This window comes from Coffea arabica, chromosome 5e, assembly GCF_036785885.1.
Source record: "Coffea arabica cultivar ET-39 chromosome 5e, Coffea Arabica ET-39 HiFi, whole genome shotgun sequence".
Lineage (NCBI taxonomy): Eukaryota > Viridiplantae > Streptophyta > Magnoliopsida > Gentianales > Rubiaceae > Coffea > Coffea arabica.
In genome coordinates, this window is record NC_092318.1 from 50,899,073 (window position 1) to 50,968,839 (window position 69,767).

General features: G+C 36.3%; 8 protein-coding genes across 13 annotated transcripts in view; 4 read left to right on the forward strand and 4 right to left on the reverse strand.

The window, feature by feature from the left end:
* Positions 1–6,961: 6,961 nt before the first annotated feature.
* LOC113688543 (phosphoenolpyruvate carboxylase-like) lies at positions 6,962–13,215 on the forward strand. The gene is made up of 11 exons (XM_027206389.2): positions 6,962–7,101; positions 7,407–7,632; positions 8,184–8,575; positions 8,678–8,762; positions 9,559–9,781; positions 10,099–10,202; positions 10,310–10,397; positions 10,679–10,833; positions 11,091–12,089; positions 12,210–12,596; positions 12,758–13,215. The coding sequence occupies exons 2-11, from the start codon at positions 7,462–7,464 to the stop codon at positions 13,049–13,051; spliced, it is 2,898 nt and encodes a 965-aa protein (XP_027062190.1). The 5' UTR covers positions 6,962–7,101; positions 7,407–7,461; the 3' UTR covers positions 13,052–13,215.
* Positions 13,216–13,855: 640 nt separating this feature from the next.
* Positions 13,856–14,275, reverse strand: LOC113687631 (protein AGENET DOMAIN (AGD)-CONTAINING P1-like). The gene has a single exon (XM_027205197.1). The coding sequence runs from the start codon at positions 14,273–14,275 to the stop codon at positions 13,856–13,858; it is 420 nt and encodes a 139-aa protein (XP_027060998.1).
* Positions 14,276–15,750: 1,475 nt separating this feature from the next.
* LOC113688330 (alpha-1,2-mannosyltransferase ALG9) lies at positions 15,751–20,617 on the forward strand. Its single transcript, XM_027206133.2, has 10 exons — positions 15,751–16,253; positions 16,703–16,790; positions 16,890–17,049; positions 17,214–17,431; positions 17,563–17,858; positions 18,664–18,778; positions 18,860–18,998; positions 19,535–19,731; positions 19,908–19,997; positions 20,130–20,617. The coding sequence occupies exons 1-10, from the start codon at positions 15,871–15,873 to the stop codon at positions 20,259–20,261; spliced, it is 1,818 nt and encodes a 605-aa protein (XP_027061934.1). The 5' UTR covers positions 15,751–15,870; the 3' UTR covers positions 20,262–20,617.
* An 829-nt stretch (positions 20,618–21,446) lies between these two features.
* LOC113743686 (uncharacterized) lies at positions 21,447–26,623 on the reverse strand. Of its 4 annotated transcripts, none has more exons than XM_072049122.1 (8): positions 26,367–26,623; positions 25,875–25,983; positions 25,151–25,789; positions 23,330–23,480; positions 22,900–23,184; positions 22,634–22,805; positions 22,317–22,395; positions 21,447–22,219 (listed from the first exon to the last, which is right to left on the reverse strand). In XM_072049122.1, the coding sequence occupies exons 3-8, from the start codon at positions 25,705–25,707 to the stop codon at positions 21,988–21,990; spliced, it is 1,476 nt and encodes a 491-aa protein (XP_071905223.1). In that variant the 5' UTR covers positions 25,708–25,789; positions 25,875–25,983; positions 26,367–26,623; the 3' UTR covers positions 21,447–21,987. The 4 variants fall into 4 exon arrangements, with proteins under 4 accessions (XP_071905223.1, XP_027127538.1, XP_027127539.1 ...); XM_027271737.2 differs by having other exon boundaries at positions 25,151–25,746; positions 25,875–25,998; XM_027271738.2 differs by having other exon boundaries at positions 21,447–22,216; positions 25,875–25,998.
* A 4,820-nt stretch (positions 26,624–31,443) lies between these two features.
* Positions 31,444–32,291, forward strand: LOC113743688 (anther-specific protein LAT52-like). Its single transcript, XM_027271740.2, has 2 exons — positions 31,444–31,641; positions 31,761–32,291. The coding sequence occupies exons 1-2, from the start codon at positions 31,491–31,493 to the stop codon at positions 32,093–32,095; spliced, it is 486 nt and encodes a 161-aa protein (XP_027127541.1). The 5' UTR covers positions 31,444–31,490; the 3' UTR covers positions 32,096–32,291.
* Positions 32,292–34,678: 2,387 nt separating this feature from the next.
* On the forward strand, positions 34,679–39,685 carry LOC113688044 (ubiquitin-conjugating enzyme E2 35). 2 transcript variants are annotated; one of them, XM_027205643.2, is made up of 8 exons: positions 34,683–34,887; positions 35,083–35,110; positions 35,938–36,024; positions 37,062–37,120; positions 38,775–38,816; positions 38,897–38,970; positions 39,208–39,305; positions 39,429–39,685. In XM_027205643.2, exons 1-8 carry the CDS (start codon positions 34,852–34,854, stop codon positions 39,464–39,466), a joined length of 462 nt encoding a protein of 153 aa, XP_027061444.1. In that variant the 5' UTR covers positions 34,683–34,851; the 3' UTR covers positions 39,467–39,685. The 2 variants fall into 2 exon arrangements, with proteins under 2 accessions (XP_071905224.1, XP_027061444.1); XM_072049123.1 differs by lacking the exon at positions 35,083–35,110 and having other exon boundaries at positions 34,679–34,887.
* Positions 39,686–45,844: 6,159 nt separating this feature from the next.
* LOC113743756 (TPR repeat-containing thioredoxin TTL1) lies at positions 45,845–50,552 on the reverse strand. Of its 2 annotated transcripts, XM_027271836.2 has the most exons (8): positions 49,047–50,552; positions 48,070–48,265; positions 47,791–47,975; positions 47,382–47,715; positions 47,052–47,256; positions 46,838–46,944; positions 46,552–46,683; positions 45,845–46,462 (listed from the first exon to the last, which is right to left on the reverse strand). In XM_027271836.2, exons 1-8 carry the CDS (start codon positions 50,000–50,002, stop codon positions 46,145–46,147), a joined length of 2,433 nt encoding a protein of 810 aa, XP_027127637.1. In that variant the 5' UTR covers positions 50,003–50,552; the 3' UTR covers positions 45,845–46,144. The 2 variants fall into 2 exon arrangements, with proteins under 2 accessions (XP_027127637.1, XP_027127638.1); XM_027271837.2 differs by having other exon boundaries at positions 46,233–46,683.
* A 17,248-nt stretch (positions 50,553–67,800) lies between these two features.
* The window catches only part of LOC140006715 (probable beta-1,3-galactosyltransferase 14), a 5,502-nt gene continuing 3,535 nt past the window's right edge, over positions 67,801–69,767 (reverse strand). The window contains exons 5-7 of the mRNA XM_072049124.1: positions 69,727–69,767; positions 68,856–68,998; positions 67,801–68,231 (exon numbers count right to left, since the gene is read on the reverse strand). The exon at positions 69,727–69,767 is cut by the window's right edge and continues 73 nt beyond it. Of these exons, the coding sequence (XP_071905225.1) occupies positions 68,140–68,231; positions 68,856–68,998; positions 69,727–69,767 (276 nt within the window). The 3' untranslated portion in view covers positions 67,801–68,139. The remainder of the gene's footprint in view (positions 68,232–68,855; positions 68,999–69,726) is intronic.

Sequence of the window (69,767 nt, forward strand, 5' to 3'; positions counted from 1 at the left end):
AATAAGATGAAAATAATGTGTAATTCAAACAAACAAAAATAAAGCGTCTTATGTTCATGCCATAATTGAGAGCACAGTTTAGCTTTCATATGAAAATATGTGCATTAGCTTGATAAGAGCTCGTTCAGACTGGATTTTTTTTTTTTTTTTAAAATTTGGGCAGGTTTTACAAGAAAATAGCATTAAAAAGCAACTTTTTTTGAGATGCGATGAATATAAAGTTCATTTTTTTTATCTTGCGCAAAAAAATGATTGAAAAATTTATTAGAAAAATATTTTCAAAAAGTAAAAATAAAAAAAAAAAAGTCTCACAAAGCTAGCAATTCAAACACCCTCAGCCGACAGCTTGAAAAAGAGAGCTAGTGATGGGATTCCCTCCACCCAACACGCAACACAATCTGCACATTCCTCTCACTCTTTTACGACGGTTTATTACTTTCAACTCTGGTTTAGAACTCTTGGTCAAATAAGCTATAAAGACTTTGAATTTAAGAAGGGAAAAAAATAGACTACTAAAAATGTGCCAAGCAGGGATGCAAAAAAAAAAAAAAAAAAGTTTTCGAATTGATAAGTCTGGTTAAAACTGAAATATCAGTTGTACGACTGATCATGAAGTAAAAGAGCAAAATGCAGTCAATAACTGAGGCAGCTTATCATCTTTCCTCTTCTCCACGGCCCACGCCATGTGGTATATTGACAGAGCTGGAATTCGTACACGCCACCCACCGTGGAAGTTCCGATATGTCACCATCTATCATTTTCTCCACTGCTGCCCCATCAAGAAAAAGTCAATTCCAAACAAAGAATTAAGGAAACGAAACATCAAATGTACCTAGTCACATTTCTTTTCTTTGTCCCAATAATTTGGTTAATCTACTAATTCATTTCTGCTCGTTATGCATACGAGGCAGGGACAGTCATAAGAAGCACTGTCCTTAGACAGTTTACTTTACGGTCAAAATTTGGTTAAAAAAAATTGTACAGTCCAGATTTCATCTTGTATTTTGATTTTAACAACATGTATGGAACCCACAAAATTTTATTCTAAAATTACACGTTATTGAAAGTAAATTACACCGTGTGCAAAATGCACATAATTGCCAGTAACGGTTGCCTGCCCATGGTCCCCTCATTATTGTCTTATTTTACTTCTATAAGTTACATAATATACCACTACTTGCTATGACAATTTATTTATTATTTATTGGTCAAACTGAAGTGCATTAATGGAACAAAAATGTTGATTTATTATTGTTGAGTGCCAAAATAAGGAATTCATCATGTTTTTGCTGGCTTGTTTCCGACTATGAGTTCTTTCCTCCGGTCAATTTTTGCAGGCTAATTATCCAATAGACAGGTTCGAATATGCTCAAACCCCACCATACATACTGCAATCTTAGACTTGAAGCTTGAAAATTATTCGACTTGTAGAATACGATCTTTCTTTATTTTATAGTCATCATCGCTGTCTTCTTTTTCGTCTTCTTTTTTTTTTTAAGTAAAAGATCATGGACGCAATATTTTCAACATATTATTCCTTCCACGTTTCTATCCATCCAACCAAATCCTCTCTCTTGCATACTTTTATAGTCAAGCAACACTTTTAGAATATGGATTTTTCCTACAACACTTTTTAGAGTTGAAAATTTGCAGTTTCAGAATAACCACATGGAACGTTGGAAGTCAACTTCCATGTTAGGGATTCCAAGTCTCTAGCTTGAATTACAGTGTTCATGTTTTTCTTTACTACTATATAGTCAAGCAAGACTTTTAGAATATGATTTTTCCTACAGCATTTTTTTAGGGTTGTAAAATTGCAGTTTTAGAATAACCGTTGGAAGTCAACTTCCATGTTAGGGATTCCAAGTCTTTGGCTTGAATTAGTGTTCATATATCTTGTCATATGTCATAACCCACACGTAGTTAGAACTAATTTCATATCCGGCGGTCAGAACAATTCACTCTACTTATCAACCACCCTAACTCCTAGTTCAACATGTTGTTAAAAAATTGTTAATTAAAAAGATCATAGACTCGTTTAGTCAATAAAATGAAGCAACGAGACCTTTAATTGTTGAAAATATAAATTAAATAAAGAGCTTTAGCCGGCATTTTTCACCCTTTTTTATTTTTTTGACAAGGGGGTAAGAGTTAAAAGTTTGTGTTGAAACTTGAACCTTTCATTAGATAAGCGAATAAGCACGTAAAACTGAATTATTGTATTGGGTTCGGGGATCAAGGAGTCAAGAATGCCCAAAATCAAGGTGGTCCAAATCTAGAAATCTGATGATGGAAGTTCAAGCGTGATAAAACCACTACAATATTTCTCACATTGACTGCAAAGGTGTGGTGTTTTCACCTTACTAGGCCAACAAGGAAAATAATACTCCGGTTGAAACAAAAGGTTGACAGAACATTGAAAAAAAAAAAATTAAATTAAATGTGTTTATTTAATGGATAGGCACCCGTTAAGATATACTTCAGGTATATAAATATGTAGTATAATAATAAATATTAACACGCGTGTGTGTATATATATATATATATATATATATATATATATATATATATATATATATATATATATATATATATGTATGATATATTGAATATGATTTAAACGTATTAATGAGCGTCCAGAAAACTCAAAATAAATCACTAATATGGGTTTACGTGACTAACAAATTGGAGTGTTTGGATACAAAACTTATCCAAAATAATATTTCGCTTGCATCATAAACACATTTTCCAACCCACCTTTTTATATTCCCAACCACCTTTTTATCTCAGATACATCACATCACAAAAAGTGCTACAGTAATTATTTCAAATAATACCCTATCCAAACAAATAAAATTATTATTGCATGACATGATCCAATCGTACATGTTGAATTTATATGTGATATGACATGACTAAAATTGGCACTCGCATGTCTTCCTTTCCTTCTCGAACTTTTGCGCAAAATTTCAACAGAACCTATACTAGGAATAGGATGCGAATTTCAAAATCATAGCTAATCTAACAGGCAACTCGATGGATGGAGTGTGTTAGATTATTTAAGATAATTTTTGAAAAAATACCGTAACACTTTTTGATATAATATATGTAAAATAAAAAAAATATTAAAAATTTATTGATAATGCAAACAAATAAACTTTTATAACAAAAAACACCATCCAAAGAGTCCAAACAACTATTTGAGAAAAACAAATGAACAGATGTGGGCCAAAATTCCTTTCACCTAGCATAGCTTTAAACCATTCCAATGCCAATTTTATTGCCCAACAAACCATAAACTATAGGAAAAGGAACCCACTGAACGTTATATGAAGTGACAAAAAATAAGCAATCGCTTTTGCAATGACCTTCCCCGGGTACGAGAAGGAAGCAAAAGCAATTGATTGGAGCATATTGTTATAACTGGTGCAGGTTTGGGGTTTAGTTCTTGTGGCACCAGATCATGCATACTTGTTTTCAGATAGATTCTGCTGGAGAATGCAATTGAATAATCATCTCATTATTGGCATCTCTTAATTGATTCATCCATCCCACTTGGACTAAAGATTTCAGCAATAAATCCTGTCTGGAGTGGTTACCCAGTAAATTATTTTGTTGCTTTGAGTGAAGCGTGCGGTCATGAATCAAGATGATGTTTGCAATTGTTTTCCATTGAGGAGCTTCAACTGAGGAAACTCGACTTCTTCGAGCTACTAATCTGACGATGACTTGTTTTCATATTATGTTTTTGTTTAAAAATTTGTTTTAGGGTGTTTTCGTAATTTAAGGAGCTCAATTTTTTTGGTAATCTAAAAGTATTTTTATTTGTGTCTTCTTTATAATCTATTGTAATCTCAAATGGTGGGACCATTAGCCTCGACTACGCGAACATAGATATATATTTGCTTTATTTTTTTAAAATATTTATTAATGTAAAATGTCCATATTATCCCTTATTTAGAACGTACAAAATGTTAAATTATATGAAAAAGAAGAGGGCCAGGTCTGCCGTGCGATAGGTGGTCAGCATCATGGTCCCCAGGGATCCATAATAATTAATTAAGTGAATAGCCATGGAGCAATCGTCTCCATTTTTTACCAACAAAATTCAGGGTTTTAGCAACCGTTAGTGTCAATTATACGAGATTAAGACTGCGATTGAGTCCAACTACAAAAAAAAGTTATTTGGGAGCTTACGTGGTTGGAGTTCGAGCTCCACCTTGCATTTGACAGAGTTTCAGCTGAGTTTGAAACTCCAATGGTTAGACAAGCTCAAACATGAACAGGTAGAGCAAATTATCTGGATGGTCACTCAACTTTTGGAATCGTCGAGATTTGGTTATCAAACTATTAAAAGTTTGGTTTTGACCATTGAATTATTTAAAGTTTATATTCTGAGTTATTCTATCGAATTTAATCGTTAACTATACTCTTTTCTATTGTCTTGTGAATCGTGCGAGCGCTCGGATCTATCATATTTAACAATAAAATCTAACGAAATGGCTCGAAATCTAAATTTTAGATAGTTCAATGGCCAAAATTAGACTTTTAATAGTTCAATAATCATAACTCAACGATTCCAAAAGTTTGGTGGCGTTCAGATAATTTGTTTTGAATACATATATGTGAGATTCGAAGACTCACTAACTTAATTTAACCTCATACACATGCATATTTGTTTGTATTTTTTTAATATTTATTAATCTAAAATGTCCCTCCTATTTTCCGTTATTTAGAACGTATAAAATATTAAATATAGCGTAAGCTCAATTGAGTTCGATTATGCTAAGTTTGATTGACCTTAGTTCTAAATTAATAAATTAGTTGAGTTCAAATTGAAATATCTGACACTAAATCACAAATAAGTATACTAACCTACTTTTTTTAAAAAAAATTTCTTCAACTTTTAATCTTTACCATACAAAATTCAAATAGAAAATCTTCAGCAAGAATTATTTCCGAAAATTGATAAGAAATCATTGCCCACAAGGAGGTGACCCCTGAAAAGGAAATTTGATGCAGTTCCAATTAAAAAATGCCGTAACAAAAAGGAATATAAGGTCGACAACTCCACCTCCACGTAATCGAACCAATAACATATGAATTGTTAACTGGGAAAGTTCTCATCGCGCTGATGCCAAAGCAAAAGTTCAGGTTTGCTCGAGGATAAATAATATTATGCCCCTGAACTTAGATAGTCATCATCATCGTTGCAATCACATCTCTTTTGGATTGTAAAAAATTACACTTTATTTACACCTTATTTACACACACTGACTTACTTGCATCATCAACACATTTTTCAATCACCTTTTTATCTCACATGTATCATATCAAAAAAGTGTTACAGTACTTTTTTTACAAAATTATCTCAGATAATTTACAATCCAAACACAAATAATATTTTTATAATCTAATTTATTTTAATTTAGGCGGAAGGGGAATCTAAAGAGATTATGTGTAAGGGATTGATAGATATATAAACCTATTAAATCAAAGAAATGTTTTGATACCTCTTTTTAATTTTTCTCGCTGCGACTAAAATTTCTCTTTTGTGGCCACTTTCAGTTGAGTGGTTCTTTGCAATTACATCTCAGTTTGTATATGTTAGCAAAGTACTAGTACGTGACACGAAAAGGTATTGATTTATTTATATTTATTGATGAGCAGGGAAATGGGGTGATTGATTTTTTTTTTTTTTGTCAACACAGAGGTATCTGGCGTCCTGGACTGATTATCGTACGATCCAACTATTTCTCTGCGGATCGGGAGAGGCTGCCCAACATCACCGACCGTTGCACCCAGGATTCGAACATTTGCGGTGGTACTCACCTAACTATGCTACTACCACCAGCTCTAGCCCTGGGGATAATTGATTTTTTTTTTTGGCAACACAGAGGTATCTGAGTTTTCGGACTGGTAATACCTAATGACCCAACTAATCATCTGCGGGTTGGGAAAGGCTGCCCAGCTTTTTCACTGATCGCTTTACTCGGGATTTGAACCTTCTCTGGGGCTGATTGATTGATTTACGTATTTGGTAGGTCATACTATTCGAAAGCTACAGGTCGTAATTGTAGACCTTGAAATGTGGACTTTGAACCAATCACGAAACCAGTGGGATCTACTATTCATCAAATTTATAGAGAAAATTGGACAACAATTACGGTTTTCACTATTACAGGATCTCATCCGTGATTGAGGAATGCTGTGCCCATGAAATGAAAGATATACTCTGCTACCTACATATAACTAACTTTTTTTTGTTTTTGTCAAAATACATATAACTAACTAGTAGTACCAAATTACTACCACAAAACTTGGAGATATGCTGCTGTAATCAAATCATTGATGTATTCTCTGAGTCAAATTGTTACAACACCTTAGAGTGAAAATTAAAAGCACAAAGCCTTCCCATTGGCCATTTCTAACTGCAAAATTTGAAGCATCTTATTCTCCAATAGCGGAGCTATCAATTACTACCAAAAACTAAAGAATACAAAATCTGACCATCTTTGGAGAAAAAATCAAGAATCTTTGGTGGCCGAGGAAGGCATATTCCATGTTAGGAGTATTGGAACATTGAACAGCAAACTAGACAGTACAAAAGCTACCAGAGAGAAGCAAGCAAATAGACAGACGTGTATTTGACTTTGCGGGTCTGATGGAAATTCTTCTTTTGAGTTCAGGCGGAGAGTGAGCCAATTTGCTTGCTGGCTTTGGTGGAGGCTGCACTTAAACTTAAAGATCCAGCCAACAAGTTGGTAGAAATTTGAAGGGGACATTTTATTTAAAAAACAAAAACAAAAAGTTAGAAATTTTTTAAGGAAATAGAAGATCTATTTCGCTGCATTTTCCTGTTTTTATTCCTTCTCAGTCTATAAATAGCTAACAAATTAAAGGGTACATTATTAAAAAACAAAATTTCAAGGAAATAGAAGAACTATTTCGCTGCATCTTCCTTTTTTAATTCCTTCTCAGTTCTAATCTATAAATAGCTAACATTTGCAAAAGCAGCTTTGTACATCAACTCTCTTGCCCCCCATCTCTGAGCTCTTCCCCAAAGTCCTCTTCCAAATTCTCACGTCTTCTTTTTTTCAGGTACCTCTTACCTTACTCTGACACTACATTTCAGTTTCTGGGCTTAACCAAAAATGAGATGCTGGATTCACACACACATATACACATACTCACGCACACAGAGCCATTGATGTATCAACCATTAGTATATTTTGGCTGCATTTTGTTTGTTTCCTAATTGGACGGTGACGAATAGCCGAAAGTTAGCTGATTGGCATTTGTTTTCATATGGCCCCTACTATCTGCGTTCATGAGTCATGATCAGATTTTTTTGGTCAACTTCATGCTATCCAAATCAATTTACTTTTCTGCTCACTTCACTGCAGGGACTGCCATTTGTACTTATCAAATTGAGAGTGGTTGAGACCTGGGAGTGAGATTATGGCTCCTGATAGGAATTTAGAGAAGTTGGCATCGATTGATGCCCAGTTAAGGCTTTTGGTGCCTGCCAAAGTGTCTGATGATGACAAGCTTGTTGAATATGATGCTTTGCTTTTAGACCGGTTCCTTGACATTCTTCAGGACTTACACGGCGAGGACCTTAAAGAAACGGTATGCATATAGATTTTATTTTTCCAGCTCGTATTTAGGTGATTTTGATCAAGATCCAATTTTGGTTATGATGAAAAAAATCTGATCTTTATATTGACAATCCATATAATAAGTCAGTTGGAATTTTTTTTTCGGTCTTTTTTCAGTTTTTAGATGGGGCATTGTTTGTTTTCGATGATTCCAATGTGAGGGAAGTAATATCAGAATTTTGAAAAACCCAGGTTATGTTTAATGATCAAGATTGTGTTTTTATGGCAATTTTGGTTGTTTAATCTGTTCCTCGGAAGAAAATTGCTATAGACATTAAACGAGAAGTTCCGATTTCAATCTTAGTATACCATTCAGTCATTCACCAGTGAGTCATTATCACTTGAAGTGTCAAGTGTATGGCCCTTCAGTAATTTGGCTTCCGTAATGTTTAGATCCTTTAAGCCTTTGTGCATATTTGTATCTCGTAGTGAATTGCTCTGTTCATTAGCTTAAATAATCTGCAGAGTCTGCAAGGTCTGCTCAATGTAGTTTGTTCTGTTCTTTTAATCTCATTATTATAGGTTCAAGAATGTTATGAACTTTCCGCCGAATATGAAGGCAGGAAGGATCCAAAGAAGCTGGAAGATCTTGGTCATGTTTTAACCAGCTTGGATCCTGGGGATTCCATTGTCATCGCAAAAGCTTTTTCTCACACGCTTAACTTAGCCAATTTGGCTGAGGAGGTTCAGATAGCATATCGAAGGAGGAACAAGTTGAAGAAAGGTGATTTTGCTGATGAAAACTCAGCAATTACTGAATCAGACATAGAGGAAACTCTGAAAAGACTTGTATTGGATTTGAAGAAGTCTCCTCAAGAGGTCTTTGATGCATTGAAAAATCAGACTGTGGATCTTGTCCTTACTGCTCACCCTACTCAATCTGTTCGGAGGTCATTGCTTCAAAAGCATGGAAGGTTTGTCCTATAACTGCTCTCTTGTTATTTTCTATCCACAAGCTTACGAGTATAATTCTCTTAGTTTCTTTTCCTTTTCCTACTCTAATACTCTTATGTCAGGATACGCAATTGTTTGGCTCAGTTATATGCCAAAGACATCACGCCAGATGATAAGCAGGAGCTTGATGAGGCCTTGCAGAGGGAGGTAATGTTAGCTCTTATTTTGTGCCTGATGGAGTTTTGACATCCATGCTCTGCACAAGACATTTTCCAAACTATCTGACAACATTACTGCATCTTCTCAGTCAAGAACAAATTCCTCTGGTTTTGCATCGTTCAGTGTATCTTTCATATCCATTTTTCTGCCAAAATTATGCAACCCATTAGTTACTAGATCTGACGTAGCTAAAAGCATTCAAATTCCTTGGGTGATTAGCAAGAAAAGGTCTCTACTGGATATAGATTGATCTTCAGAATAGTAACTTTGATGTTGTCAAATCGACTTCACAGCTTCTTTCCCTTCTGTTTCTTGTTTCTGAACTGGTTACAGCTACTTATTTTCTTCTATTAATCTGTCACTGATTTCTCTGCTTGTACTATTGCAACTTTATATCATTTCTCATCAACGATTAGGATCAGATGCTCACTCAATCCCCTATTATCCTGTGACATTCAATAATATCATGACGCAAGCATCCTGTATATAAAGCCCTTCACATTTAACTTACTTTTTCTTTGTCTGATTTCAACAAACCTTCAGACGGTCACGTATATGAGAGCTGTTCCAGTTTATTTACTCTGAGACTCAAATATTCTGGTTTCCATGTTTTTTCTTTTTGTCAAAGACTCGAACCTCGTTTTCATACTTGCTCTGAAAATGATCTAAGCTTCTTTTCTTTCCAGTCTTAAGGTAGACTCCATTGTGATCACTGAAAACTGATAATTGATCGGAGAGAATGGTTGACCACTCACATTTGTTTCTGTGCAATGTTTTCAAACAGATTCAAGCTGCTTTCCGGACAGATGAGATCCGAAGGACTCCTCCAACACCACAAGATGAGATGAGAGGCGGAATGAGCTACTTTCATGAAACAATTTGGAAGGGTGTTCCAAAATTTCTACGACGTGTTGACACAGCTCTTAAAAACATTGGGATTAATGAACGTGTTCCTTACAATGCCCCTCTCATTCAATTCTCTTCTTGGATGGGTGGTGATCGTGATGGTATAAAGTTTCTCCCAAAAAACCAGCTTATTCAAATGGCTAATGCATTGTGCTGCACACACAGGAAAAGACACTTAATTGGACTGCTTAATGCTTCTTCATGAGTTCTGTAATGAAATGTTATACAGATGGGCATTTGCTATGTCAGCCTTTAAAATAAAATAAAAAAGATGATATTAACCTTTTAAAAATTTCTAAGGATGCCTTGGCCTAAGAAATAGAATATGGAAGAAGAAGGTGTTGGCCACATTTTTTGTTTATTCATGCATGCCATCCCACCAGGTTTGTTGATTGAGATTTTATTGTTTTTAATGCAGGTAATCCGAGGGTAACTCCTGAGGTGACAAGGGATGTTTGCTTATTAGCTAGAATGATGGCTGCTAACTTGTACTACTCCCAGATAGAGGATCTCATGTTTGAGGTTTTTATTATCCAGTTCACCTTTTTGAATCCTTTTGATTGTTTTTCCATTGTCTTATGAAACATATGTGCTTGTACTAGTTTTTTACATTATAATTTTTTTGTCAGTTGTCAATGTGGCGTTGCAGCGATGAGCTTCATGTTCAAGCTGACATACTTCACCGATCTTTAAAGAGAGATGCAAAGCACTACATAGGTGAGTAGGGAAGTAACTCCTAGAATTTGCTGTAGACCTTTATTCAATAAGGACCATTCGTTCTGCCAAACAACCTTTTGAAACTGAGTTTGAGGTTCAAGTATAATAACCATCCCTTTTATTCTCATAAAACAAAAATGCATCAGAACCATTGTCGCTATTTCTTAACTGCTCAAACCATCATTTGGTCTCTAGTTGTTGGACAATGAATAAGAAGGCTATGTGTCTTAAAATTAAACTTTCTGCTTCAAGATTTATGAACATTGAATTTAACATGGCAGAATTCTGGAAACACGTTCCACCAAATGAACCATATCGTGTTATACTTGCTGATGTGAGGGATAAGTTGTATCAGACACGCGAGCGCTCTCGACATATGTTAGCTCATGGAACTTCTGATATTCCAGAGGAGGGAACCTATACCAATGTTGAGCAGGTAGTACTTCTGAAGTTAACTACTAAGCACCTAAAGTTTTGAATCACACTGTTGCCTATTATCTATATTTTTTCTTCTAGTTTGATCTCTGAGTCTATTTGGCACTATATGTGATTGCTGATCAACAGAAGTTCCCCCCTCACTCGCCCCCCCCCTCCCCGGCGAACCACCACCACAAAAAGCAAAAAAAATCCAAAAAAAAAGAGAAAAACTCATACCTGTCGCCTTACTGATAGAAAGATTGTGCTATCGTGTAGTTTTTGGAGCCTCTGGAACTGTGTTATAGATCTCTTTGTGCTTGTGGGGACCAACCCATTGCTGATGGAAGCCTTCTGGATTTTCTGAGACAAGTTTCTACATTTGGGCTATCACTTGTGAGACTGGACATAAGACAAGAGTCAGACCGCCACACTGATGTTCTAGACGCCATTACAAATCACTTGGGAATTGGTTCGTACAAAGAATGGTCAGAAGAACGCAGGCAGGAGTGGCTTCTGTCTGAATTAAGTGGCAAACGACCTCTTTTTGGACCCGACCTTCCAAAAACTGAAGAAATTGCTGATGTTTTGGATACTTTCCATGTCCTGGCAGAACTACCATCAGATTGCTTTGGTGCATATATCATCTCAATGGCTACAGCACCTTCTGATGTTCTAGCAGTTGAACTTCTACAGCGTGAATGCCATGTGAAGATTCCTTTAAGAGTTGTTCCACTTTTTGAGAAACTGGATGATCTGGAGGCTGCTCCTGCTGCTGTTGCACGACTTTTCTCTATCGATTGGTACAGAAACCGGATTAATGGTAAACAGGAAGTAATGATTGGATACTCAGATTCTGGCAAAGATGCTGGACGACTTTCAGCAGCTTGGCAGTTATACAAGGCTCAAGAGGAACTCATAAAAGTAGCCAAGGAATATGGTGTGAAGCTAACAATGTTCCATGGTCGAGGTGGGACTGTTGGACGAGGAGGTGGACCCACCCATCTTGCTATATTATCTCAACCTCCTGATACAATTCATGGATCCCTTCGTGTTACGGTTCAGGGAGAAGTTATTGAGCAATCATTTGGTGAGGAGCACCTGTGTTTTAGAACCCTCCAGAGATTCACTGCTGCCACCCTTGAGCATGGGATGCATCCCCCAGTCTCTCCAAAACCTGAATGGCGTGCACTAATGGATGAAATTACTATAATTGCTACAGAGGAGTACCGTTCTATTGTTTTCAAAGAACCTCGTTTTGTCGAGTATTTCCGCCTTGTACGTACTTCATGCAGAATTCGTGCACCATGCACCTCCTCATTAATATCTGCATTTTATCTGCTCTTTTTGGTGAAATTTTTGTTGAATTTGATTTTTTTTCCCTCTACCCATGATTAGGCAACACCAGAGCTGGAGTATGGTCGTATGAATATTGGTAGCCGTCCTTCAAAACGGAAACCAAGTGGAGGCATTGAATCACTTAGAGCTATTCCATGGATCTTTGCATGGACGCAAACCAGATTTCATCTGCCAGTTTGGCTTGGCGTTGGAGCAGCTTTCAGATATGCAATCAAGAAGGACATTAAGAACCTTCAAATGTTGAAAGAGATGTACAACGAGTGGCCTTTCTTTAGAGTCACTATCGATTTAGTTGAGATGGTGTTTGCCAAGGGTGAGCCTGGTATTGCTGCTCTTTATGATAAGCTCCTAGTTTCAGAAGACTTGTGGGCATTTGGAGAGCGCTTGAGGACAAACTATGAGCAAACAAAAACACTTCTGCTTCAGGTACTACCGGAAATTTTTACGGCTAATTTTTACTTAAAGTCCCGTTGGAGTTGGGAGTTATCTTAGGGAAATTTTGGGAAATGAATTTTAAAGAAAAAGTCAGATCAAATCATTGAATGGTTTTCATAAGTAAAGACAACATGCTGTTTTGCTTTTTGCAGATTGCAGGACACAAGGATGTTCTTGAAGGAGACCCCTACTTGAAGCAGCAGCTTCGCTTGCGCGATTCATACATCACAACTCTGAATCTTCTTCAGGCTTATACTCTTAAACGAATTCGCGATCCAAACTACCATGTGGAGCTCAGACCTCATATATCCAAGGAGTATATGGAATCAAAACTTGCTGCTGAATATATTCAGCTGAATCCAACAAGTGAATATGCCCCTGGCTTGGAGGACACTCTCATCTTGACAATGAAGGGAATTGCTGCTGGACTGCAGAACACCGGTTAAACTTATTTTGTTTTCCTTTCTAACCATTGTAAGAGATGTGCTTTCCCTAAAAAACCAGCAGCAATATTGAAGGTTGCCTTCCATGGTTGCCCAGGCTGTATGGTTAATTTGAATAATTTGTATCATCAGTTTGTTGTGCTTATACAATCTTCGAACTTGAACAATCTTCACGTATCCTCTACTTAGTTGTTGTGACGCATAAAGCACATAAGTTTACCCAATAGGTTCTCATTCTTGCTTGGCTTGGCATGTTCAACCATCTATCCTTTCGCGTGGCGTAGTGGCAAGAGACGAACTGTGGATTGAACTCTATCGACTTCGTCCAGTTTGGTCCAATCTTGCAGAAATAACAATTAACGATGTATAAGTTGTCACAAATCTAATTTCAATAGCTGAAGGGTTGTGATATCTGGATTAATCCATCTTTTTTTTTTTTTTTCTCTTTTGAGGAAATTAATCCAGCTTCTGCAGTAACAAGGACCTGATCAAGAACCTGAATCCTACGGGACTCAGCCCACTTAGGAAACTGCTGCTTTTATATTCCTCAGATGATTTCCAAGTTTCAACAAACATAAGTCGGTTCAAAGTTTTAGGTGAAATAAATTAATATGATCAAGGGAAAGAACACCAAAAGGAAAAAAAACATAAGAAATTTACTCGGATGAATATGTTACAGAAGTGCTTGAGCCACCCAATATTAGCATCTCTAACAACCATGAACTTATGAAAGCATCAAGAAACTGGGGGATAAAGCCAAAATACAAGCAAAAATAGACGAAATTTTACACAAGAAACACGTTAATTTCAGGTATCAGCCCTCTTATTAGCAGGAATCCACTGGCCATTCTCGTATTCCTGATGAATTCTGAGGCTGCCAAACGGATACAGAAACTCATCCCCTGAACTCTCGAAATACACGTAGTATTTGTAGCCAGCTCTACCCGAGATTCTTCCAACCCACCAACCATCATTATCAAAAGCGTCCACTTTTTCAAGAACATGAAACTCCGAGACATTTATCTGAGGAGGTAAAGGCCTGACTGTTGAAGCTTCAACAACCTCCTTGAGCAACTCTTTTTCATTATCTTCTTTGAGTAAAGTTTTGTACTCCACCAGGAACTTGTTTTTACCCCGTTTGGCAATAATCTTGGCCTCGTAGTAGGAACCCAAGAACCCATCTTCGTTGCAGCATATCTCCACTGAATCACCTACCCTGATGGCCATTCTTCAAGTCCTTTTCCCTTCTCTTGAATTGATCAACTATTCAAGATTGAGTTTTTGGAAAAATTCTGGCAAGAATGACTGAATTACTCGAATGGAGGGAGTTTTTTATTTTTATTTTTTTTTTGGTACAGTGAAAACAACGGAGGAAGTCTTGTTTTATCATGGCTAAGCGGTTTTCCTGTTCCTAGACGGACAACGCGCAGTAGTCACTGTATTTGGATTTAGGAAACCGAGAAAGGGTAAAAGGGACCGGTCGGTTGGGAAAACAGTACAGCACTTGATCACGTGGGATGCTTTAGTCCTTGATGTGATAAATGATGGGGCAAATTATCCATTAGTCACTAAACTTTTTAAATAGTGTAGTTTTGACCATTTAATCTTCAAAATTAATGAATTTACCCACTAAAATATCAAAAGTTTAATTATTGGACAATTTCATCCGTTTTTTACAGTTAAGTCTAACAGATTTGGTTATATCTCATGGCTCGTACGAATTTTAGACATGAAAATTTTAATGTTGAAAACAGACAAAATGGATAATACACTTTTGATCGTTTAATGGATGAACGGATACTTCAAAAGTCAAATAGCCAAAATCCTATTATTCAAAATATTTAGTGAATATCTTGGTAATTTACTCTAAATGAAACAGTGGATGGTCGGGCTCGGCAGTGCCCATTATCCTATAAAAGTTTTCCAGATTCTAATTGGAACCATACAATTTTTAAAAAGGAAAATCTCAACTATGAATTTGATCAATTACACCTAAACAATTGTTGATAATATTTTCCTATACCTACTAACGTAGGTGCTATTTAGCTTGAAGAGACACTCTAAGTTCTTATTGGGGAAAAATTTTTAATTAATAAATAGGCACTCTGAATTTTAACAAGGGAAAAATATATAATCAATAAAGAGCCACTCGGAATTCTTACAAGGGAAAAAAAAAATTTTAATCACCTAATTACTTAACGAATGCCCAACATATCATTTTTGAGAAACACGTGCAGGGTGGTTAGAAGTTTGATGCATCATTTTTAACAACAACTAAATAATAATTAATGTCTATACACACATATAGGAATTTTGACTAACTTGTGTCACATTCTACTCTATTGGCATAATTTTATAATGTTTTATAAAATAATTTTTAAGTAAATTGAATTTTAGGAATCGAAAGATGAGTTTAAATAATAAAAAAATGTTTGAATGGCGATGTAAAATAATGCTGGGCTCAACTGTAGATCTGATTTTCCTTTTTTCAAATTAGAAAAAATTGGAGTGTGCTTGAATAGAGTATTATTTGAAATAATTACTATAGTACTTTTTATGATATGATGTATATGAGATAAAAAAATAATTAATAATATAAAAAATATATTAATAATATTAACGAAATATTATATAAAATAATTCAACAATCCAAACACACGTATTTAATATCATTGGGCTCTAATTCAAAGCTTGAGATTCTTCCATCGCGGTTTCAGCCCAGAATGTTATCCCCACAGCCCAAATAGTTCCTTCAACCCGAAGAAAGGAACATCCCGACCCGGAAATCCAACCTGGTCAAACTGAAAAAATGATTCTCGCCCATGTTCAAACCACCACGGCACCACCAGCTGACGGCAAAAAAGCAAAAGCAGAGTCGTAAATTCTCATTAGAAACCACAGAAGTTTCCAGAACAATGGCTTTAGCGACGAGGCAAAGGCGGACGCCACCGACCGATCTCTTGACGACGTCGTCAAGTTCGTCGTCCTCTTCGTATACGAAGCTCGATAAGCCGAAGAAATCCGACGCCGGACAAGATGAGGTCGACCGCGGGTTAGGATGGTTGTTGCCGTTGATTTCTCTCGGAATGCTGAGATACATGAGCTCTACGACGAATATAATTCACGATTGCGATGAGGTCTTCAATTATTGGGAGCCTCTTCACTATCTCCTTTTCAAGTCTGGCTTCCAAACTTGGGAATATAGGTCCATTTCTCTCTTCTCAATGCTCAATTTAAACATAGTTGTGTAAAACTTTTCTTTTATATTTTAGTAGCTTAATTTGGATTTGTTTTTTGGTCTTAATGTTTTAATCGAGAATTGATCTATGTTTCTTCATGAGTTGCATCCGTAAAATAGTGAAATTCTAGGAGCTAAATTTCTCTTTTTCGGATTTTCATTTACAGAGCAGAGCTATTACGTGCTCAAACTTGATTGAGTTTTCTAAACAATTTTTTTTTAAAAATTTTGGCTGAAGTGGAAGTTTGCAGTTGATATTAAGCATACGGTAGGACATTATCTGTTTCTGCACAAAGGAATAGCAACACTTATTATGGAGTAAAAGAAAAACAGGCTTGGGGTATAAGTCGAGTTTCACCACATCTTCGCCTGCTTCATGTGGCATTGTCGTTAAATTGATATTTTGCATCCTGCAGCTCCCAATTTGCACTGCGCTCGTATCTTTACATTATTTTCCACAAGTTAATCGCATCCCCTGCTTCCTGGTGGTTTGGTGAGGAAAAAGTAAGAACACCTCAAGCTTCTTTTTGTTTTTCTTTCCCTGACTTCTTTTTGTTGTTTTCCCTGAATCTGTCTTAACTGGTACACGTGTATAACTTTCAGGTCAGGGTATTTTATGCTGTGAGAATTTTTCTTGGACTCATCTCCACCGCAGCAGATGCTGCTCTTGTGGTTGCCCTGTCCAGAAAGTATGGAAAACGTCTTGCATCTTATGCGCTTGCCATGCTATGCCTAACCAGTGGCTGTTTCTTTGCTAGTACTAGTAGGTAGCTTTTCCCAGTGATCTCTATCCAAGCTTCCAGCGTGTTTATAAATGGTTGAACAAATTAGCATCTTTCTGGACCTTGCTTTGATTTTGTTATTGTTTTCACGTTCAATTTGTTTGGTCTTTTCACAGCATAAGTTTATATTGGGCTAAATTTGCAGGTTTTCTGCCTAGTTCGTTCTCCATGTATGCTATGTCTCTTTCCTCAGCACTTTTTCTTTTTGAGAAGCCTGCCATGGCAGTTGCTATTGCAGCAACTGGAGTTATTCTTGGCTGGCCATTCTCGATCTTGGCATTTCTTCCAATAACTATCTACTCCCTCGTTAAAAGGTTTAAAGAAGCATTCCTTTCAGGGCTAATCAGTTCCCTTGCACTGTTGGTGAGTGGATTTGGTTATAACTTTAGTATTGCTCCTCAACTCTTTAATATCCTGATTTTTTGTATAAATTGCCAAGTTTGATCATTTAAGTTGTTGTTGAATTACATTATAAGGAATTTGATCTCTTCCAGGTGCTCTCCCTCGTGTTTGACTACTACTACTATGGAAAGTGGACATCATCGGTTCTGAATCTCTTGGTGTATAATGTCTTAGGTGGTGGGGAGAGTCATTTGTATGGTACTGAAGGGCCGCTGTATTACCTGAAGAATGGCTTTAATAACTTTAACTTCTGCTTCCTTCTTGCCCTGCTGTTCCTTGTGGTTCTTCCTGTTGCAAGAAAGAAGTATCAACCAGATTTATTGGTCGTCATCTCTCCTATCTATATATGGATAGGTTTCATGTCTCTGCAGTCTCACAAAGAAGAAAGGTTTGCTTGATTTGTTGTCCTTGTATTTTGAAAATTAACAATGGGCTTTATTTTGTCCTTTTTTGCATCTATATTTTTCATAGTCAGTTCCTTTGAAGTGTTTATTGGTTGCAACATGCAGACTCTGAATTTTTTTTTTGGTCTACTATCAAGGCTTAGTATGCTGTATTGTTTTATAACCTGGATGGCATTTGTTTAGTGTTCTCTAACCTAGATGTATTACATTCCTCCACTTGGCTTAGATTATCTTCAAACATGTTGTTTTTACTGTACTAATGGGTTGTACAATCATCAAGGATTTGAAACTATGGAAGGTTTGTTTGGTTGCTTACTTAGAGAGTAAGAGTTGTTCTTTGAAGATTTTTCGGGCTTTTTAGGTCTGTGAAATGTATTCTCTGTTGGCTGCATACTGAAGGAAAATTCAGAACATCAAAGCTTGATAGAATGATGTAGAAGTGAAGAACTTGTGAAAGGACTGATACAAAGGATTACTATATTCATCCTACCGCTAAAAGTGAAGAATTTGTTTAACAGTTTATAATGTTCTATTCAACTGAAAGAACACAACCACATAATGCATTTGCAAGTTGTTTGTTTTTCCCCTTTTCCCTTTTACCACCTGCTACAAGTTTTCCATGGAAAAATGCTGTATTTTTGGATGACCTGGTGGTGTGCATCAGTGCAACCCTGTAGATTCCAAAAGATTGTGTTGCATGGATATTAATGGTTGTGGCATTGTTTAACAAGCTAAGCTCAAAGTTTTAAAGTATACTCATCTTATTACCTCTGATGGACTTTCTGCTAGGTTTCTCTATCCAATTTATCCCCTTATCTGTGTTGCTGCTTCAGCTGTCATTGAGAGCTTTCCTGATTTTTTCCGGGATAAGCATGATCCACGCAACCCATCCGTGCTTGTCAAGGTAATATGAGTCCTAACTGCTGCTTTATATTGGTTCAGTGCCTGTTCCTGGTGAAAAATTACCTTTGATTTGTTAATGCAGGTTGCTAAATTTCTGAGACCTGTGATTCTTGGCTTAATTTTGTGTGTTTCCCATTCTCGGACATTTTCCCTGATTCATGGCTATTCCGCACCTTTAGAGATTTACAAGCATTTTGAGCATCATGATGATGTAGGAACTGGTGAGAATCCATTTATCTGATTATGGGATCTGATGCTTTTCGTCAAATTCTGGCTATGTTACTTTAGTATCATGGCTAGTTCTTAATCATCTGTCCTCAAGGCCTACAGAATATAAGAAGACTATGGAACTGGTTAGACAAAACTTGTATGCCTGCTTACTGTCAAATTAAAATTTTTCCTCATTGTTCCAGCAAATTGCCTTCTTCCCCCATCCCTTTTCCCTCCGTTTTAATTTCCTTCTAAGATGATATATGAATTTTCTTTTCCCTTTTCATGGTAAACAAGTATCTTGGCAAATTATTCTAACAAGGCTTCCTGTTTAATTGAAGTACGGGATTTCCTGAATTGGTCTATTTTTCTTGCTATTGACAAAATTGTCAGTGCTTTTGGGGTTAATTTAATTGTTCACATTTAGAAACAATCGTAGCCAAGTTTATTCTGGGTGTTTGCTTCCCAAAAAAAAAAAAAAAAATCTGGATATTTATTTCCTCCTAATTTCATGTGTGCCTTACTTATTTGTTTCATGTATTTACAGGTTCTGTTGTTTGTGTTGGGAGTGAGTGGCACCGCTTTCCTTCATCTTTTTTCATTCCTGATTATGTGGCCCAAGTTCAGTGGATAGATGATGGGTTCAGGGGTCTTCTTCCATTCCCTTTTAACTCTACCTTGGGTGGAACTTCAGCAGCACCGCCTTATTTCAACAATAAGAACAAGGCATCGGATGGCCAATATGTAATCAAACTTTGACTTTCTAGTGAATAAGCATCTCTCTTTCCCTTCCTTTTTCACATATTTCACTAGCTTCACTTGTTATTTTGTTATAAAGAAAAAGATTATTATCTTTGTTTTTGTGTGAATTGCTCAATGGGTTACTATAATTGGTTACTTTGTTTCCTTCTATATTACAGCTCCAGGATCTTGAGAAGTGCACTTTCCTTGTAGAGCTTCAGCTTCAACGGCCGGTCCTTTCCCGTGGAAGTGACTTGTCGAAGTGGGAGGTACAGCCGCTCTCTCTCTCTCACACACACACACATATTCAGACTTTTGTGCACACAACTGGGTGCACCATGGCAGGTACATAAAATACCAAAAAGGGGTTGTTTTTCTGACTGGGAGTTTCTCTTATGTAGGTTGTTGCAGCATTACCATATCTCGACAGGGAAATGTCACCTCCCCTTTACCGCTCTTTCTTTATCCCCCATCTTTGGCTGCAGAAGAATGTCTTTGGCCTATACAAGCTGCTGAAGAGAATACCAAAATAGCTAGCAGATTATGAGAAACCTTTCATTAGTTGAGTAGTGCTAACTTTTTCTACGCTGAGTTCAGCTTTTACTAATAGAAGTTTTCTGAAGACCCAGTTTGCTAATTGAGATTAGGAACACTCCAGCTGAAAGCTCTCTACCCCAGTTTGTTGCAGCTACATGCAAATACTTTCAGTGAGATCGTGGCATTTAGTGTAATGTGTCTAGTTGTAGCTGATCTTTCTTCTGATCTCCTCGTGCCACCATTGTGGAGTCTCATGGCATCGGTCATAAACTAGCTATTTGTTGGTTACTCGCTGGCAAGCCATTGTTTTTATTTGAAGGGAGGTAAAAGGGGGATGGTAAATTGGGTTTTATGCAACCTCTCATAGATTAATTCGCACAAATTTGAATTGGAAAATCATGCCCCGGACTCAGCTGAGTTTCAAAGATCATATCTGTGGTACTGGCAGGAAAAATTTTCTCCACTCTTGTTGTGGCCAGTGGAAATCTTCACGGTGACTGAATGCTAGGAGGTGATGATGCGTGATTATATTGCTTTATCAACGGATGCCTCTCTAATTTCGGACCAAGGGTCCTGAATGTTTTACAATATTCAAATGAACACCTTCAGGCAAATTTGGAATCTGGAGATATTTCATGGTTTTGATGTTCGATAGAATTAATGCTTATATCATCATCTCCTTGACCGGGAAACTCTTTTGACGCTGAAAATGTTACTACAAGTAAGATTCATGTATCGATTATAACTGTTTTCGTCCAAGGGGAAGAGAGGGGATTAGAGGAGGAGAGACTCAAAAGAGAAAAAAATGAAGTAAACGCAAGAGTCTTGAGCAATGTGGTTTTATGGCAGAGTGGCGGTACTGAGGTACAATTGCTTCCACGGTTGGAGGTTTACCAAAGGGTACTGAAATGCATTTTCTTAGAGAAACTATCTGTGATCAAGGAGAGGGGGCGTATGTTCTTCTGGAGTAGCATACATGATCCAACTTGTAGAAGCGTAAGGTGTTCTGAAATGATAGGAATTCGAAAATAAACCAAAGACATTTTGCAAAACTACTACGAAAGTTGGCGAAATCAAATGAGAAGGTGATGAAATCCTTAACAAATAACCTCACAATGTTTGCTGACATTGATGGCAATACTGTCAAGTGCACGGAATAACTCAACAAATAGCGGTTCAGGTAGATTGAAATTACACTCTTTCCATTTACTTTTTGATATGGTTACATGTAGCCCGCACTTGTGAGATCAATACAATAGCCAACTCATGAAGATTACAGCAAACCCCACAGGAATAGGGATAAACAGTAACCCCTTAAAGATACATCAACCATTTAATCATTCATTCATACTAGCCCAAATAGTTACATCCGATAAACTGAATTTGCAAATTTAAACTTATCAACCCTGCTGACATTGACCGTGTTAGGTTTGAGTTTTATCCCACAACTGTTCATTTTGTTGGATTTGGATTTTATTCCACCAAACCCAACAAACTGAACGGTTGGTTGGTGAGATAAAACTCAAATCCAACGGACCGCAGAACTCAAACTTTTACCAACTGATCGGCATTCTGATCCAGCCAGTATGGGAACAAGTAGAGATTAAGCGCTCAATGCAGTTGGAGAATTGGTGATAGGTTAGTAAGATAGTCAGATATGAATGGTTAGCAATGCCACAACCTGGATGATTTACGGGCTTCCAGATGAACATTCTCAACTAATCATTCCGACTGGGCAATGCCGTACGAAGTTATTGTACAAGCTTTGGTCGAGGACTCGAAACGCTTGACATTAGCTCCTAGATTCTGAAGCTTCATCTCCATATTCTCATATCCACGATCAATGTGAGAAATTCCGCTTACTTCAGTTATTCCTTCAGCAGCCAACCCCGCCAAAACCAGTGACATTCCACCACGTAAATCAGCTGCCATGACTTGAGAACCTTTGAAACTACTGATGGAACAGTAATTTAGAGTTGTCGCTTCATAAATCATAGTCATACACCAAATTTAGATATATTCAGCTACATCATAAAAGAGTAGAAGCTAACCTTCCTGTCTCCTTTCCAAAAATCAAAGCGGTGCTTCCACAATCCTGAATTCTGGGCCCAAATTTCCTCAATTCCTTTACTACAAGAACCAAAAGCCAGAACTAGGTGTAAATAGCTGACAGTTTGAAAAGAAGAATATGGCTTGGTGCCTAGGGAAGGGATATGTCATATAAAAATTACCCTAGATTAGAACAGTAATACGTGTGTAGCTACAAGTTAAAATATGTATTTGCTGATGCAGTTGAGCAAGGATGTGAACAAGAGTGGACATGAATTCCAGTGCAATGATTGATCGCTCCATTATCCATACTACATACCATGCCCCAAGCGGTTTTCAAACACAGATTCCTCCACCATACTTAGACCGTTACATGTTGAAAGGAATGCCATAGTCTGGGGTTGGAGATCTGTGGGAAAGCCAGGAAATGGGCCTGTTTTAATGTCAAAGCCTCGCAAATCATCTCCACATTTTTCAGGGATAGCTGAAACCTGGTCATCAATCATATATTTCTCGGAACTGTGTATAACAGATTTGGGTCTGGAAGAAAATTAAAAGCTAAAATATTTAAGAACGTTCTTATACCTCCAAGGTGTCATCAGTGTACGATACAATTTTGCAGCCTGCACTAGAAAGCTTTTCAATCAAACAGGATATAGTTGAAGGAATGATGGGTGACAACGAGATACAAGAGCGGGTAATCGCAGCTGCAAGCATGAAGCTGCCTGCTTCTATCCGATCAGGCATAATGCTGTAACAGGAACCATACAACTGACCCCTTCCGGAAATATAAAGTTCATGGGTGCCAGCTCCTCTGATGGAAGCTCCACATCTTGTGAGGAAATGAGCCAGATCTATCACTTCCGGTTCCTGCAGAGGGAATATCCAATTAAAGAATAAGCAAGATTTTGAGTCATTCACTGAGGTCCAAAATCTTTGAAGGCAGAAACTTAGCACAACAAAACCACTATTCAAATCAGAATAGAATATCTAAGAGATTCTTCTACTGCCATACTTGAGCTACATTTGAAAGCACTGTATTTCCCTCGGCCAAAGATGCTGCCATCATAAGAGTTTCCGTCGCCCCAACACTAGGATAATCAAGTTGGAACCTCGCACCAACCAATCCCTTTCCATTTGAAGCGTAGGCTTGTACTTTTTCATCTCTGTGGATGATAACCAAAGCTTACTTCATTTATGTACATTATCCAGCATGTGTCAATTCTTGCAAATATGAACCACCCACTGGGCTTCCTGTCATACATACATGACCTAGCACCAGTCTGCTTTTTATTTTGTGAATGACTAGCAACTATGCTTGTTGTGAAGCAACGGCTACGATGATTGCAAATACAACACGACACAAATATACAGATATATCAAAAGCTTGCCCAGCTTTCAGTTGTTTAACACAGAGATGAAGTATTAACAAAAGCAGGGCAATTCTTTGTCTTTTGAGTGACAGAGAGGGAGAGAGAAATTTCTTTTCAGCGAATTATGAGGTACTGCTGATAAATAAATTCATGGAGAAAACACCCGCAAGCAGTCAAACCCTATCAATCTCTTTGCGTGAACCACCATTACTTCAAAACTTGAGTCTCAACGTCAGGGTAGACCTTAAAAGGCTAGTACACAAATTACCCACGTCGTTAGGGGTGATAATTGGGTCGGGTCGTAGGTTGGCAGGTCAGCTTGAAACTCACGTTCTCTGAATAACACGTCAACTCGAACACCATCCGAAAATTTATATGAGTCAATTTTCTTGACCCAAATAAGATTTATTAATTTCGCGAGTTACCCAAATCCTATCTAAATAACTTGTTCGCTTAATTTTCTTTTTATTTTTTAACCTTCTCACTTTGGTAGTATGGTAGATTTTTTTTAATAATGAAGTTTCCATCAGAACATAGAAATTGTAGCCCAATCTCGTAGTAATTTTTTTATTTTTCTTTTTGTAAAAAAAAATGAACAAAAAAAAAACTACGACACTTACACAAATAAAATACCTTATTTTCACATAATATTCATGCTTTTGTTCTCGTAATACTTAATTATAGCCTTAGTTAGTTTTCTTTTTTATTTATTTTATGCCTCTATTTTATTTATTAAATTATAAAAATACATATTAAACAAGTCAGACGGGTCAATCCGTGTTGATCTAAATTGGACTTGTTTGATTGGTGGATCATTCGGGTCTGACCTGAATTTAATCCAAATCCGTGAAAAGTAAAATCATATCCATTAATTTCATGTTAGGTTCAATTCAAATTTTTAAATCGTGTCGAGAATTGTTACACCCTCATGTCTTGGCTAGAGAACATTTTGACAGTGGTTAATTCTAGACATATCTACCGCAAATGCAAATGAATATATATAAATAAATATATATATATATATATATTCATACGCACAAATGTTCTTAACCTTTAGGTGGACTTAAAGTTGCAGACAAAAGGAAATAAAGTAGTAAGAAATTTACAAAGCAATTTATAGTTTTGGGCCAAACCTTTTTCCTTTTTGGCCTAATGAAACAAGATAGACTCGTAAATTCTTACTCAAAACCATTCAAAACTCTAAGCTAGCAAATAGTGGCTCATACCACAAATCATCCAAAAACAGCATTCTGGTTCCTTTATCAAACTTTTTCCCATTACATCTCCCTGCATTTCTAAGTGAAACCAATCTCGTAGTTCAGAGCATTCAAAAAGTAAATATTCTTCAGGGCCTAAAACGAGGAGCCTAGATTAAGTGGCACTGCTGAACAGAGTCCTTCCGAGTAAAAAATACACACACGCATACCAAAATTAACTTACATAAGAAAAATTGCACACATTACCTCAACTCAAGAACAGCACCAAGAGCACCAAGCCCTCGGATATAAAGATCAATAGGACGACTTCCAATGTCACAGCCACCCGGCAATGCCACCACAGCCTCGCCAAACCGAGTTAACAGCGGCCCAATGACAAAAAAGCCACCTCTAATTTTCCCAACCCCGTTTGAATCTGGCTCAACAGAGCTAATGCTATTAGCATTAACCACAGCTTCATTCCTACAAAACTCAACTTCAGCACCCAATGACTCCAAAACAGAAGCCATTGTTCGAATATCAGATACATTAGGTACATTTGTGAGCTTTGTAGTCCCAGAGCAGCAAATTGTCGCTGCAAGAATTGATAAAGCTGAATTCTTGGAGCCACTAATGTTAACATGGCCAGAGAGCTTTGAGCCTCCTGTAATGATGAGTTTTGGTTCTGGGGTTAAAGAATTAGAGGTGGGGGGGAGGGGGCTGAGGTTTTCGGGCCAATGAGAGGAGAGTTGTGGTGGTTTATTTGCTGGATTTTGAGGGGAAGGAGGGAGAGTGTGGCTGTTGGAGTTCAGTCTTGACGCCATTGGGGGAAAATGCCAGTGTCTTGAGATTTTAAACCAAGTCTGAAAGCGGATAAGATGGATACTAGTAATTGGTAAAGGACAGCTGAGCAATGAAGAGAAACGTCCGTTAACAATGGAAACCGACACGTCTCTTTTGATAAAAAAGCAAAATGTTTTTAAACTCTGACCTGCCAGTGAACCGGAAAAGGGGCCGGTTTGTGGTTCGACCGATCCAACCAGTCTGACGTCCCGTCTGGTTCACCGCTTCTCTTTTTTTTTTGATAACTTCAAAAAATTCTTTGAAGGTCACACCTTATTAGTAAGCAAAGAGATTATGCCAAATAAGTCACGGAAACCAAAAAAGCAAACGATTTCAAAATAGAAAAAGAAAAAAGAAACATAATCCAAATTAACTTCCATTGATACTAGTCCTAAGAGAAATCTACATAACAATTACTACAAGTTAGGCACCAAAGACAAAAAAGGAAAAATCTTATTACAACTCCAAAAATTTGTAAAATTATAGTAGTAGATAATACAATTATTACAAGACAAACGACATCTCTGTCATAGATTAGTTGAAAATTTTCTTTTGATTAAAATTTTCAAATATTTGTACTGAATCATTTGCAAATGGAAATAGAAAACAAAAATCTTGAAAAGGAAAAAATTAAACTCACCAAGACGAAAAAACTCTTATGAAAGTTGAAGCTTCCAACTTGCTTATAAATCAGCTAAGATAATAGCTTGATCATCATGGGGAAGGCTTGAGAAAGATTTTGTCATGGGTATTTGATTTGGAGGTGCAAAGGTTACAAAGAAAAAAATGAAAAAAAAATGAGACAAGAAGCAAAGACAAGAGAACCGAGGATTGAGGAAGTGAAGCAAAAGCCAAAAGGTGCTATCTAGTGTCTGCAGTGTCTTAGTGCTAGGGTTTTCTTTTGTTTAATTAGATTTTAGTTTTTTACTTAAGATAAGTAGCATTCTATACAAAAAAAGCTTGTCCTATGAATATAGTCCAGTTGTAACAAGTCTTTGTTGTGACTGTGGAGACGTAGGTTCGAATCCCAATAGCTCCATTCCTATTATTGTTTTGAGTTTAAAGTGAATATTTGAAAATTTTAAAAAACCACCGGTTTACGGTTTGAACGTCTTTTAACGGTTCATACGGTTCGTCCGGTTTTCAATGATTTTTCATTAACTTGTGGCTTCAACACTAAACTGGACTGGTGACATGTCCGATTTGCGGTCCAACCGGTCAAATCGATCGGTCCGGTCCGATTCTGAAAACATTGGATAAAAGTTATAAATCTGAGAAACTTCTCTTTTATGAAGAGATACAATAATAAAAGTAATTTATAGATTTTAAGTAATTAACTTGTTAAGTTAAAATACAATCCATAATAGTAAAATCTCTAAATACGTAAATTAGTGACAAACTACTAACAATTCTCTACTAGTTTGTCACTAGTTTAGATTTTCTTTTCACATAACAAGTATTATGCTTAAAGAAAGTGTCTCTTGACTTGAACCATTTCCTAATGCACAAGACTATAAAGTTCATAGTGTTCTAAGATTGAACTCCAACTCTCAATGTAGTACAAAGCACACATTGCACTCATTTACTTTTCAAGAGGTTTTAACTGCCTTAGCATGTTACAAATCTCTTTTGACATATCTCTTTTGATGAAAGTCACAAGAGGTTTCCTAAGATTGACATATTTCTTTTGATAAAAGTTACAAATGTGATAAACTTATCTTTTATGAAGAGATACAATGCTAGAAGCAACTTATAGAACTTAAATAATTACATTGTTAAGTTAAAATAAAATCCATAATAGTAAAAGCTCAAAATATGTAAATTAATGACAAACTACTAACAATCCACCACTAGTTTGTCACTAGTTTAGATTTTCTTTTCACACGACAAGTATTATGCTTAAAGAATGTGTCTCTCAATATAGTACAAAGCACACATTACACTCATCTTACTTTCCAAGAGGTTTTAACTACCTTAGCACGTTAATGGCCATGTGCTAATTTTGCATGCCATATAGAAGAAAGAACAGTTCACAACATAAGCAAAGGAATTATTTATTTCATTGATACTAAATTTGAACATGCCATCCCAAGTGTACCTCTTGCCTACAAATACACCATTCTTAGTTATTACAACTTTATCAGAGTCTAGGACTACTTTGAAGTCCTTCTCACACAATAGATTAGCAAACACAAAATTTTTCTTAAGATTAGGAATATGAAATACATTCAAGAGAGATAATTTCTTCCCACAGGTGAACTTTAGTTCCACTGATCCTTTCTTGACAACTTTGGGAGCATTGTGATTCCCTATAAGCACTTCCTCAAACTCTTTCAGCTCTTCATAAGATTTGAAAAAGGCTTTGTCATGACACACGTGAATGATTGCACGTGAATCAAGCCCCCAGCCTTCGGACTTTGTTGCAATAGCCATATGTAGTTCAGTGATCATGTCAATTTCCATTTGAGACACCATAGCAATAAGTTCTTTAACAGCATTCTCAATCATGTTGGTCTTGTTCTAATTTTCAGCACTTAAAGTGCTCCATTTTGCTACATTCTTGAACCTGCACTCTCTGATATAATGGCCATGCTTTCCACAGTGAAAGCATATTCTACTCTTCTTAATGTTCTTTGAGCTCTTTCCATTCTTTTGGACGTTCAAAGAATTATGAGTCTTTTTCTCAGAACCAGAAGCTTTTTCACTTACAAAGTGTATGTCATTTTTTTGAAAGTAGAACTCAAAATCATAGCCTCTCTTGCACGATTGGTTGCCTCAATTTGCATATGAGCAGTAAATTGTTCAATAGTTAAACTTTCTATAGAATGCAGAATTTTCTTCCTTTAGTCATGCCAAGAAGGAGGCAACTTTAACAAAATTGCTCCCACTTAGAGAGGGTCAGGAACAACAAATTGTGATTCACTCAATTGAGAAACCAAAATGTCCAATTCGTGTATTTGATCCATAATTGGCATATCATTAGAGATTTTGTATTCAAAAAATTTGAGTACGAGTGCTAGGAATTTATTAGTACCTTTCTTTTCATGTTTATACTTCCGCTTCCAATGTAGCCCAAATTTCTTTCGTACTCTTAAAGATCATAGAGCTTGTTGGTAAGCGAGTTGAGAACGTATCCTCGACACTTCAATTCATCAGCAATCTGGTCTAGTTTGTTCCATCGAACCCGTCCAAATTGATGGCTTCTTGATCTTGAATATGAATTTTCACTCCAGAATTTGCCTCAATTGCCATTATCAAATACCTTTAGATTGTTAGCACAATAATGGCTTTGATGTGTGATGATCTCACTTTCCTAATGGTATTTGATACCCCAGGATACAACAAAGCCTTAATAAAACTCTCTCAAAATTGTTTATGACAAGTATATGTCAATTACGTATTGATTAAGATTTTATAAACTCTATTGAGACACCAATGAAGAAAAATGTCTGTCAACAAGATTTTATAGACTCTATTGAGACACCAATGAAGAGAAATGTCTGTCAGTAATGGAAACTGACATATCTCTTTTGATAAGAGTTACAAATCTGATAAACTTCTCTTTAATAAAGAGATACGATAATAGAAGCAACTTATAGATTTTAAATAACTACCTTTGTTAAAATAAAATCCATTATAGTAAAATCTCTAAATAGTGACAAATTAGTGACAAACTACTATCACGAGTTGCAGAGGTGACAAATTGTAGAGGTGTCCTATACCCCTATATTATAGTCTCGAGCCTGGGTTTGGAGAAAGATAATGCATATACGATGATGTCTTAGATGCGGGAACAGAGCAAATACAGTTAATTTTAGGTAAAATTGGTGCAGTTATTTTACCTCTTTATGATTTGATGTACACTCATATAATTTTATTATATTTTATGATTTAGTGTTATTATATTCACGTAACTTTGTTGTACTTCATGAAATACAAAATTTCATAAGTGTATACCAAATAAAAAAAATACAATAATCATATCGACAGGACTTAACGCCAACCATACCAACATGCCCCAAATCCATTAGACGGTAGCGACACTTCATTGACCTTCATTCACGAGTACTGTTTCAGAAAGGCACTCACCATTAGCTACTAAGCGTGATCTTATTAATTTACCGTATCCAAGGGGTGCTAATTACTATAGATTACATTGATTTTACCCTAAAGAAGAAGTATTAATTTTTACACATATGAATACTCAACTTAGGATTCGGTACTAATCTCTTTAGCTTTGATAGTATAAGCACTAGTCTGCAAAGGTTAAAAAAAATTTACATTTCTTTCGATAAATTAGTCTTTTATTAATTGTTCAATTACAAACACTCTAGCAAACCATTATACGTTTGTATCTATACGCGTGTACACCTTGTCCACATACCTTGGCAATTTAAATTGAGAGAGAAAAAAAAAAGGCTTTTTTTTTTTTTTTTTACCCTTCGTAAAAATAGCACCTAAGACGATTAAGTTCTGCATTTTCATTATATTAATGGCCAGAAACTTAGTTGAGCTAAACACTTATTAAAGAACAGTGACCCGTATGATCATCTCAAGTCTTGTAACGTACAAATTAGGGTGACAATATCTCAATTATTTCAGCCAAAATGAAGCATAATTGGAATTGGAGATAACAATAATGTATGTTTTGCACAAATGTTATCATTCAGGATTATTCTTTTGCATAGGACTATTTTGTGGCCATTTATATAAAAAAAGAAAAAAAAAGGGATTATTCTTTTGCTTTTATCAGAAAGTTTTGCAGCCTTTTTAGTCATGTAAATGCTAAGTACACATTACGCTTATCAGCTAAGGCTTCTGAAGCCCATATTTCAGTTGGTCTAATTATTATCAATTCCTAATAAACTAGATTGATTGTTTTCCCAAAAAAAAAGGAAAAAAAAAAACAACGAAGAAAAAAAAATCTTTTTATTTTCCACTTGGCTTGCACAGCAGGTTTTTCTTGAAAAACTTCTTATACGACTCGGAGATGAGATGCACAACTTAAGAGTTGAGACAAAGAAATTGTTTATGTGTAACTATATAATAGCATTGGCAATTAGGATTAGATTTAAATGTCATGAAAATTAAGGAGCTAATATACGGTATGGCATACTTGCTCATGACATTGCCCTTGATTTTTTTTTTTTTTAAAATCAGGTTGAAAGTCAAAAAATTTTACACTTTCTTTAATTTTAATTCCCATTAACACTAAAGATCTGTAGTGTAGGTGATGGGCGAAGCTCTCCATGCATGGCTTGAAAATTCTTACACTAGTTATTCTGCGCAGACTCAAGAATTATAGTAACTAGTTACGGTACAAAGTTTTCACTGATCAGGCAAGAACTAGGAGGAACCATGCCAAAAAAGAAAAAAAAAAGTTAGAAAATTATTGAGTAAAAAAATAACTGGAGAAAAACATAACTACCAAATCAAGATCTAAGCATAACCACCTCCCAATATAGGAGGTAATTTTGTTAAAACCAATGGGGGGCTGATGTCAAAGAAGCAAGTCTTCCCGAAATATGTGGGTTAAAATTTTTGAATCTGTCAATGGTGGTGAAACAAATGCAGGAGACAATCTCTTCTTCCAAACCGCAAAAAAAATGATGGTCCATAAACTGCTAGAGAAATAACCGCTGAACCTCATTTTCTGTTTGTTCCATCACCTATAAATAGGCCTTAATAATACATCCAAGAAAACCAGTAGATACACAAGCAAGAGAAGAAGCAAAAAGCCAAAAAATCTTTAAAACCAAAAAAAATGGCAAAGGCTGTTGCTGTTGTGTCTGCTCTCTGCTTTTTGGCCCTTGCCAGCCTTGCTCATGCTCAAGAAGCATTCACCGTTAAAGGCCGGGTCTACTGCGATCCATGCCGCGTCGAGTTCCAAACAAGCCTTAGCAAAAGCATCGAAGGTAAACTAATTTTCTTTAATCATGTATTACCAAATCAATTTACATTTTTCTTGTTTCTTAGGATTAAGGTTAATGACCTCGAGCGCAGCAGAATTAACGTTGTTTGCTACCATGGGCAGGTGCTGAGGTTGAATTGCAGTGCAGGGTACGCGAAAACGGAACAGTGACAGTTTCACAGAAGGCCACAACTGATGCTAATGGAAACTACGAGTTGACCGTACAAGGAGATCATGAGGAAGAAATCTGCGACGTGGCGTCCGTTAGCAGCCCCTCACAGGAATGCAATGTTCCCTTTGGCGAAAACAAGGCAAGGATCCTTTTGACCCAAAACAATGGCGTACAAGGCACTGATCGCTTTGCCAACCCTCTTGGCTACAAGACAACTGAGGCTAATCCCGATTGCAAGGCAATCCTCCAAGAAATGGGCTACATCCCAGATGAGAATGGACTATAGGAAATTTTTTTAAAATAGCCTCTTGCCTAGCTAGGCGCCTGATCAATAAAAATTGACTTCTCTCCTGTATGTGTATCCAACTGATTCTATTGAGAAGTTCATGAGCCTGAGGGAGAAATAAAATACAATTCTTATTTAGAGAATTGATTTTGTGATGCTTTGGCAAGATTAATTAACTGAAAATATCCCTTTTATTTTTCTCGTGTACTGAATTATCAAGTTAATAATGCAGCCCGTAAGCAATCTGTGTTAAAACAGATTTTTGAAGTTTCTTGTTTGATTTTTGTGGGAATAAATTAAGGCCAAACTGATTATTATTGCATCGTTCACCACATGCATGGCATCTTTAATACCGAAGACAGCAATTTCTATCACTTCTAATCATTTTTCTTGTTGAATTTGTTTTTTTTTTTTCCTTTTTCTAATTTTTTTCCCCTTTGTACATCGAGCGCAGAAAAGAGTTATCGATCCATTGAAATGTACTCTTATAACTCCAAGGAAGTAATATTGAGGAGATTAGTAGAGGATTCAGGAGTCATATTTTGCTTTTTTGATGATACATCTTAAGCCATCTAAAGTCTTTGTTAGATTCAAAGAAAATCGAACCTAATTATCCACCTAATCTGGCTTAATGATGCATTACAACCGCAATGCTAGCTCAAAATGGCAGAGCTCCAACCAAGGCTAGTTTTTTTTTTTTTTTTTAATCTTATCCAAGCTTCTTGATTTGGCCAAAGAAAAGTGACTTCTCTTCAAAAAAAAAAACCTTCAAAAAACATGTAATGCCCCAAACTAATAGTACAGGGTCATGGTTTCTCCACCTTCAAGTCTGGAGATGTCAAATTTAGCTGTTAAATTACAAGGGCAAGCAGATGACTTTCAGTTGTGGCCTAATCGTGAAGGCTTCATCATAAAGGCGTGAATTTTATACGGTCCATATTTCACGCCTTTCTTGAAAATGGTCGGCTTCAAGGTTTCCGCTTCTGGGGTCTCTATTGCGTTCGTTTGTTACACGCCTTCAGCATTTTTTCTGAGACCGCTTGGAGTTAGAGGCATGACCTTTTCCTCGTTGCCGCAGATAGTAATGTAGAAAACTAACTGGTTTTGTTATCCTGTGCCCTTCATCTCCTTTATTATGATCATGAAAATACATCAACTACAAGCAAGTTGTTTCTTCGGAAAATAGTTTCTTCTGTCCCAAACCCTGTGCCACTCTCTGTCCCACATTTTATTATATTACTATTTCTCCTAAATAAATATCATGTTTTAGTTCTTTTTTGTTTCTTTAAGATCCAATAACTATTAATTGAGTAATACACAAAATTTAACATACTCAAAATTAATTGAGTAATATTTTTTAATTTTCTATTATATATTACTTTTTTTAAAGCTGCTGTATTTATTTTTTACTCAATTACTAGTTATTGAATTTTAAGAAAACAAAAAAAGAACTAAAACATGATATTTATATAGGAGAAATAACAATATAATAAAAAGTGGAACAGAGAGTGGCATAGGATGTGAGACAGAAGATCTGTTGTGGAAGAAGGGTGGAATTTAAGAATCGAGGTGGGAGAAGGGAGTTTCTTTACAAATCCATTATCTTTTCCTTGCTGAATACGTTGGTCTTTCTATTATAGGTCTTTGGTTGAATTCAATTGGGCTGTTCAAAGCTTTACCCCCTCTTCAAAGTTTTGTGGCTGTTGAAAGTTTACTTGAAGAATGGAAGGCAAGTGGATTTTCCATTTGAACTTCGCATAATTTATGTCAATTTTAGTTGATAGTCCTTGGCACCATATCCATATCTGCACGAATTCTTGAACTATTTGTACGTGCATGGTAGTCCGGATGCTCAATCGCTACACCAGCTCGATTAATTTCAGTAGCTCAAGTGCTCCAATTCAACATACCTTACATGTTACTGTTTCCTGCGTCTACTTTTGATTATCAAATTATTTTTCGTCTCAATTCAACCACTCAACTAACTAATCAATATATATCTGTGATCATTTCATTGGATTTTGCTCTTAATTATAAAAAATAAATCAAATATCTGTAATTCACGTGTCAAAATTTAAGAATAAATATATCCACTAAACTTCTTAGTTCGAACCAAACATATGAATCCATATATGTCCAATGACAAGCTTTTTCTCATACCACGAGGCACTAGGATGAATTGAACCAAAAAAATGAAGTTGTTTTTACTTGATATTAATTCGTATCCACCAAAAGATTCGAGTATGTGACTTTATTGGAGTGAACATATGAATCTACGTACAACCAATGACAAGCTTTTTCTCATTCGAGCAAGGTACTAGGACGAATTGAGTTTCAAATATCAATTTTAAAAAAATTTTCAATTACATCATAAGCATGTTTCTCAATAATTTTATTTTTTTTCCCAATTAATTTTTAATTTCGTACAAATTATATAACAAAAAATTACTACAGTATTATTCCAAAAGTTTTTTTTCCCAAATAACATACATACAATTTTATTATTTTTCTTTTAGTATGTAATAATAACACATTATTTTTGTCACCCATCAGATATATAAAATTTCAAAGAAGCCCTACCCCATTCCAGTCTCCCCATAATTCATTGCTAGTGAGAGAAAGTGGAGATTCTCTTCTAGACTCTGAAAACCTTCTTCTCTTTCTCTCTCTAAAAAAAGCCCTTGTTGCGTAGACTCTGCGAACCCATCAAGCAAAAACTCTCAGCCATCTTCGCCGAATCAATCCCATTCAATTCGATGGCTAATAGCAATTTACCTCGTAGAATCATCAAGGTAGTTTTCCTGATCTCTTCGATCCCTTTCTCAATTCACCCCATTTACATGTGATCACTTTTTTAGGGTTTTTCATTTTTTTTTTTGTTGATCGGTGCTTTTATTTCAAATTTGCATTTCCTTGCTTTTATTTAAAATTTGCATTTCCTTAAGTTTTTATTTTTGGGTTTTTGTTCTTTTTCCGTTGTGTGACAGGAAACTCAGCGTCTTCTTAGCGAACCCGGTAAGCGCCCCCTCCATTATTTAGCTGTGTTTTTAATCTATAAGTTGAGCTTCAGATTCTGTGTTCTGCTATCTTATTATGCGTTTTTTTCCCTCTTTTCTTTTTCCAATTGAGAAGGCTGTTGTTGTTTTTTTTTTTTTTTTCGTTTTATGATCTTATTTCCTCGTTTTGTTTAAAAAATTATAGAAGTTTTCCTATGTCTTCATGACTGATAGCCTGTTATTTGTGGTGTTAAATTTTGAGCTTTATGAAAACTTACATTCTCCTTTTTCGGTTATTCAAAGTTTTTTTAAATGTGAATTTCGAATTTATTTCTCATCTGTGGACTGGAGTGTTGCAGCGCCAATGAGTCTACTCTGGTGATCACCTGGTGTTTTTCTTGAAAACAGTTTCTTTAAAGTGGAAAAACATTTTCTTTAGATCATAGGTGAGGTCATGCGAGATACAAGACTCAGAAGTCACTCATTCCTTGTGCACTTGGTTTAGCTTTATTGGTTAACAAAAACTTATGATCCTCCAAGTAACATTTACTAGAGGCTTTGGAAACCAGCTATGTAGATTGTGCATCTTTTTTTGGGAGAAAGCAATTTTTTTGCAACTGCTATATCATTTGGTAGTTTATTATGCTGAAGCTTGTTGTCAGCTTAACATTTGGTAGTTTTTTATGCAGTGCTTATTAGCTGTTTGTGTTTTTCTTCTGTACATTGTTGGTTTTGGATGTAGCATTTCCTTGATAGTTAACCATTCCATTTCCTGTCATTCCAATGTTGATTAGCTCATTTATCCTGGAGGTCAATTATTGTCATTGTGTTGATTGTTGTGTGCAGCACCGGGAATAAGTGCATCCCCCTCTGAGGACAATATGCGATACTTTAATGTCATGATTCTTGGTCCAACACAATCGCCTTATGAAGGTTGGTTGCTTGATCTTATTTTCCTCTTTGAATGGATTAATCTGCTGCCCTTGCATCTTGTTGCCCTTTGGTGTAAACAGATGCTTAAGTAATTATTAGTTTTTTTTGCTTTTAAGAATTAAATGCAGAACTTCTTTCACTATTTGGCCATCAATGTTGGTTTTGGTATCTTCTTGCATCTTGCAATTTGAATGTGAGAAAAAAGATTAAATGTGAAATTTCTAACTTAAAAAGCATTTGTGTTGATACATTTCCCCATGATTAAAATAACAAGAGAGTAAAGTCTTGACAGAAATATTAAGTCAAAGTTGTTTCATAGGGGTCATAGTTTTGCTGGACGATCATGTTGGGACTTCTAAGGCATGGCCATGTTTGGTTTGTTGAATGGTGGAACACGAGTCTTCTCACGAGTTATTCTTGTTTACTCCTGTAGAGTACAATTCAAACAACTTATCGTCTTTTGGTTTTCTATTTTTAGTTATCTTCAGCTTTTGTACCTTTGTTAAAAAGGGGTAGAGGGAGGAATCGAGGTGGGTTGTTAATTTTTTGGGAAAGGAAATAATTTCAGATTAGGCTCTTTTAATGCAGGGAGTACAAGTGATAACTTTATTCCAGCTTCCTTGTGCATGGTCAAAGATGTACATGAACTTGTTACTTTTGTAGAATTGTAAATGTGTGGTTGTCAAGTCAAGGTTTTGTGTGAGTCTTTTCTATCTCTTTCTACTTCTTATCCTTTTTTTATTTTTTGGGTTGTTGCTGTTGGGAGAGAGAGGGGGGGTTTGGTGTGGCTTTTCACAGTGGAGGGGAGGAAGAGTGGGTATGGGTCATTAAGCCCTCTCATGTCATTGGTTATGGAACTAAGAGCTTTTACCCATGTTTTGTCCATAAGTGATTACATACTTTGCCCCATGTTTGATTTTCTTGATTTTTTCTTCTATCTAAATTTGGCTTAAAGACGTTGGGATAGTTTTATATGGTATATGATTTTCCCACTGTATTTTGGTTCAGTCTGCTTACTTGGTACCCATACTTTGCAGGAGGTGTTTTCAAGTTGGAATTATTTTTGCCTGAAGAATATCCAATGGCAGCTCCAAAGGTATTGCATACTGCTATGAATTTCCAGCTTTAAAGGTGTACATATTGCACTGTGATATCTCATGGACTTGATTTGAGGCAATTTAGTCTTTTGTTTGCCCATGTAAGTAATTAAGAGCAGGAACTTGTTGTCCATCTTATACCTTCTGTTTTCAAGTGATTCTTAATAGTAACATGGTTGATGTGGCACCATTGTTGTAAGTAATTTTTTTTAGGGGCTGCATGCTCTTTCTGCATTCTTCATATTCTACAAATCAATTGTAATCTTCATTTGGGTCACATCCTCACTGTTAGTTGCTGCTAGAGAGAGTTTTCAGGAGTTTCGTGGTTATTCTGTTGGCTTTAGTAGTTTTGCCTGAAGCAGGCTCAAATTTTTTGTTTAATGAGGACTGTAGCTCCATGCTAAAGTTTGGATCTGCTCATAAACATTTGGATAGAAATATTGTGAATCTGTTAACTGAAAGGACTCTAGTTGTTACTTTTTTGTGCTTGCTATCTGCTTTTATTGTACTGTAATATTTAAGTGGTGTTGCACGGAAGGATGTGGAATTTGTATCTAATGTTAAAGTGATTGTTGGATGATTAGTCATGATATGCTGATCTGTATTGGAGTTTTCTCTTTAATAGCTGTTTCATCAGAGCATGACAACTATATCACAGCATGAAGGAGTTTTCTCTTTAATAGCTGTTTCTACCAAAAGATGAACTAAGGAGCTCAAAACCCAACTTTCTTTCAAGGAAAGGAAGGAGGCATTTTCGGGGACTAGCCTCCTTCCTTCTTACTCGTCAGGCAAAGCAAAGAAGCTAACAATTGAAAGGAGCAATCAAAAGAAGTACATTAACATTCATAAAAAGAGGAAAAAAAAAACTATATTTAATAATAGTAGGTAGCCCTAAAAAGAAAAATCTCTCATTCCCTCGTTTAGCCGTGAAGGAAAACTTAAAAGAGCCAAAGATGATTTCGACGTCCCCTGATCCAGTGATCACCCCCATCATAAAACAGAGGAGATCGAAGTGGAAAGGAGCCCGCTTACCTAGTCTCCTTTCTTTCCATTTCTGTGAGCCCCATCTCTTTAAAGCGGGCCCCCCTTAGATGGATAATTCATAGTTCTCTATCACTTGGATGACTCGCTTGTATGGAACAGAGTTGCGAGTACCCAAGTCGTCGATACTTGTGATGTAGCTTGCAACTATACATTCTTTTTTGCAGCTTTAAAATCTGCTTTCTTGCGTGTTGTTGGTTGTGTGTTCTGTAATTGTTGCGTAGCAGTGCAAATTTGGCTGATTATTAGGTGTAAACTTTTGGCCTGCCAAATGGAAGAACTTAAAAAATATTGCATTACTTTGGTCCATGTCAAACCTTGTCACCTTAAAAACATTTTTGTACATGGTTAAATATCAGCATAGTTTGGCAGAACTATTAAACATTTTGGAGGCTCGTTGCCACATTAAACATGTGTTCTCTTATTAGCTTGACCTGGGATTGGGCTTATTGGAGTTGAGGTCTTCCTAATGGTTGTTTGAGAGTTACTATATTATCTGAAATTTTGTTTTCTATGTTGATTGAAGGAATAAATCTACTTATTTGGAGTGAAATCTTTTCTAACGAAAGGCACTTGACTTGTATGCTCTTTGTCCATTACATCTCTTAACAGGTTCGATTCCTGACCAAAATATATCATCCTAACATCGATAAGGTTAGTAGTTACGGCTATAATCCTAGTACCCTCTAGGCTTAAATATAGTTATGTCTTACAGGATAAGCATTTATTTGTAGCTTGGAAGGATATGCCTTGATATTCTCAAAGACAAATGGAGTCCCGCTCTTCAGATCCGAACTGTACTTTTAAGGTACTGAAGTTACTTTTTTCTGTATTTAAAGGAAATTCTTACAGTTAAGGAATGTTGTGGTATGCTGAACAAGTTGGGATTCTGAAGGTATGATCAGGGTCTTGATTTTCTTTGAAACTCTTCCTAAAATGAGTTAGGGAGAATTGCATTAAGATTTTCTTTCCATTAATTTCAAGGCTGTATTTATTATGAACAAGCGGATGACAATTACATTATGTAATTGTTTCTCTTTTCTAGCATTCAAGCTCTTCTGAGCGCTCCAAACCCGGATGACCCACTTTCCGAAAACATTGCAAAGCATTGGAAGTCAAATGAGGCTGAAGCTGTTGAAACAGGTAAACTGTACAAACTTTCTTCTTCTCTGCTTCCCTTAAACATTAGTTTCCTTTTTCCATTTTGGGCTGGAAGCCAGGAGTCTCATATTATATTTAAAATGTTGTATATCCAATAAACTGCAGCTAAGGAGTGGACGCGTCTATATGCAAGCGGTGCCTGAAGTTTTCCGGACCTGGTGCTTCCAAAAAGTAACATGTGCAATGTACTTTATTGACTTGGTAATGCATATGGAATCTGGAAGAAAGGCTGATACTTGGTTAGGGGAATTTAATGTTCTCAGTGCTTCCAGTTACTTCGTTTAAATTGTTTTCTTGCCATGAACTGTGTCTTTCAAACTGTATAATTAAATGAAACGTACCATTTATCCGTGTTTGCATCACCCTGTTAGAGGACTTTCTACATTTTTAGTTTGAAGTTGAACTAGGGTTTAACTTGTAAAATATTTACAGCAGCCTTCTTCTTGAATTTGCCCATGCCCATGTAGGAGTTGAAAGTGTTGGCTATGCGATGTCTTTGACTTGGAGATGACAAGAATCTGCATGCAAACTTGTAACTCAAAATTGATTTTAGTAGCATGCTGATTATTTGATATTTGCTGTCCGAGAACACGAATCGCGTGTTGCAAAAAATGCATACTTGAAGGAGAGCATAATGGCATGGACGAGTACAGGGATCTGTAGCCAGGGGGGGAAGGGGGGAGAAGAAAACCCAAAATCAAACGCCAATAGTTAGGAGCAGTGAAAGAACAAAAAATATAAATTTGGTGCTTACGGGAAACTTAGGAGCAGAATTTTGGGTTCTGTTTTGGTCGATCGAAACCAGAGAGTATGATGGTAACAAAATAGAAGCGCGTCTGGACAAGACTAATCTCCTGGCGGTCAATTTGAGGGCAAATTACAAATTCATACGGCTTAAACTATGCATACAACTTTTGAAATCTTAGTCAAGGGTTTATATATAGCAATTACGGCTCCCATCTCACGCTATATCCCAAGCTGGCAGGTAGGAAAATAACTGCATGCTGCAGGAGTGATGGCAGAAAAGGAAGGAGGCATTGTGAAGAAGGGTCATGAGGAAGTGTTGAAAATGGCCATAGCTCTCCTCGAATAGCTTGGACTACCATTAGGTCTTCTTCCTCTTGCAAACGTGGTGGAAGTAGGATTTGTTAAAGAGCACAGGGTATATGTGGATTGTTCAACAAAAGAAAGTTGAACACGAATTCAAGAAGATCAGCAAGCTCGTGAGCTACGATACTGATATCCCTGGTTATATTGAGAAGAAGAAGATTAAGAAGCTCAAGGGTGTAAAGGCCAAGGAGGGTATGAGGCTTTGGCCTCCAAGTTTGTGAAATTATTCTGGACGATCCAGTAACTGGAAAGTTCCACTTCAAGGGCCTTGCGGGCATCACCAAGACACTCCCAGTTGAAGCCTTTGCACTTGGCCAGCAACGACCTCTTAGTTCACATGTTTGTTGTCCTTAATTGTTGTCTGCTTTTTATGTTTGATCCATTTCTGATTAGCATAAACAGTGTCTTACTCCTCCCAAAAATAAATAAATAAACAGAGTCTTATATTATTATGTCCTTCGTGTTTCAGTGGGATGTTTCAACAAATAAAGAAACGCTTAACAGGTTTGGTTGTAGAATCAAGGGATTGCCACATTTGTAAACTTCCTTCGTCCAACCACATGGTTCCAATGATCACCACCTACCCTCTTCTTGATGTGATAAGAAAAAGTATAGCAATGCTCCTCGCTAAATTTATGGAGTCGTCCATTTTTCTTAGTAGATAATTGATTTTGACATGCAAGAAAATTAAAACGATACATAGGATGGATGTGAATTGAGAGAATAAAAAATTCTCAAATTACAATAATCTTTTTCTTCAAAAAAAAAAAAAAAAAGATAATCCCGCCTACCCTCCCCCTCTTCTAGTAACTGTCTTTGAAAGGTTAAAGGTCAAAATTGGCTATATATATATATATATATATATAGAAAGGGATTTTATTACACAATATATATCATTTGGAGTTCATAAAATTTGTTCTATATTTGCATCGTGTTGAGAGTGATTTACATTCTAAACAAATAAACTTGCATTTTATCAACACAACGGTTCATCTACTAACCGTTCGAGCCCGAAGTCCTCCTCCCCACGCACGCACAAACCTCCTAGGGAGTATGTATACACATCGTCAAAACAATCAAGGTAATAATATATCCATAAATAGAATGGAGCACACTGAGTACGAATCCTCTTCAAAATTTTGGGTCTGAATAAGGCCCTACAAGCGCTTTCCAAGCCCAACTTCTGCCAAAAACAGCCCATTTAAGTGGTATTTAAGTGGAAAAAAGTAAGAAAAACAAAATACTACTACAAAAGACGACACAACAACGCTCTGCCTTTCTTGCGTGGAAACCCATGATTTGTGTTCGCCCCAAAGTCCACGTGTCGTCCGACCGACAATCACTAAAAGCATTAAGTGTCGGTCAGTTTTTTTGGTAAAGTTTGGTCATTGGATCTGTGAAACTTTGCCCCAATTGGTCAACTTTTCAAACCATCTTTTTCTGGGTGGCGGGCGTTGGCGCAAAACTATTAAAGCCGAATACTGGCCGTGGCCATGGGACGGTTACGTGTCTTTGACTAAAATTAAATTCCAAAGGGTCGAACCCCCTATAAGAGAAGAAGACAAAAAGGGTGAAATGAAAATCCAATTGAATTGAAGGCAAGCAAAAAAGGTAAATGCTACCTCATCATGCAAAATTATTTTGTAACCCCACCAACCAAACGAAAACGAACCAAAGCCATACATTTCATCCTACCATCCTTTATTGAATGGTTTGTTTGTATGTTATCTTTTTTTTTTTTTTTTTTTTTTTTTTTTTTATCAACACAGGGGTGTCCGGGTCAAGACCCGAAGGCGGCCCGACTATCTTTTTTGTTTGTATGTTATCCACTCCCCACTTTTTCCACCAGCCAAAGACGTCTGCTTCAGACAAGTAACAGCAGCAGTAACACACGTACAAACACACTGATAAGGGGCTCGAACGATTTTTTGACAAATCGTTCAGATCGATTTTATGTAAAATTTACAAGACGTAATTTCACATGCACACAATGTAACTCATTTTTTAATAACGTGTAATTATAGAATAAAATTTTATGAATTTCAAAACGCAAGCAACCTGAATCTTATATATATAGATATATATTTTTAAACAAAATCTTGATCATGAAATGAATCTACTGTGCAACCGTTGCTGTCCCACCTCAGCAAAAACACACACACACACTCATCTGGGGTTTTTGGAACTGAACATAACAACGGCTATATTTTCTGCAGGACATTGAATGATGATCTTCAATCTTCATCATAAAAATAAAATCGATCCATCTACCAATGTGTCCATCCATCATCAGTCAGACTTTTTTCTTTTCTTCGGTCAAAAATCGGTCAGACTTTTAGGACACTTCACTTTTGATCAGTAATAGTAGACAGACGAGTAGTAGCTTCACACTTCTATTACGTTTACGGGCTCCGTAGCCGTAGGTGGTACTGTAACAATAATAATATATCTGCCACTGTTGTTATAGGGACCTGTAAACGGAAACCAACCAATCAATAATAACGTCTCCCTGTTCTCGTCTTTTTGGATGGATCCCAAAATTCCAACAGCCTCCTCCTCTCTACACCTTTCTTTCTTTCTTAGGATTATTCTACTTTCTGATTCTTATTAACCCTTTTGCTTAATTGGAGTTTTGGCCACAAGGATCATTTATTTCTTCCATCATTATCATATAATCACTTTACTCATTTGAATGTCGCGTCCCTTTTTCTCTTTGCATGGATAGAGATGTATCCACACACCCACCTACTTCGGATGGTACCCCCAACCAAACACAAACATTAGATTTCCCATCTGCTGGCAGTATCGGGCTATCGGATAAGAAATTTTACCCTTAGTACCCACAAAACAGTTTCAATGTCATATTACGAGTTTTTTTTGCCAAAATAACCTTTTTTTTCAAAAAATATTCCTACAATGATTCAACTCCAAATTTTATTACTAATCTAATCTTCTGACCTTATCCCCTAATAAGGAGCAGCCTCCTCCATGCTTTCTAAATCAAATTCTTCAAACTCAATCAAATTTTCGTTACAACCATTATTAACATAGAAGGTTACAGACCGACGAGTATCCATTCCAAATAAAAGCATAAGACTAACTGTTTTCCTCAACCCAACATGCTATTCCTCCCATATATAGCCACATGCACAATGAGTTCCCGTTCAATGCAGTATGACAAAATCAAAACTAAGTTTTGTACAATTGATTGAATGGAGAGAGTGACGGAAAATTTTGAATTAATAATTGATGGAAAATTTTTGTATAAACATACTAATAATTCCAATTTTGCTACATTTGTAGTGAGCTTTTCCTTTTTTATTTTTAATAGGAAAGAGAGCATCAGAAACAGAAAATTACCGCAACTGGAATGGAGGTGAACAATCAAAATTCTAGACTTTGCTTTCACATTTAGTGATAATTCCAGTTTCCCTAGATTTGTAGTGAGTTTTTCTTTTATTATTATTTTTTTAATCAGAAGGATAGCATCACAAAGAGAAAATTACTGCAACTGGAACGAAGATGAACAGTCAAATTTTAGATTTGCTCTCATCTTTGAAAATATTGTCAGGTTTATTTAAATATTCAAGACTTTTGCTCTCATGTTTAGAAATATCATCAGATTTATGTTAAGTACTCAAGACTTTTTTGGACAGTGGAGTGACAAGTAAAGTCAGAGTATAGTATTATAGTAAAAAAAGAGAAGATAGATTCAGAGTAGAATACTATAGTCATGTAAGGAATTTTTGGACTATATTAATGGGCTAATGAAGGGTTTTACCCTTTTTCTCATTTCCATTTGATTTTGATCTGATGGATAACAGAAAAAGTTGTTATGGGAATAAAGTATGAAATTGAATCATTTTTAGAATATTTTTTGTGAAGGGAGTTATTTAGGCAAATAACTCGTCATATTACATCGTTAGGAGTGCTTAATCTTTAAAAGTTCTCAAAACTTGAAAAGGTCATAATTGTATTTATAATTGAAAATTGACCAAATGTTTTCATCGAAGGGGTGCTTTAATGTAATCAAATATTTGAGATAGATTGCTTAAGACATGCTAAGGCCGTGGCATTATCAGATCAAGGAATGAAAGAGTAAAGAAAAAAAAGGAAGAGAGAATAAGGGGGTTTGCATGACTTTTAATCTTATCCCAGATACACTTGCCCTGTAAATCTTTTTTTTTTATATACTGTAATATGAAAATTATTGTTTCAAGGTTCTTTGACCAATCATCAAACCACAAAATAATTAATTATCAATCAATAAATAAAAAAATCAGATCCCACTAATAATTACTGGAATTGCCATGACGTCCATTAAAATCTCAATAGTCAATAGCGACACCACTCAATAGTCAAATAGCGAATAATAGAATAGGCCAATAATCAAAGGAGTAAAGATTAGAGTCCCGCTGCAGGGGGCCTTTTTTTGTCCGAATCAAACAAAATGGAAGGGCAACCCAAGAATTCATTGCAAAAGGTACATACAGTCGCTCAGGACAGGACAGCCCTATCTGTCAGCAAGGCGCATGTTAGCACCGACCATCATCATCTTCATCATCATCGTCATCATCTTCTGTCTATCATCCAACCTTGTGGACAAATTCCCTTTGCGATGGTGATGACTTGGAATGGAGATTGGAGGTTGGTAAGTAAACTTAAATGCTTACATGTGATTTTTAAAAATGAAAAGTGGAAAGAAGCCCTCGACCACAGGGCTTCTTCTGCCTGCTCATAAAATCATATAAAGCCTCTCCCCTCAATTAATGGCCATAACTCTTATCCAAATTACACCGCCCCGTCAAGGGAAAAAAAATTTGGATCATCTATCAAAGGCTTACAAATAACCAACTTCCTTAAAAGGAGTTAGCCACCACATAAATTTTGCGTGAGAAGTCAAGGATTCAAACATTATTGCATCATCAATCAAAGGCTTACAAATGCGGGAGGGGTTTGATCACATTCTAGCCTAATCTAAGGAGAGTACCTATTCTAGCCTTATCTAAGGAGAGGGATAGCCGATGGGATTTTCTTAACGGGATTTTCCCATCGGAAGAAGCTATAATTAAGCCACAATTAAGTAGTTACTACTACTATATACATACAAGGATATGATTAAAACGTGGCATTAGTTTTTGGTGTAGAAGTGTTTTTGAAGGGAAAAAAGAACAAAAGAAATTCAAAGAATCAAACGGGGGACCGTGCATTTTTGCAGTAATCAATCGAATCAACGACCCTCCCACCAATAACTTGATGAGAAAGCCGACCATCAATTAAAAACACTTTGGCACTTGGCTGCTCTCTAGGAAAATGTACATGTGTTATAGTAAATAACAAGATTGACTACTGAACACCACCACTAAGAAAAACAGCCCATTAACAAATGACAAATCAAAGTACAAAAAAAATAACAACAACAATAATAAAGAATTTTTATTGATGAAATGGTTGAGCAATGATAAACATTAATATCAATAACATCATCATCATCATCATCATATCCATCCTTCTTTCACTAACCCGGTTAACTACCCACCAGACATGACATCCAATCTCCCTCAAATGGCCTCCAATGGTTTTGTATGTATCATTCACCAATATGTACATGTACAGGATCCGCTTCTAAAGCCAGCCAACCCGGCCAGCCATGTCTCTTTTTCTCTGGCTAGAATTCAACTAAACAACTTTAATCGATTGTACATCCTCTCTCAACTATTTCTACCCTCAACTGGAGGAGAGATAATATCAGGAACACAGGCCAGGCTATATAAAACCGGAAAAGATATGAACTTAAAATTTCGGAAAAATGTAAGATCGGTAGAAAAGATGGAACAAGAGAAAGGATGAATGAATGAATAAATGAAAGGGCAAAAGAGAACTAAGCTATCTTTTTGGATCTTTCTGGCCCTTGCCTGACATTGACATCTAACAAGATTATTATGCCGTGCTCTGCTTATGTCACAGGTGTTCAGCAGAACTATATGGCAGGAGGAATGACCGTTTGCACTGAAGCAGGGGGAGCTGGGCTGGAATGCAAAGAGGGAAGCACAAGAAATGAAGAAGAGAAGCTGGAGTAAACATTCTGATCTTGAATTTAATTACTGTAATGCCTCACCGAGGACTCCAACAGCTCTTTACTAGGGCATATCATCTCCTTCACCCGGCGACCATTCTTATAAATCTTGAATGTAGGTACAATTCTTACGTGTTCCGCATTAGCAATTGCAGGGCTCCCTTCGACATCAACCTTCAGTCAACAATGAACGACAATGTAGGTTTTGTTTTCCAGTCAAAGTATGTGAATGCACGTAACAAGTTTGCTAATTTTATTTTCAAGGCAGGGAATGTTTCAGAAGCATTCAGGAAGAATTGGCAATATCTACAGCAATGGCAGTTTGTACCTTGAGAAAGTTTATGGACGGATATTTCGCACATAATGCGTCTAGGACTGGAGATATCTGCTTGCATTGTAGGTTTGATGATGCTAGAAAATGTACAACAGAAGCACCTGCAATGTTCCAAAAAAAATTTCACGTAATTGCAGTAGTAAACAATGCACGTACAAGCTCTAATGCATAATCAAAAGGACGCTAGTGCCAGAAGGCAGAAGCTTACAAGGTGAAGAAATTGCAGCCCGAAACTGCTCAAGACAAGAAACCGACTCAACTTCCCCACCAAATTGCATATTGGAAACATCTTCTCCCCGGGATTTCTTTAGGGCAACTTGTGCATGGAATAGCGCCTCAGCAATTTCATTATCGTATGCAAGTTCCCTTCTCAAAACCTCATAATCTTGCACAGCTTCAGCCCACCGTTCAAGCTATAAATAACAATATCAAGTCACACCTACACCTATGTGATTGCAAAGCAAATACACGAATGCAAAAAAAAAAAAATGCTCTAGCGTGTTTAAAGTGCATGAGATGCAAAACAAAGGCAATTCACCTTGCTATTTGAGGCAGCCCTTCGAAGCAATGCTTTAGTATAATTTGGCTGGATACGCAGAGCTTGGCTGCAGTCATCTACAGATAGCTCCCATTTTTCAAGCTTAAACCAACATGCTGCTCTATTGCACAAGAGAACTGAGTTTGAGGGATCAAGTCTGAGACCTTCCCCATAAGCTGAGCATGCTTCAGTATATCTCTCGGACTTGAATAAAGCATTGCCACGGGAACGAGCTTGACTGACCATCCTTATATTGCTGAGTAAAACAGAGACTTCAACACTCCGAGGATCAATCTGCCCTGCTTTCTCAATGGCTGTAAGTGCATCTTCAAACCTGAATAAATTTATACAAATCACAACCCATGTAATCCATAATTTCACTTTCAGATGCGGATAGTTTGGGCCATACCTTCCAAGCGCCAACTCCAGTTGAGCTCTAACAAAGGGTAAATATGCATCAGATGCTATTCCGAAAAACTTTATTTGGGAGTTCAAATTGTCTGATGTATGAAGTCTGGAAGTGCTTGAAAGACTTGAATCAGCATCATCTATTCGGTGCAGCTTTAAAAGGGCTTCTGCTCTACATGCCAATAGCTGCCAATTCAATTAAACTGTTTCAGTTCAACCAATTTCCTTTTCCTGTCACTAGAACTTCTCCAAAAGACAGAAGTTTTAAGCATTTTTTTACCTGAGGACAACTATCAGCTCCAGAAGCAATTGCAGCTTCTGCTTCCCTAAGCACATTTTTCCAATCACCAACTCTCCGAGCATCAGTGCACCTACTTAGGCGCTTCTCAATAACTTGCAACTTCTGTAGCTCAACTGGATCTGTCTGGTGCCCTGGAATACAAAGGTGCCTCCTGGCATTTTCAACCTGTCCTAAACTGCGACCCTTACAGGAATTAGATTGCTTACTGCACAATGCAGGATAAACAATGGAAATTCCAATAACCTAAACCACAAAAGGAAAAAAGGCAAAGACCTCAACCAGATTTAAGATGGAATTAATTGAACAATAGTCATGGCTGACTGACTTTTAACCCCCCACAACTGTGTTCCTTTTGGAATGATTTAATAGCAAGTACAACTTTAAGATGGACTTCATTAATGGGCAGGTTCAATTCCAAAATGTTGAATTATTTTTTTGTCAAACTTACAATACGGTAAACAAGTAAAGACTTTAGTGATTTAAAGTGAAATGAAATTCACGCATAAATATCTTAAGCAATGACAATCTACTCGGCATTTGCTTCTTCTACAAGTAAGGAGCTAATTTACAACCCAAGTTTCTTCCCATCTTCTAATGTACTTCGAACTCATAGGAGCAGATATGAAGTGCAACATTAATCCAATTAGAAGCATGATGCACTCAAAGACACTAAGAAACAATCACAGCACGAGATCTTTCAGACAAATCAGATCTGACAAAGGACGTGGATCACACTAAAAAAAAAAAAGCAGTAGAACGAATAAAACAAGCTTAAAAAAGCAAGCAGCCCTTCATTATACGTCAAAAGCACAAAAGTTCAGCAAAGAACCATATAGCAACTGCAACACTAACATAGCAAACAAAACGAAAGATTTGAAATAACACAAAATTGCAATTTGGCATAACCAATTAACAGAAAAACAAATCAAGATTTTCACTTTCTTCACCCAACTCACCTAACAAGCAAAGACCCTAACCGATGGTGTGCCCTCACGTATCCTGGATCCAACCTAATAGCTTCCTCACATTCCCTCACTGCCTCTGGAAACCGCTTCAGACTTATCAATGCAGCTGCTCTGTTGCAATGGTAAGCAGCATTACCTGGTGAAATCGCAATGGCTTTATCATAAAGAGTTAAAGCCTCCAAAAAATAACCCTTTTTATAATTCTCATTTCCTAATCTTTTCAACTCTTCTGGATCATTACTATTCAACAATCCAGCCCCACCCCTTCTTGTTGGCTCTCCAACCATGAGGCCACCGCCTCTTAAATTTGTCGGTGCTGGGCTGGCAAGGCCCACACTTTCTCTCTCCCCGCCGCAACCAACGGCCGATTTTGCTCCGGTGCCACCCCGCATTATACTTCCGTGGCCGTAATTACCAGTCCCGGACCCCAACACATCAGTCTTGGACGACCGGCTCGCCATGCCAGTCTTCAAAATCCTGCCGGAAGGGCAGATATTCCCGCTGGGAAGCACATTGACCCCCGGCGAAGTAACAGAGCTCCCACTCCCACCGGAGTATATCAAGGGGTGGGTCCCACCCGAATCTGATCGGGAATGACCCGGCTTAAATCCCCGGCCACCGGTCGGAGAACTCTCCGCCGTGCCGGAAAGTTCGCCGGAATGATTTAAATCCGACTTTTTAACCACCTGGCCTTGCCCATTTCGACCCGATACCGATCCAGACGAGCTGGAGCTACTGCTCGTAGTAGTAGTTGTCGTCGTAGTGGTAGCAGTGGCTCCACCACGAGTCCTCAACGGCGAGACCGGCGAACCCAGATCGAGTTCTCGAAAGTCCGGCTTGTTAAAGTTGTTATCATTATCGTCTTCGACACAGTTCAATGAGTTTCTTAACCGATCATTCAAGGAATCCAACCTAATATCCGTAATGGGTTTTCCAGACTGAGCCATTTTTTTCAATCTTTACTCCCCTCAATCCACACACACACACACTGTCTCTCTCTCTCCCCCCCCCCCTGCAAAATTTCCTACGATATACAACAAATGTGCTTACTCTTTCCCCTTTTCCACCTCCTTCCTCTCAAGTCTCAGTCTTTGAGCAATGTTAAACGGTGGAAGTAAATAGGACGCAGCAATGGAAGAAGAAATAATTAGAAAGAGAAGTTTTTGAAGAAGACATGAGAGAAAGGAAATAGGGGAAGTAAGGAGAGAGAAAAGAAAAGAGATGGGGATCTCGTGATTCAAAAGGAGGAAGCAAAGAATGAATGTGAATGTTTAGAGAGTAGATAGATAGAGAGAGAGATGGGGTTTTGCAGAGGTGAGAGTTGAAGAAGGGGAGAATAGTATAGTTAGAGGATGAAAGAAAGGGAAAGGAAAGAAAAGAAATTTTTTGGGTTTTTCGTTTTCCTAATTTTCTTTTGGGTTGTTCTTTTCTTTCCTTTCACCTGCTGCTTCACGAGACAGCTCTGGTTGGCTACTCTCCTCCCACTCTCTCGCTCTTGTGTATATTAAGGAGGAGGGGGACTTTAGGGAGTCGTCTTCTCTTTTTTGCTCCCCTATTTACTCTTCTTTTCTTTCCTTTCCCTCTCTCTCTCTCTTGTATTATTATTATTCACCTTGCTTGCTTTGGGGACATGAATTTTGTAACAAGAGTGAAATGAAAGGCCATACAAATTCACTGCACTAGCTGCCCTCTTTCTTTCTTCCACTCTTTTCTTTGCTCTTTATTTCTTGGACGGGATATCTAAACGATTTTATTGCACTAAACCTAATCAAAGATTTTGGTTTTATAACTTAAAGATTTTGCTGTGGAGTCTTATAACACTTAAGTTAGGAAGATCAGTATAATTTTCAAAGTGGAAATGGAAGATTAGTATAATTTTCAAATTGTACAATGAAAATTCAATGCTTGCTCAAATTTTTTGACGAACAATATGTGTAAGCTAATATATGAATATTTATATGTAAATTGAATGCAGTTTATACGCGACAAATTCATGAATAAGAATCCATATATGTAAAATTAATATACATTTTTTTAAAATTTTTTGCTAGTAATTAGATACATTTGTGACTAATTGGCATTCAAAGCTAAATTTTAATCACTGATTTTGTCATTTATCGGATACATTAAGTACATGTTTGACATTTATATACGTACAAAAATATCGAAAGAACAAAATCGTTAAAATGGATTTTAGTTTAATTCCTTTTAAGATGACGTTGACAATTTCTTTTGACAAATGACACATGTAAATGAGTATATACAACAAAATTTATTAATAGGTAAGTGTCAATATATGCGAACTCAAGACAATTGTATAATGTAAATGTTAATATAGGTAATGAAGAACAAAATGTCTTTGATTGACTTTAAGTTTTGCATGTCTAATTACAACTTACGAGTAATAATGTCAATGGTTTTAATGATATATCAGCAAGTATGAAAGTATGGCAGTGGTAAGATGAATATTTGAGATTTTAATGGAGGTGGTTATCAAATAAATCTCCATCTTTTAGTACTGTGGAGTGTCTCACTCATAATTTGAATAACATTTTCCCCCTTTTTATCTTGTTTTGAGTTGGGAGCTAAATAGTTTCACTTTGAAAGCATAAAAAAAAAAAAAAATTCTCATGTTTGATCCATTTAGACCTTTTTAATCAATACATTGAAAAAACTAGTAAATATACTTTGCATTATAATTCATGTTATACAATTTTAGCATTATAGTTCATTTTTGTATTGGATACGTCTTAATGAAGATGGCAAAAATATAATTGAATGAATAACTACATAATTGAAATTCAGGTAATTCCTAGATCTAACCAAATCAATTTAGTCAAGAAATATACATATATATATAACTAAATTGATATGTTTCAACAAAAGTAAAAAAAGAAAAAATATGAAAAACGAAAGAATCAAATGCATTCTTTTTATACTGAACTTTTCTAATATTTCAAATAAAATTATTTCTTGGGTTAATCTTGCATTTTCCTACATCTCTCCATGTCCAGTTTAATGCACAAGTACATTATTGCATTATTTTGTAGGATTTTCCAATTCTGCAATTGTGACTTCCAAAACCTATCAGACATAGAATCCAGAGTCTAAAAACCTTGTCGAAACATATTATTCTGTGACAGTTGGTGCTCAAAAACCTCAACGGAATTGGTAGGTAATAAGGCTATATAGCTATAGTAGTTTTTAAAAAAATATATATATACACTGTCACTGTCAGTCAGTGTATGAAAAAATAATCTATAATAGTTGTAAAAATATTGAGCATATCCAGGTAAAAGTATATAGTGACAGAATTAGGAAAAAAGAAAAGCATAATCACTTGATCAGTGGACATTAATTTTAATTAGGGTGTATATCTTCTCTCTTTGTACGCATGGATTGCTAATACTTTCCTTTTATTTCACATCTTATCTAACAAACAAATGCTAAACCATTACGTTTCCTTAAATTAAACAATTACCTATCCAATTTAGCTGGTTTTCGATCTTCGATTGCAATATTTATTTGATATGGTATAAACTGACGTGGCCAGTATAATTGTCAAATTGAAATTATAGGGTCCTACGCCTTAAAGACAAGTTTTTTTTTTTTTTTTTTGGAAGAAAAAAATAGGTCTGTGCTTATCCACGATAGTATCAGTTTCCATGTGGAAATTGATGCTATCATCACATACCAAACCATGATTTGTTAAGCTTCTAATATTAATCTTCTTTAGAATAGCAAGGGTTGTTTGCTGACGTGGCGGTGCTAATATTTCGCGCATTGTGGAATTTCAAAGAATTTTAATGTGATCTGATCCCCAAAGTTACAACACATCTCGTTAAAGTTAATACTCCCTCCGTCCCGTTTTGTTAGTCTTGTTTTCCTTTTTCGTCTGTCCCAAATTGTAGTCCACTTTCCCATTAAGTAATGTAGTAATCTTTCAAATTGTCTAAAATACCCTTATTAAATATCTTGTTATTAATACATTATTATTAAATACTAACCCACTACATTGAATACATTGAACTTTTCCAATACATAGATAAATAAAAAGTCTATCTTTGTTATTCTTTGAAATTTATTTATATCAGGAGGGAAACAAATAATGCCATCATTATTTACAAAATCATGAGTGAAAATTTGAAAAACCATCCATATTCTCACAATTTTTCTGATGAAACACCAACAAAAGAATACGATCTCATCTCAACGAGTCAAGAATGTGCACAAGTTGTCTTTGAAATGCAGAGGATTTTTTTGCCCAAGTTGAAATCGGTGAAGCCATCAATTGACGTAAATGTTCCATCACAAGAAGATAGTTTTGCTCCTACAACTGAAGAGTATGAATCTACTTTTTCTCAAGTGCAAGAATATTTTCAGCCCAAGTTCAAATCGGTGAGACCATTATTGGATTTAAATACTCTACCAAAAGAAGATGGCTATGTATCTGCTTCTCAAGAACTTGAGCGTGTTGTTTCTCAAATGTTGAATCCACTATTGGCGGATGATTGAAAATGAAATGGAGTATTAGGCGCCTGAAATGGATTATGAAATGGAGTATTAGCCGCAACTAATACTTATTGGCACTATTGGCGGTAATTGAAACAATCAGGGTGCACTATTGGCGGTAACTGATATTTATTGGCACCATTAGCTGTAACTGATATTAATTGGCACTCTTCGTGATTAGCATAAGGGTATTTTAGGAAATTATTAATCTAAATTTATGTTTCCAACCAAATTAATTACACTTTCTTAATCTGTGTGAAAAAAAAATCAAGACTAACAAAACGGGACGGAGGGAGTACAATGGAATTGTCATCGTGAGCAAGAGAAACTAAAATCTAGTTTGGAAAGGTATTTTCCAACAAAAAATTTCTACGTTTTTCGCGAACACATTTATCAATCATCTTTTCACCTCATATATATCAAATTCCTACATTACATTCTCTACAAAACTTTCAAAACATTGGTGAGAAATTTCGCTGTCTTTCCTAAACATTTTCCAAAAGGACGTAAATACAAATGACTTATTAGTTTCATTCTCCAAAAAAAAAAAAAGAGAAAGCCTTTGCTTATCTATTACTAGATGTTTATTTGAAATATTATTTGGAATAATTACTGTAATACTTTTTGTGATGTGATGTATGTGGGATAAAAAAGTGGTTGGGAATATAAAAAGGTGGGCTAGAAAATGTGTTTATGATGCAAGCAAAATATTATTTGGGATAAATTTACTATCCAAACAAAGATATTTTCCTCCATAAATTTACTATGCAAGCGAAAATGTGTTTAAAGTTGCTCTATGCAAATTACTTATATTCTCTACCTTTGCTTTTCAATTCCTTGTTTAATTATATATGTAGAATTTATTTATGACAAAAAATTTAAAAAAGAGAAGAAAAACAGGGAAATGAAGGAAAAATGAGAAATTTTATCGGGCATTTTTGAAAAATTTTACTATAACAGTGTATACGAAAATTTTTTAATATAAAAAATTTTTAAAATATTTGATATATTATATAGATAAAATATTTTTTAAAATTTTAAAATTTTTATATTATCGTGACATCGTATTTAGAAAAATTTGTTTTTAAAAAAAGGTCAATCCTAACGGACATGTTGCAACTTGCAAGTGGTAGAAGATTAGTTCAGAGTGCAGACAAAGCACATTGCAAAGTGGCAGCGACTCGTGGGTTCTCCCGCAGCGAACAATTACGAGCACTGTAAATGGGGACCCACATGTCCCGGTAATTAGCTACTAATTGGCAGATGGCCCATTTTGCAACAGTTTACATGCACAACACCGAATCATTTCTCCCCTATGTTCTTGCAAATTTCCATATTTTCTGGAAATTATTTTTCTGGATTCCTGTACTTTCTAGATTTCCACTTTCGCACGCAAGCCAGGAGCTAACACAAGATTTTGAGGGGCCCAAAACCAATTGCCCAAACTACCCAATCCCATTGCGTGTGAATTTTCATTTTTACCACCATTTTGGTCCTTGATCCACGAAATTGGCCGAGAATGAGGTAATACTACTACTGCTGCTGCTACTATGTTTGTACAGTAGATTATTTGGAAAAACTTTGTGGGATAATATTTGGATTAATCTCTGTTATTTTAATAATATATATATATTAACAGATTCAAATGCATGGCATGTCATTTTAATTTAAATTTAAATATCAAATTTCGCACATATAGTATGATGCATTTAGATCATTAGTACGCATGCATTCAAATCGCTAACAAATACATTGATCATGTAAACAAAATTTTACCGATATATAATACATTTATGTGAATGTGCGACAAAAAGTAATAAGAAACATGTTCATGATATTAAGTTTGTTTGGACAATAAATTATTTACATAAATTTATTTGTTCGTATCATGAATATATTTTTTAATTATTTTTTTATTTTACATCTAAAGAATATTATAGTATCTTTTTTAAAAAAAATTATCTCAAATAATTGAATATGCAAGCACGCTCATCGAGTGGAATGGACTACTTTGATAAATTTGAGAAAAAGTGAGGCAAACATGTCAACCGCGGAGCCATGCATAGAGAGCTTCATGGCAGCTCATAGCAACGAATCCCGATAGAGGACGAGGGTAATTCAGTCAATTTATTGTCGTGTCTCTCAACAGCACAGCAGAAGCTGGCCATGTGCTAGAGATTGCCGTGCCAGCTGGCCCATTCAGGAAACCCTAGAGTTTTACAGTGGCGTCCAGCTAAGCAGATGACAGAAAAGGCTTAACGACGTTAATTTCGATATGCAGAATCTGGAAGGGTGCAGGAGAATATGCCGTTAAATCTGACGGCCCGTAGTGGGGTAACGATGGTGACGGCAGGGAAGAGTGGCCATCATCCCGTGGTGGCTGTTGCCTGGAATGATGACCGGGCGATCCTCCCCATTCCCGCCAGGTCATCAAGAATCACTGCTGATATCCATCAGATGCTCTCAGGCTCACAGTAAAATAAGTGGGGGTGATTGCCTGAGTCATTGCCACGTAAGAGGCCAAATGCCCGCTCAGTTTTTATCAACTGGATAATTTGGTTGAAGCGATTGAATAAAGTACTAGTATGTGTAAATTGAGATTGACATAGCCCCTCCTGGCTACATTTACTTCCCTGTCCTGAGCCAACTTGCTGATGACATTATGGCAAGGCAAGTAAATGCGTACGGGCTCTAATTGGTTTGGCCTTGGACCTTATTCATTAGTATTGCTTAGGAGAATAAAGTACAACAATCAAATTCAAAGCTAAAACATGCATATTAAGCCAAACAACTACATCTAGCTCTCAATTCACTGAAATAATAAAGAAAACAATGGAGGCAGTCAGATTTGTGCCTTTAGCTCAATATTAATGACCTTGTTTGGCAGGTAAGTTTTTTGCCAAGTTTATAAGTTATCAATTTTTTAAAAATTTTAGTTACAGTAGTAATTTTAAAAAACTTCTCAAAATTTTTAAACTATACGCTTTAAAATATTAAAAAATTTACGTACTTCAAAATTTTTTTAAAAAGCTTCTACAGGAAGTTACCAAACGGAGGCCACTTTTAGACAAACATCCAAAAAAATTCAATTACCAAACGGAGGCCACTTTTTTTTAGTAGTTGGTGCCTTCGTAGTCTGTATGTACACTTTCAAAGCGTATAAATATTTTCGAATGCCTCGCCGGATTTGATACTAATTTAATCTCCTACCTTCGGAATATAGGGTAAAAAACAAAAAAGCCCCTTGTGGTAAGTCTAATACACAGAAAAGCCCCCTATGGTTTCAAAATATACAACACGATACCCCATGCTTTGAACTAAATTGTAAAGGTGACGAAATCCGTTAAATTTAACGGAAATGACTTATTGGAACCTAAAAAAAAAATTTTATACTTAATTTTTATCAAATATACCTATTCTACCCCTTAACCCTCAATTCTCTCTATTTAGAGAATAAAACAAATGATTTTTTTGAGCTGTCTTTTGCTTAATTATATCAGGGTATTTTGGTCATTTTGTCCATTTCCGTTAACTTTAACGGATTCCGTCACCTTTACAATTTAGTTCAAAACATGAGGGATCGTGTTGTATATTTTAAAACCATGGGGGACTTTTCTGTGTATTAGGTTTACCACAGGGGGCTTTTTTGTTTTTTACCCCGGAATATATGTACACTTTCTAAGCTTATAAATATTTTCTATGGTCATTTTCGAATGCCTCGCCATATTCGATATTCATTTAATCTCTTACCTTCGTAATCGATGCACCAAATCCTATTGCTGCAAACATCAATGACATTATTGTTGCACCAACAATTTTCGCCAATTATGAACGTGAAATTTTGGTCTCTCTTTAATAATTAATACTATTTCCCAAGCTGTAGTCAGCATATGTATAACACACACAGGCACTCACCTAAACACTGGCTGATGGACGGACCATTCTCAATAATTCTCAATGCTGAGTTTTGCGTCAATGGAAGGCAAGACTGTCAGTTTTACATTTTTAGCCCACTATTATTATTATGATCAAGAAAGCAATGATGCATCGAATTGAAGGGGTCCACGAGACTCACCAGTTGCTACATACGATGATTGAAAAAGAGCACCCCATGTAAATTGTATAGCGCTCTACCCCATCACGGTGGTGGTTGTCCCATGAAAATCTTGAGGGAAGGAAGAAATCTGCACTTCCTAAACATAGGAACTTCACCAATTACAAAATTGATGATAACAAAGACATATTCTTATTCACTTTCAACAAATTTCGTGCTTTTCAATTTCATGACCTGTGACATCGCTTGTGTCAAAATTTTTAAATTATATATTTCAAAATATTTAAAAAAAATTCGATTCAAAATTTTTTTAAAAAAACTTCTACAGTAAATTACAGTAAAATTTTAAATAAATATAAAAAAATACACTTGTCAAACAGGAATGCTGTTAAATTTTATACTAGTATTATTATATGTCCTGTCTAGTTTGACTAATTCAACATCCTCATAGGATTTCAGAAGCGCTGGCTTGAGTTACAAGTAATATTAAATGGCTGTTCAGCAAGTTTTGCTGGACTTTTCTGTATTTCGTCAAACAATTATTAGTTTATATGTGTCTTCTAGTGGAAGAGCTAGGTGCAAGATGACAAAAGAACATGATTGTAACTCTGACCTGATGACAAAGTTACACTGCAAACCAGAAAAAAGGGTTGAAATTGAGCGTGTGAAATGGATAAATGACAGTAGTGAGTTTTAACCGATCGGATGCCAAACATATGATGGATGGTTTTGTCTTTGTAATTTAGCGGGATTTGTCAATGATACTCACGAGCACCGTCGGTGTGATATTCAAAATTTGGAATTCATGCATGGTAGTAATTCCTTGTTGCTTGCTTTTCTTGAAGCTAGCAATTACTTTGAAGCTTTTTTTTTTTGGCTTTCCCAGTTACGATTCTGGTGGTCCAGTAATGGGATGGATGATGGATCACTTCAATTTGAAAATAGAAATGCAGAGCAGAGACATCCAAGACTGAATTCTGCAGAGTCAAATTTGGGGAAATATATTATAGTGTAAGAAAGAGAGAACATTTTAAGGGAGATTACATGCATGGTTGGTTGCTCTAGTATTTACTGTGACACTTGGGGGGGAATCCCTTCAACTCTCAATTTTCATGGATACAGGAATAAAATTCCAGTTTTATAATGGATGTAGTGTGTGTGTGTGTGAATACAATGAATGAATGTAATAGTTTAACTTAACCAACACAGAAGTTTAGAGATATCTTGACTGGGTTTAATCAGGTCACGATAAACTAGATGATGTACATGAATCTGATTAGTTGGTCCTTGAGTAAGCTTGCTCTCTTACATGTTGCTAATAAAGTAAGCAGAAAAACCACTGAACCAAACGCAAGTATTCTATTAAGCCCGATGTATTAAGATCCAAACGTTATCCATGTTATTAATAATGACTAATTAAACACTTTTTTTGGGGGGGGGGGGGGCTCTTGTTGCTTCTTGTTTACATCTGGAATCCAATGATTTTGTGTAGGATGAAACTAATAAAAATGTACAAAGGTGACCAAAGTCATGAACTCGTGATTATAACTTGTTTTACACTTCAGATTACATAGCCCTCCATTCTTGATCTTGACTATAGCATTAGTAATAACACCATATATATATATATATATATATATATAGTTCTATATATGGTCCCAAATTTCACAGGCTTGGAAATCTTTCCTTCCCGAAACAGGAAATTCTTCAAATATGCAGCATCAGAATCAATTTCTATCCTCAAAAAGCAGAAGACCGGCTTTGTTTGGATTGCGATTTTCCGTCAGAAAATTACATCGTTTTTCGTAATCACATTTTTCAATTACCTTTTTTCCTCACATACATCAAATCGCTACAGTAATTTTTCCATGAAAAATCATGGAAAATGCAATCCAAACATTTTCTGGGGCAAAAATTGAGTCTCATTTTGAGTTACAACAGCTGGACTAAATATTGCAGGTTAAACTCTACGGATCTTATTAGTATCACTTTACACAATGCAAGAGAGGCCTTAAATCCCGACAGAAAAAGAAAAGAAAAGAAAATTAATGTGTTGAACATTGGAGGTTATTAAACTAGTACAACAACATAGGAAAAAATTACTATAAAAGAGAAAAAAAAACTAATAATGGTTGAGGAGGAGATAATAACAATGTTCGAGTCATGGGGTTTCCCGCTGTTACTGCATTATCAATTTAGTGGCATATGTTCATTGTACAAAGGTGGCCAAAGATTAATCTCCATCGGGCGCTGTAAAATCAAATACTATATACAAACTGCACTGCACTGCACTACAATCACTCTACTATGGCCACCTTCTCTTTCCGGATTAAATACTCTAACGTGTTCATGTGAAGTGATCCATAAAATAGAGAGTTTCAAACATGGTCTGTATATAATACAGATAACAACAATTAAAGCTCAATCACTATACACTCACCATAATGCACGACCTCATATATATGTTCGACGAAATTCATTATAAAGATCATTGCATATTATATTGCATAGTTTTTTGGATAATCAGATTGGTTAGTCGTTTCTTGAGTTGTTTGCTAATCGTAATTCACACATAAGTTCTTTTAAAATGCGAATTAAAAATATTCCCTTGATCGGGTTTTAAAGGGTTTTTTTTTTATTATTTAAAAAAAAGCATTTTCCTTTCGAATTCCGACCAATGATAGGGGAGGAGGGCTAACACGACGATGTGATTAATGGCGATCACATTCACATAGGAACATGGATGACAAATTAATTACTCCCAACCTTCTCTTTCTTACAGAAATGCGACGATGATGGTGTTGACACTTCAACAATGTGATGGCATCGTCTCAAACTCATCGTCTTATGGCAAATGGACGATTGACATTTTTAATTTATGTGAAAGACTCTAGTTTGTTTGGATAATAGTTTATTTGGATGATTTATTTGAGATAATTATTGTAACACTTTTTGTGATGTGATATATGTGAGATAAAAAGGTGATTGGGAAGATAAAAAGGTGGTTGAAATTTGTGAAGTAAATTTTTAATTTTGAAATCAAGCCAATCCAAACAAACCATGTGTGAAAGTGGAAACCATTTAAATATATTGGTCTGGATAGAAGAAATCTATCATTATTGTCATTGCCTAGGAATGGTACGGTGTATTTTCTTCATGATTAGGGGTCATATTCTCCTTTTTCTACCGTGCCTCAAGACGAAGCGCTTCTTTTCCCGTCGATTCTTCGCTGCAATTACTCTGATCCATCCCGTGAAAAAATCGAAAATGATTTATTTATCAATAGCCCTCCTCAGATGCAAACTTCTTTATAAAAACATGAAGACTGTCATTTTTATTAGAAATCTTAACGATTAAAATGGGGGTATTTTTGTCAATTGTAACTATTTAACGGTCCATTCGTTAGGGTAAACTGGCGGAGGGGATAAAATGAGAAAAATAAAAATAAAACGTTAGAGGGTAAACTGCAAAATACACCAAATCTTACGGGGACTTCTTGTGATTAACCCAAATTATGACGGGGGATTGTACAATAATATGATATTAGATTCTGAGATGAAAAACCAGATCAATCATGCGATCATCTTCTCTTTTTTGTTCTTTCCCTATGTACTTGAACAAGTCCTCCATAGTCAGACAGTGTAGGGAATTGTCAAAGAAAAAGAAGAGGACAGCCATAGGTATAAAGCATAAAACCTACGTACATATGTTTGCCAGCGATACTGCCAAGGATATTTGATGCAAGCTAAGGCGGCATTCCATCAAATTTAGCCAAGCAATATGAGGACATAGGCCATATCGTGATCTTCAACATGCTGGCATTTTGTCGCCACTGTTGTAATTCCATGAAATAATACTACTGATTAGGCTACTCTATAGCATTCCGTGGACAGTAAATTAGACTTTGGATTAGTCTAAATTGCAGTCGAACTAATCATAGCAACAAATTAAAGAGGGGGGGGGGGGGGATAATTCATCAATTAGGCAAAGCTGGCGCATTTACTCTTCATGTCCCTACAACCTTACAATTGAAACTGCAAGTAGAAGAATGGAATGTGGAGGAGGTGCAGACTTCTGAACTATACTACTACATTAGCGGCAAAACGTGATCAACTACACGGGGCTATTAGTCTACTAATTTCTACTGTTTAATCTGGCCCGTGCCTCTTTAAAAGTTGTTTGTTTTGTAATGCCTTGATGTAACAAGGCCTCGGAATTCTTTTCATCATGTTACCATAACCTTGAAAAACCTCCATTTGAGAGGTCAAGACTCAACTCAAGATTGATGTAAACGTGAAGGGCAAAGGGACAATCATGTTTCAAAAAAAAAAAAAAAAAAGTGAAAAAGGGCTTCAGATTTCCTTTTTTCTTTCTTTTTTGATGACCAAGAATGCCATTCTTTTTCCCCTTTTACTCCAGAAGAATTGGACTAATCAATCCCTTAAACTGGCACAAGATTAGTCAAGAATTTGTAGTGATGGAAACTATTGATAAAAACAATCACCCAAGGTCCTCCCTTTATTTTATTATTATGTTTTATCTCTTTTGGTTCAAGAGAGACTCTATCCTGCACATGGCTCCGTTTGGATTAACTGTTTTTTGGGGTGTTTTTGAAAAATTTTACTGTAACAGAGTTTTTATAGTATATTTTGGGATATTTTTAGAAAATATTTTGGGATATTTAAGAGTAGAAGAGTTTTTATAATATATTTTGGAATATTTTTTAAACATTAAAAAAAATTTAGACTACTTTTTAGAGTACTTTTTAAAAATTTTAATAGTATTTGAAAGACTAATTTTTGAAAAACTCTTGAATCCAAAAAGAGGAAATTTAGGAATTGCTACTACTTAATTATTAATTAATGTCCCTATCAGCTTCTTCTGGATTTTAGGACAGTTCTCTCTTTATTTATTGAGGGTAGGAAGAATATTGGTGTGCATAATTAGTTGATCAGCCCACATTGCCTGGTGCTAGCCTGTTTCCACTTTATGCATCACTCGTACGAATTGCATTCTGAAAAAGGACTTCCAAATCAGCTTTTTAAAGGAAACCTTAATCTTAGCTATAGCCCACAGATTAAGAGAAGTTTAAAACCACCAAAGCTAATCCATCTTAGCAGCCAGTGCGTTGATTATGAGAAGTTTGAAACATAAGACGTCCCCAAAACGGCACAGTTTCAGCTAAACAGTTGAAAGTTCCGAAAGTCTGACCTGCCATGTGAGCAACGTAAAAGGGCACTGAAGCAACTTATTAGAATGTCTCGAGGGTTACAACGTCAGAGGGTGTAAGAATGTACGGATCATTTTTATTAAGAATTTTCAAGGATTTTTTTTGCAGACCCAACAATCATGGGCTTACAACCCACCATGTATTGTTCGTCACATGAGAGAGAGAGAAATTGATACATTTTTGGAGTTGGAACTTCAAAGATGGAAAGGGTGACGAATTTTCTCCTTCGCATCTGCACTGCAGTAAAAATTTGTCCTCAAACGTGCGGGTCAGTGCTCAATATTTTAATCTAATTTGCTGGTAGTGTTCCTTGTTCTGTTTAATCTTTCCAAACTAGCAACGTGAGTGTACAAACTATAAACCATCAGGCCAATGCCAACAGGAGAATTTAAGTCCCTGTTGGGGTGCTGGTTGGAATATCAGATTCTCTTGCTAGCATCATCAGACAACAACAGGCATTCCCGACTTCTCAAACCCAACAAGTGAAATGTTGCTAAACAATAATGTAGAAATGTGTAATATATCAAGCTTCATTTAATATATTGGATTTCATTTGTGTCTTGTTCTCATGATGAATTATGCCTGAATTGTAAGCTTGCGATTCAATGCGTCCCAAATTTTGATACTATATAGACAAGGCAATAATTATGAGGTCGAACATTGAGCTACACATTCAAAGCGAGAAGAAGGAAATGGAGGTCCAAACGAACGGCCTGAAAGAAATAATGAAGCAGCAGCAAAACAAGACATGGGTAGCAAATCCTGATTGAGGGCTGAATCTTTTTATCTCGTACTACTACTGCTTCTTAAGGCAAGCGTTAAGTGGATAGGAAGCATCAAGGAGTTTGTCACTGCGCTGCGACGGCACGTGATGACCACATGGAAATGGAAGCATGATTTCTTTTGGATGGGGGGGGGGGGCTGCTATTTTCAGCAGTACTACCCCTGTGTAATGTGGAATCCTTTTCAAAAGCTCGTGTCAATGTGCAGCAGACAACTCTTTCTTTTTCGTTTTCTGATGTTTCTAACCTTATCTTTCTTGTATCTAAGAACATGCTGCCTTTGTATTTCTTTCCATCCATCTTTTTCTTCAATACATGCCTCCAATCAATTAAGGTCCCCATTTTGCCAAATCTAATGTGCTGAGCAGCCAGCAGAGCTCACATTGTTTGTTCATTATTTGTTGTTCCTAATGTGCAATTTTCTAACCTTAAAATAGTGGCAATTGCTTTTGACAGATGGAGATATTTACGTTCCTGATTCAACAAATTTACACGAATCACTACGATTCTGAACTCTGAACTATGTAGATGTAGTCACTAGAGCGCTAGTTATTTTTGAAGTGTGGACCAAAAGCAAATAGGCAGGCAAAGATGGGAAACATGGTCGATTCTTCTGACTAACTTCTTTCCTCTATCCATTGCTCGAAAATACATATATTTGCTTCCCTTGCTAGCGAACACAAAGCAATTGTGGAGGAATTTTAATTATTTTCATCTTTCACGTATTGTCTCACAAGAACCTTGTTTCACATAATCTCAAGTTAATTCAAGAATTTATGTTGTAGTTTTTTTTTATTATTATTGTAATCTTGTATTCCTATACAAGAAAATTGATCAAAACATGGTGATATCATGTATTTGCCATTTACTTATCCAGCATGTTCTCCCTTGACAGTATTCATATGCTTAAAAATGGATACCAAGAAAAAAATTTGTATTGATCAAGATAGAGGGCTCAAGATTACTATAATGTCTGCACACCTTGAAATTGTATCAACTTCCCAAGAAGCTACAATGTTTATTAGACATTGGAAACAGTGAACTTTGAGTGTGGGCTGTCGAAGCCTATCATTTTTATGGAAACTGAAAGGCCATGTGAAAAATCCCAATAGGGATGCTGCAACTTAGAATGTCCCAAAGAGGTGTGAAGCTTAAAAGGGTTAATAGTACGGGTCGCAAAATTCTAAGGAAAAACCAGACAAGATGGATCATATTTGTCAGGGAGTTATTGTTCCACCTTTCCTCCTTCGAGATGCTTTAATGGATTTATTGCCATTTTTCGAAAAGAAAACGTAAAGTACATCTTTATACTGGTTTGTTTGCTTCTAATCACTTATTCACAATTAGTCATCTGAGTTATGAGTCTAACCATATGTTTTGTTTATACCGAGTTTTTACATTATAGTCGAACAACCTACAAGATTCTCGACTTTTTAAGTTTTTAAAACCTAAGGGAATCACACTTTCTTAGTTTTTATTTCAGCAAATGTTCCCCTCTTCCTCTTCCATTATTTCTCTTTTCATGCTGTTTCATTTTCTTCTGGCACCTTTAGCTAAAATCTGACGAACTTAATTGTTTAGCATGATTCACATGCGCATTCTTATGATGCCAGGGTGGTGAGTTATCCCAAGCCTAGGAGTAGGGGAGCATTGGATTCCCCAGAGAGACAGAGGGAAGTGAATGACTTTTCCAAGCATTTTTTTTTTAATATAATGCTGTAAACAAGAGTACATATAACTTTCCGAGCCTTCCTCATTTGTGGGCTGTAATGAATATGTTGTCCTTTGCAGATTTAGCATGTTAAGTCACAGTTTGTCATCCACCTCTTCATGTTGAGATGCCTTCTCTAAAACCTTTCTTTATACATTCGACATGAATTTTCAGTCTGTGAACAAATGTGTATATACGTGTATATATATATATATATATGCCCATATCAGAACTCAGAACCCCACCCTGTATCTATCTGATTAACTCCTTGCATATGTTTCTAGGCGAAGCAATATATTTAGTGTCTAACTATTCCAATTAATGTGTTTACTTTTAATGAACTGTCCATTTCCGAGCACAAAGCTCCTAGAAACAAAAAATGAGTAATGCCGTATCATGTTGGTCGAGTTTACATGTTGTTCTTTGGTGATTCCGAAGAGGCCTGCCCATTTCATGGCCGAGGCATGTCACTAACACATTAGACGACTTGCAGAAAATCATCCTGTCAATGGAGTTTTAGCTCCAGTGGGACTCAATTAGAGTTTCTCATATTATTGAGTTGAGTAGCCCTTCGAACTTTGATCCTGGTGCCCATATCAAATTGACAAACTCCAATAAACAGCGTGCCTTGAGCATCTACTCTTAATGTGTCTTTTGTTTTTCTTAGTGGGATTACTATTTTTGAGTTGAAACTTGAGAGAGATGAAACTAGATACACAAACACGTGAAGCCCATTTGATGATTGATCCGTGTAAGCCATCCATGGTCTTTGAACTGTGGACACGATCTTTGACACCCCAATCGTCTCATTTCTCAAAGAGGAATAGGAATATATCTCGAGGGGCTAAGCAAACAGCAGAGACCAGGCTGGAGTTTTGCATTGCACCAGATGTAGAAATAAAGGTGATCGCAATGCATGAACGTACCCCAGCAGATAGCCATATGGCCATACCTTCGTTTCAAATGCCTCATAAGTAGCCATAATTGTGAGATACTTCTGTGGATTAGGTCAATCATGGACCACTCAAATAAAAGACTATGGTGTTGAAAGGGAAGGAAGAGAGAAAAATTGATACAGAATAGGCCAAATATTACAATGAAGCTCCTTGCTTTTATGGACGGACAGGCCATATGTCATCCAATATGAGGTGGAGAATTGCTTTTTTAGCTGCAAATTAGTAATCAAATGGGGTATTCTACCAAGAAACCATTAATCCAATCCCAGCCGGTGGAAGGCACTTCCTTTGAAAGTAAAGTTTTGCATCCTCCCTTCTATTTATTCTATGGAGTGAACTAGTCAATGTTTTCGCACGCTATCAATAGCTTGTTTGGACACTTTTAACTCTTACCCATGATCATTCAAAGAAAATTGTGCAGGTATTTTCTTTGACAGCAGTATTGCTAATATTGGTATGAACCATATGTGTGAATAATTTTGTCTTCCCGTTTTCTCAAAGCTTTCTAAAAGAATTAAAGCTTATCTGCTATTCGTTTACTGTTGGGACTGCTTTCATCTTCTTCTGATTCAGTTTACTTGTGAGGCTTCGACCGATGAAGAGGGACTCCTGCAGGCTGCAGCACATCACAAATTTATTTATCAATCACAGTTTAAGAATGTAGCTCCAGCTTGCCAGGTTTAGACATAACTACATCAGCAAAGAAATGGCAGTACAACGCAGCGACTAATCCAAATTTCCTGCATTTAGTTAAAACTAGGAAATACCAGATTAAGGTACAAGCGGAATGCAGAGTCTAACACTGTAATTCTAGTGAATGCGTTTTTTCAGTTTTGGTCAGAAAAGAGATTCGACACCACTGTAAGGATGAAATGAGCATTTTAGACTATTCAGCTATAACAAACTACCTAAGCTTCCAACATATAAATAGTTCCTCGCGAATCAAAGGCATTGATGCTAATAAAATAGATTCTTACTAGTTCAATAGAATCAAGAAGGCCACAGCAAATACCTTAAAGATGCATTTATACAAGACGCAAAGCAAAACTAACATCTTACAGAAGAACCAAATATGGAAGAGCCATACAATTAATGACCCTACGAAACCCGATACATTCCTTACCCTTCTCCCCACATTCCCTCAACCCCATTTTACAAGCCAATCCGAACCCGTCAACAAATCAAGCAGCTTCTCGCTTTCCTCATTTTTACAAAAAAAAAAACAGCCCCCTCTTTATTTCCCTGCCCACATGTCAAAAATCCTCCTTGGCCGTTCTTCAATAATTGTCTTCGAAAGTCATCTCCATTGACACATTCTACAATTTATTAAGGCGGTAATGGTTATAGTGCTAAATTCTCCCAATTTACAAAGAATATCTGACAAGAATGGATGTACGAAATTTAAGAAGTTAATAATATATGCAACGATTACAACTTTAGCGATCTTATAGAAGAACAAATATGATAGCGCCGAGTATAAACTCATTTGCATTAGGAACATACATAAGCAGTCATTCATCATTGCAGAGAGGTTCTCTAACTCCACTTGTATAGACAGTCAGCTGAAGTTGTGCCTGCTAAGAAATGAGTACAATCATGATCTTCTAAATGGTCACATATGGTACAGAGAATGCGTGTATGTATTACATGGGAAGCAATCAAGGAATGAAATTTCTACATTAACAACATGGTGACCAATTGGTTAATGAATGCTGTTCATATGCTATGATTTATGTAAAAAACTGCTCGTTGCTGTCAAAATTTTGTAAGAAGATCGCAAAAATGGATTCCTTTGCTCAGACTTTCAGCAGTCTAACGAATCTGAACAGTGCAAAGGTGCTAATCATCTTCATCAGATGACAAAGTAGGGCTCTTCGAACAAATTTCCTCTGCATGGAGTTCCAATAACTTCTTCTCGGGCTCACAGAGTCCTGAAAGATGATGGCCATACACATCATGATTTAGCTGAAGTACATGAGGTCTATTTTGATGTAAAGGATGAGAGAGAGAGAGGGAGAGAGAGAGAATGAAAATTCCTAGCTATCCATTTTAAGCAAATGTCAAATGGATTTGAACTATTTAGACCACCTCGGAAAGATTTGAGACATGCTCTAAGAAGCCGATCTAACAAATGCCAAATAGCAAGCAAGAGCAAAGATTTCCACTCCCACTCAGAAGAGCACGTAGATTTCCAAACTTCAAAAGAAAAGTAGCAAACTTCTGTCCTAAAAGAATTCCTTGGAAATCCTGCGTTCTGTGCAATGCCCAAAGCTCATCCTCTCACACATAATTTGCCTGACACAAAGGTATGATCTAATCTATCCTTAGACAATGCCAGATAAAAGAATTTTGAATTCCCTAAGGTGAAAAAACCAGCAGAAGAGCACTTAAATTTATCATGCACTATGCAATAGAAAGATGATACAATTATCTAGAACTTTTAGTCTATCGCCCTAAAGCATGTTTATATCCGCATAATATGCTATCTGAGAACTAGTTTGATTATGTACCACTAATAACCTGAAAGCAGTGCTTTAAAAATTTTAAAGACTAACCAGAACACTTGGGAATATCCCACACGGCTATGGATGAGGAAGTACACTCTGGTTGACATAGTAGCTTATTGTTCTCATGGTTGACATTCATTGCGAGCATCCAAGCACCAATTGTAACATCCTCATTGCTGAACATCCGAAAACTGTAAATTACAAGCAAAAGTAAAAAATGGAATGCACTCTGGATTAGAAATGGACTAGTCTGGAAATAAAATTTTACTTTTGTAGCAAGCCAGAGTGAGGAGATGCTGAAAAAAAAATAATAGGGGACAAACAATTATTCCATAAAAACTAAATCCATTGTTCTACCCTTAACAATTTCACTTCTTAGAGAAACAAAAAGCATATGCAAAGATGAAAAAAAGCTCTTTGTTTGTGCGTTACTCCTTGTAAGTTTGTATGGCACCAGTGCTACAGTCTCCAGGATTTTGTTGAATAACTTGATTACACTTTTTTTGGAATATAGCTTGGATGCCAAAGTTAGTAAGCCTTTATTCCCCTTCCATTTTAGTTCCTAAATGAACCTTGGTAACTCAAAATTGGGAGATCGAAAAAAAAATGAAAAATAACCTCCAGAGACTACAAGGTCTACGAAGGATTAGATGTATTCAATCCTACTGCTTCTTAGACTGAGGTTGATAAGGACAACATAATATGCCTGACAAGCTTTGTTAGGTAGATTTATAGAATTTGGCAATTTGTTGTTTCTTGTTTCATAGGTCAATTTAAATGCAAAGCTACATTTAGCCATCAAACATATGTAGTAATGCAATTGGATTGATTTTTCTATTACTGATATGAGAGTCCTTTTCAGCTGAAGAACAAAAAGAGAAAATGCACCGCTGTTATAATGAGCACAAAAGCAGCTTGCCTGTTGTTTCTCAGAGCAACCAAACTGGCAACAACATCTGC

Coding starts and splice junctions, on each gene's coding strand:
- LOC113688044 (XM_027205643.2), top strand. CDS start 34,852: ATGGCTAATAGCAATTTACCTCGTAGAATCATCAAG. Junction 35,111..35,937: donor GCGTCTTCTTAGCGAACCCG/GTAAGCGCCCCC, acceptor TGTTGTGTGCAG/CACCGGGAATAAGTGCATCC. Junction 39,306..39,428: donor GGCTGAAGCTGTTGAAACAG/GTAAACTGTACA, acceptor AATAAACTGCAG/CTAAGGAGTGGACGCGTCTA.
- LOC113743756 (XM_027271836.2), bottom strand. CDS start 50,002: ATGGCTCAGTCTGGAAAACCCATTACGGATATTAGGTTGGATTCCTTG. Junction 47,976..48,069: donor GAGCTGATAGTTGTCCTCAG/GTAAAAAAATGC, acceptor TTGAATTGGCAG/CTATTGGCATGTAGAGCAGA. Junction 46,945..47,051: donor GGCTGCAATTTCTTCACCTT/GTAAGCTTCTGC, acceptor GGAACATTGCAG/GTGCTTCTGTTGTACATTTT.
- LOC113743686 (XM_072049122.1), bottom strand. CDS start 25,707: ATGGCGTCAAGACTGAACTCCAACAGCCACACTCTCCCTCCTTCCCCT. Junction 22,806..22,899: donor ACACTGATGACACCTTGGAG/GTATAAGAACGT, acceptor ATTGATGACCAG/GTTTCAGCTATCCCTGAAAA. Junction 22,396..22,633: donor TGAAAACCGCTTGGGGCATG/GTATGTAGTATG, acceptor TGGTTCTTGTAG/TAAAGGAATTGAGGAAATTT.
- LOC113688330 (XM_027206133.2), top strand. CDS start 15,871: ATGTTCAAACCACCACGGCACCACCAGCTGACGGCAAAAAAGCAAAAG. Junction 19,732..19,907: donor AGGCATCGGATGGCCAATAT/GTAATCAAACTT, acceptor TCTATATTACAG/CTCCAGGATCTTGAGAAGTG. Junction 19,998..20,129: donor GTGACTTGTCGAAGTGGGAG/GTACAGCCGCTC, acceptor TCTCTTATGTAG/GTTGTTGCAGCATTACCATA.
- LOC113688543 (XM_027206389.2), top strand. CDS start 7,462: ATGGCTCCTGATAGGAATTTAGAGAAGTTGGCATCGATTGATGCCCAG. Junction 8,763..9,558: donor ATGAGGCCTTGCAGAGGGAG/GTAATGTTAGCT, acceptor GTTTTCAAACAG/ATTCAAGCTGCTTTCCGGAC. Junction 12,090..12,209: donor TTGTCGAGTATTTCCGCCTT/GTACGTACTTCA, acceptor ACCCATGATTAG/GCAACACCAGAGCTGGAGTA.
- LOC113687631 (XM_027205197.1), bottom strand. CDS start 14,275: ATGGCCATCAGGGTAGGTGATTCAGTGGAGATATGCTGCAACGAAGAT.
- LOC113743688 (XM_027271740.2), top strand. CDS start 31,491: ATGGCAAAGGCTGTTGCTGTTGTGTCTGCTCTCTGCTTTTTGGCCCTT. Junction 31,642..31,760: donor CCTTAGCAAAAGCATCGAAG/GTAAACTAATTT, acceptor TACCATGGGCAG/GTGCTGAGGTTGAATTGCAG.